The 69,720-nt window shown below is 47.7% G+C and overlaps 3 protein-coding genes and 1 long non-coding RNA gene across 4 annotated transcripts; 2 read left to right on the top strand and 2 right to left on the bottom strand.

The window, feature by feature from the left end:
* Positions 1-17,912: 17,912 nt before the first annotated feature.
* On the top strand, positions 17,913-20,749 carry LOC134416812 (uncharacterized). Its single transcript, XR_010027408.1, has 2 exons — positions 17,913-18,132; positions 18,612-20,749. It is a non-coding gene; the product is annotated as an uncharacterized LOC134416812 (long non-coding RNA).
* Positions 20,750-34,384: 13,635 nt separating this feature from the next.
* SNX5 (sorting nexin 5) lies at positions 34,385-48,926 on the bottom strand. Its single transcript, XM_063152517.1, has 13 exons — positions 48,848-48,926; positions 42,084-42,188; positions 41,493-41,603; positions 40,851-40,972; positions 40,408-40,531; positions 39,694-39,789; positions 38,732-38,837; positions 38,577-38,652; positions 37,702-37,741; positions 37,520-37,606; positions 36,289-36,448; positions 35,493-35,578; positions 34,385-34,945 (listed from the first exon to the last, which is right to left on the bottom strand). Exons 1-13 carry the CDS (start codon positions 48,878-48,880, stop codon positions 34,898-34,900), a joined length of 1,194 nt encoding a protein of 397 aa, XP_063008587.1. The 5' UTR covers positions 48,881-48,926; the 3' UTR covers positions 34,385-34,897.
* A 359-nt stretch (positions 48,927-49,285) lies between these two features.
* On the top strand, positions 49,286-56,729 carry MGME1 (mitochondrial genome maintenance exonuclease 1). The gene is made up of 5 exons (XM_063152516.1): positions 49,286-49,322; positions 51,860-52,464; positions 53,546-53,768; positions 54,149-54,281; positions 55,415-56,729. Exons 2-5 carry the CDS (start codon positions 51,942-51,944, stop codon positions 55,547-55,549), a joined length of 1,014 nt encoding a protein of 337 aa, XP_063008586.1. The 5' UTR covers positions 49,286-49,322; positions 51,860-51,941; the 3' UTR covers positions 55,550-56,729.
* A 1,319-nt stretch (positions 56,730-58,048) lies between these two features.
* On the bottom strand, positions 58,049-67,007 carry OVOL2 (ovo like zinc finger 2). The gene is made up of 4 exons (XM_063152514.1): positions 66,893-67,007; positions 66,088-66,284; positions 63,848-64,037; positions 58,049-59,209 (listed from the first exon to the last, which is right to left on the bottom strand). The coding sequence occupies exons 1-4, from the start codon at positions 66,990-66,992 to the stop codon at positions 58,899-58,901; spliced, it is 798 nt and encodes a 265-aa protein (XP_063008584.1). The 5' UTR covers positions 66,993-67,007; the 3' UTR covers positions 58,049-58,898.
* Positions 67,008-69,720: the final 2,713 nt, after the last annotated feature.

Raw genomic sequence — 69,720 nt, 5'->3', positions numbered from 1 at the left:
GTGTCTCTGTTGTCCCCCCACATGGCACAGGAGGCTGGTGTGGAATTGACACTCCAGGGTGGCTGCTTGTGCCACCCCTGTGCTTGGCTCACTTGCTGCTCACCTTTTCAGCTCCCTGGGTACTCCTGCACCACCTCATACACCAGCCTGGCCTGACACCTCGCTGCTGTCTCCTTGTTTTTCAGCTGTGCTGGAAGCAAACCTGCCCTGGAGGGAAAGGCACATCCTCAGGCACTCACACAGGGCCCTGAGCTCTGCAAAACCTTCAGCTCACATTCAGAGAGGACTTTTGGCCAGCACTCCCCTTGGCAAGGGGCAGTGTTATTTGGTGTTTGACAAGGGCCTTAAATGTAAAACTGGAGCAAAGGAGGTTGAATGGGAAGGCTGGGAACCAGGTCACCATGACTCTGGTCAGTTGGAAGTGCTCTGACACAGCAGAGCAGCGCTGTGGACAATGGCCTTTGGCATGCTCATTCCTCCTGGGAGCTGAGCATGGATCCCTCCCAGGCAGCAGAAGTGCTTCCCTTTTCCATTGCCAGGGGCAGAGGCTCTTGTAAATCTCTTCATCCAGCCTAATTAACCCCTGGGAATGGCTTGTAAAGAACAACATGCTGTAAAATCCAAACATTTAGATGTGCCATAAGTGCCAAGATTATCTTTAAAAGCCCTTGAAGTGAATCCTTTCAAATAACACATTTTGGGGTCTCTCTGACATTGCAGCACATGCTTAAAACTTAACAGAGGGCAGGGAGTTACATTTCTCAGACTTTTTCTCAGCTGTCCTGGTTAGACACACACATGTATATTTATACTGCAAGCTGTACTTTGGCTCTGTGTACTCAAGAGAAACACAATGTAAAGCTTGTCTGCATTGCTGCCTCCACTCCTATTTGTATTTTAAAGACCTGTTTTGACTCCTGGATGAAATGCATTCTCCTAAAAGTGTAATGTTTCCATCAATGCCTAAAAAATCAAGAGCAGGTACTTGCCAGCCTGCCCTAGGTCAAGTGGAAAAGCAAGTCACAGATTTTTTCCAATACCCAAGTCTATAGATATTACTGAGGGCACTCTTGTGACCATCAAAGCCTTGCTCAACCATCAGCACCTGTGCTGCTGGGTGGAAGGTTGGTGCTTCCAGTGATGGCTCTCCATCCAAGGAGGAGGATCCATGGGCTCCACCAGCCTCTGCCCTCCAAACTGCCCCCTCACTTTAAGTTCCTCTGTTTTTAAATGTCAGGCCACGTTCTTCTGTTCTTCAGAAGGTGCTGAAAACCTACAGCCAGGGCTTTAGCTAGAAAATTTCCCTCATTTAATAATAGCCAACCAGAACATTTGATTATTTATTCATTGAGAGTATTGATGAGGCTACATTCAGCCAGTTGAATGTTCTGCCCTCCTCATGTGACCAGACAAATAAAGAGGGAATAAACTTAGAGCAAACATCTATTCCAGAGCCCATGTCTTTGCAAGAAGCTGTCTGAGGCTCAAAAAGAAAGGAAAAATATGAATAACGCCGCCTGATTCTGCTGAACCTTCCCCAGCTGCACCAAATAATTTGCAAGGGGCAAGCCCACAGTGAATCTGGTGAAGGTTCAAGACTGACCTGGGGCCAGCTGGAAAAGGGGACACCCAGGGACGTGCACAGCCCAACTTTGAGGGAGCACCGCCGCTCCTGCACCGGCAGCTGCCGGGAACAAAACGTTTTTGCAATCGGAGTTAAAGAAGAAAGGCAGCCTGGCAGTAAATATACTTAGCAAATTCAAACACTGAAAGAGTTCCAGGAAAATGAGATAACCCTGCAGGCACAAAGATCCTGATCCAAAGCCCACGGAAGTTGGTGGAAAAGAAAATCCTGTTAGCTTTTAGATGCCGCCCAAAGAAAGTGAAATAAGAGGTCTGGTCCCAATGGGTCTGTAATTCTTCCCCATGAAACAGCCACCCAAATCTCACACACCTTCCCTGGCAGCTCCTCTCCTGCAGCTTGGCCCCCACAATGGGAATCTGTACTCATGTATGTACCTATACATACATTTTTTACTCACAAACTGCTCCTGGGTCCTGCTCCTCTCTGATGTCTGTCTCTGACCTTGTCACAAGACTGAGAAGTTGGTGTTTCTCCTTGAGCTTCCTGTAGTTCCAGGGGTATTTAAAGATCTCCAAAGGCAGGAAAAAAGCCCCTGAGCAGCCCCAAGAGCCACACATTTCCATGTGACCCCAGAGTGCTCCAAACCAGGGTGTGGGTCCATGGGTCACTCAGTGGGGACCAGCATCCCACAACACGGAGAGGACACAGGACAGGAGCAGCCAGGGAGCTGCCAGGTTGAAGAAGGCACACTTTACACACAAAACTCTGGCTTAAGTAGGATCATTGTTTTGGCTGCTCAGCATCAGTGAACTGGGCTGAGCACTTTTAAAATAAAATGTGGGGGTTTTACTTTGCTCCTTTTAACTGCAACTGCCTGGAATAAAAATTAGCAGTTACACAGCGCCTGCTCCAGAGACTACTGACATCAACAGCAAATTGTTCCTGCCTTCAGTGGGCTTTGAATCAGATCCTAAAAATGCAGCCCAGCCCATGCACATCTGCAATACCACAGTCAGAAACGAGTTCAAGCATCCTAGCAATCCAGGGGGGTGGGGGGAAAAGAAACCCCCAAGGTGACATCTAGGAAAAGAAATGTGCCACAAGCCAGCAGCTGCCCTGGAGCTCTGAAGGGGGATCAGGAGAATGGGAGGGGATTGCTTGGCATGGCCAAGTCAGAAAGACAATTGCCCTCTTAATACCAACATCTTCCATCTCCAGCCTGGCCACTCAGTTCCTCCATGCTGACAAGTTTTGATATCCCTGGGCTGTCAGGGCAAGGCTAAGCAATGGTTATCCAACAGAAAGACCCTTGTCAAAGAATAAAGTGTCTTCCTGAGAACAATATGTTGTATGAGAAAATACAGACATTTGCTTTTTAAGTGTCCCTTCCTCCTCTGGATTTATAGCATTGAAATTAATCAGAGAAAAGATAAGACTGCTGGCGTTTTAATTACAGTCTTTATCAAAGAACAGCTTTTATGACACTGGAAAGGAAAACAAGCTGAGACTTTGGACAACTTTTCCTGGAAACAACTCCTTTTTTTTTTTTTTTTTAGTGTGATTTCTTAAGGCCATTAAAACCAAAGGTAGAGCTGCATCTGCTCAGCATTTCCCCCCTTTTCCCTCCACTCAAGGCACACATGGATATCAGCAAGGCTGCTCTTTGTCACCCACCTCAGCACTGGCTCAGACCCTGTGCCTGCCAGAGCTTCTCTGAAGGCCAAAACCAAAGGGTCCCATCCCTGAAGGAGATTACTACAATTCCTTGCCAGCAGAGCTGACCATGGCATCTCCTCCAGCTTTCCAGGCTCACATTTTCCACTGTAAGCACCCCCAGAGGCAGCTCACATTTAACAGATGTTCAGCTTTGATGCTGCCTTGGTGGGGTCCTGGGCTCACTCTTGATTTTTGAGCACTTTCCTGCCTGAACACAAAGGCTTCCAGCTGCTTGCAGCCTCTCAGGGAGCCACACCAGAAAGTGCTAAAAATCCTGGGCCAGACCACCTGCAGCTGCCTCTCTGCCTCTCTGTAAGCTGATGTGCTTCTGCTCATCCACCAGATCACTGAGAAAAGCCTGGTCTGCTTTTTTTTCTCACAATTATTTCCTCTTTCCCATAGGATTTTGAAGCATCAGGAGGTGGGTTTTTTTGTTGCTTTTCCCCCATCCTTGGGCAGCTCAACACCTAAGAGTAATCCCTTTTCAGAAGTCTTGTGGGTTAAACTATGTGGCGTCTGTTATGATTTTTTAAGGCCATTAAAACCAAAGCTAGAGCTGCATCTGCTCAGCATTTCCCCTCTTTTAACATTTTATCCCCCTGAGCCCTTTCAAACTGATTTTTTAAAGAGTGATAGAGTTTTTCAATATTATTAATAATATTGGATTATTATTGTCCTTAATACGTCCCCATGGAGGTTCCCATTCCCTGGGGCTCTCTGCTGAACTCATATGCTCGCAATTTCCTACTGGAAAAATCAGGACAGGGATGTGAAAAAGGCCTGAGAGGAATACTCTTTCCTCCTTGCCAGCTAACCAAGAGGAGCTGGCAATAAAGACCAGTTGTGGCTGCTCCCCAGTGCTCCATTTCATTTGTGTTTCCAGCACGTGGAAGGAGGCTTTTGGTGGGCACAGATGCGTTTTGAAAGGCTGAGCATGGAGCCCATCAACCAAGCACTGTGCAGAGTTTAAAAAGAAATATCAGAGTATACAAAAGGGAGGGACTGACTGAGGTCAGGCTGCAGCACAGAGCTTAAGATGGGGAAGAAGAAGAGGCAAGAAGAAGAAGGAAGAAGGAAGAAGGAAGGAGAAGGAGAAACAGAAGCAGAAGCAGAAAAAACAGAAGAAGAAGAAGAAAGTAGAAGAAACAGAAGCAGAAAAAGGAGAAGAAGAAGAAGAGGAAGAAGAAGAAGAAGAGGAAGAAGAAGAAGAAGAAGAAGAAGAAGAAGAAGAAGAGGAAGAAGAAGAAGAAGAAGAAGAGGAAGAAGAAGAAGAAGAAGAAGAAGAAGAAGGAGAGGAAGAAGAAGAAGAAGAAGAAGAGGAAGAAGAAGAAGAAGAAGAAGAAGAAGAAGGAGAGGAAGAAGAAGAAGAAGAAGGAGAGGAAGAAGAAGGAGAGGAAGAAGAAGAAGAAGAAGAAGAAGAAGAAGAAGAAGAAGAAGAAGAAGAAGAAGAAGAAGGAGAAGAAGGAGAGGAAGAAGAAGAAGAAGAAGAAGAAGAAGAAGGAGAGGAAGAAGAAGAAGAAGAAGAAGGAGAAGAAGGAGAGGAAGAAGAAGAAGAAGAAGAAGAAGGAGAGGAAGAAGAAGAAGAAGAAGAAGAAGAAGAAGAAGAAGAAGAAGAAGAAGAATTAGTCATCTGTGGACTTCACATTGCTATGTTAAATTACATTATTTAAGCTGTTGTCTGAGACCAATCACATCCAAAGGTGCTGTTGCAGGTTTTCTCCACTCATGTCTAGCCTGAGCCCAGCTGTTCATGCAGATACACCAGGAAACACTGCAGAGCATTGCTGCCCCTTTCTCTGACAAATTCCCATATTAAAAATAAATCCTGGGGAAAGGATGCTTGTATGAAAGCAGCACCTCAACAGCAGAGCATAAAACCAGCTGAATCCTCCTCAGCACTGCCAAAAGCCTTGACCACCAGAAATGTGTTAGCACTGTTGCTGGTAATTCCCAACTGGCACATAGAAAAGCAAGAGCCTTCACAAAATCACACAGCCAGCCCAAATCCTGGCCTCTGTCCGTATCACTGACAGCTCAGTGACAGCAATTTGCCTTTCTGGAAAGAGGAAACAGGAGCTGACACAAGAGCTGCATCACTGCTGGTCGCTGCAGCCATCAGCAGCTGCAGAGCCCATTCCCTTTCTCTGCCTCAAAGGAAAATGCACACCCAGAGTGGCCAAGAAAGCCAGACCAAGTTCAGATAAGCCTGTGAGCAAGCAGGTTACCAAATCAGCAAGGCCACCCTGCAGGAGAGCTGTGGCACCCTGCCCAGGAGCAAGAGCACGTCAGGCTGGGGAAGGGAGCCCTGGGCTAGGAAGAAGAGAGGTCTGGGATAAGGGAAAGCTTCCTCAGAAACACAGAAGAAGATATTATCAGGAAATAGTCCAGTCAGCAGTGCAGCATTTAGGCAGTGAAAAGCACAGAAATGGTGCTGCCCAAATAGCCATAAACCGGGAGTGTTGCCATAACTTATAAAAATTGCAGGTTACACTTGATGAACTCCAAAGGAAACAAACACACTCCCACTGAGAAGCTGAGAAAAGCCTGTCCTGTTCCTCAGCACAGCCTGTGCAGAGTGGGGCCACATCCCTGAGGTGTGGAAGCTCAAACTCCCCTTCTAAAAGCACAGAAATCTGCAGGGCAGCCACCTTTGAGGAAAAGGGACCCTTACAGTGACAGCTCCACCCCACTCACCCCAAATCCCCCCTGAGGGGCAAGCAAAATGTCTGAAGGGAGCTGAGGTGTTCACATAAAGACATTTGTGCTTTTCTTTCAGGAATGGCAAAGATGGCTCTGGCTACAGTAAGGAGAGTTCAGTCTCTGCTTGCTTGCAGACAGGGGGTGTCCCCCTTTCTGCTCCCCACTAAAACCACTAAAAAAACCAAAACCACTGCTCTCCACTGGTGCTCAGAGTGACAGCCATTCCAGAGGTTTCCCTGGCCCCTCCTTTCCTCAAAACAAATCTTCTGGAAGGAAGGAGTGCTGGTGAAAGCCTTGTCCCCAGGAGAGGGGTGGGCAAGGAGCTCTTCCACCCTGCCCTGCTCTTGGCCCATACTGGAAGTCCAAGTGGCTGCCTGCAAAGCTGCAGCCAAAATCATGCCCATGATGGGAAATTCTGAAGGTCACAGATTTGCAAACAAATATTTGATGAGCTGATAAAATGCAGCCTTGACCAGTGCAAGCCCAGCATCGGGAGGACCCCCCTGAGCCACGGCTGAGTGTGAATGCCCTCCAGCAAACCACCCACACTGTGTTTGAGCTGCCCTGCTGTGTGCACACCTCTTGCTCTGTTAATGTTTAGACTTCCCCCAGAAGGCCTGTCTGGGCTCAGTGAGCAGCAATCAGCAGCATGAATTCCCAGGAGACAAAGTGTCCCCAAATGCTGCTGTTGTCTCTCTTCCTTAGGTGGAGGAGCCACGTTCCTCCTGGCTTTGTCTAGGTGACCTTTCCCTTCCCCTGGGATCATCTGACCCACGTTTTACCCACTGTGGCCACCTTCTTTCCAGCCCTTCTTCCAAGCCTGACCAGCCACAGCCCAGCTCCTGAAAGAATCTGGAGGGCACTGAGGGGAAAAAGGGATCATCCCCACTGTGATGAATCTGCAGTGCTGGTGCACGTGTGCCTTTGCCCTCAGCATACAAGAGACTGCTCACAGATGCACGAGGGTCCAGAGCAGTCTCAGGGTTGTACTTGAACCACTGTGGCTGAAAAACATGGATTTTGTCCCTGTAAAGTCATACAAGATGCCAGGAAACCTGATTTTGTCATGCTCAGTAACCTCAGTCTCTCCTTGTACCCAGCTCTGCCTCTCTCCATCTTTGCTTTGCCTCTTCCCTCCCTTATCTCCTTCCCATCCCAGTGGCATTTCTTTCAGCCCAACTCCAAGGACAAGCAGCAGCCTTGGATCCTGATGCAGGAATATCATCACTTTGGGAGTACCTTTTACCTGCAAACTGGGTAAAGTTTTCCTCCCCTCTAAATTTTGTTGTGGGAAGCCCACAAAATGTATGTCACAGTGTTCTCACATGAGGGAAACCTCCTTTATGACAAGGAGAAGGAGAAGGAGAAGGAGAAGGAGAGGAAGAAGAAGAAGAAGAAGAAGAAGAAGAAGAAGAAGAAGAAGAAGAAGAAGAAGAAGAAGAAGAAGAAGAAGAAGAAGAAGAAGAAGAAGAAGAAGAGGAAGAGGAAGAAGAGGAAGAGGAAGAAGAAAGCATTTTCCTGAAAGAAGAAAGAAGAAAGCATTTTCCTGAAAGAAGAGGCTTGGTGGGATGGAGTTTATAACTTGTTTCCTGACCCTGAAAACTTGGGTGGGATGTGCCTCAAGCAACTTCTTGCTCTGCTGGGAGTTTTGTGGATAGATAGGAGAGGGAAGTTTTGGGGTTGCTTTTCTCCCTCTTCCTTGTAAATTTTCATATAGAAAAATAAGCCTGGCCACCCCACAGCCCCTCCAGCCAAATTTCCTGCCCCTTCACAGAGTGGAGACAATGAGACCCCCCAGCTTCCTTCAGCTCCCCATCCAACACCTCAGCATAGCTCATCCAACCACAGCACAAACTCAGGGTTCTGCTATCCTGAGGAAAGCTCAGTTTAAAAGGACTTAAGAGGATGCTACAGCATTTTTAGAAGATTAATTTAACTGATATCTGTACCTCAGACATCAACAAACCCCAGTGCCCTGGTGAGCTGTAATACCCCTTGCTGCAGCACCTGGACATTTATTCTTGCTAAATCCCCCCAAACCCTCCTCCGCACAGAGCTGCAAAAGCAACAAAATCCCCCTTGGACCATTTTTTTCCCCCTGGCTCTGCCTCATCTTCCCAGCAAAGCGGGTTTGCAACAGATTGTGTTTGAATTCTCCAGCTACGTGGCTTTTTCTCTTTTAATGCTTGGCTGCCCAAGCACAGCTGTGGGGCTCAGTAAAGCAGGCTTGATTTTCAGCCTTTGAGGTGGTTTCAGACCTAAACCACCAAAAATTCTGGTGCTAAAAATACACCTTGGCACTTTCAAGAAATAAAAAAAAGTGGCTAGTAGTTGTGTTAATTCACCTGTTGCCTGGCTTTAGCATCCCCATATATCTCAGGGAGCTATTTGCCATTCTGAGGGGGGTGTTCTCTTGTATCTTTTTTCACTTTTGGTATTAGTTTGCAATCTGTGATGGAGGGGCCATTTAAAAAAAGCATCCTGCTCTTCTGCAGCAGTTTCAGGTGATCCAGCTTCTCCAGGCCATGCAGCTGCATGGGTTTCTGGGCACAGGCTCATGTATAAGAAATATTTTTATTTAAATCTTCTCAAAAATGCCAGTGGGCAGCCCAGCACCAGGATTTCCAGGCTGGTAAAGAGGTGTGTGATCCCAACCTGCCAGCCTCAAGCACTCTGGGGCTGGTGCTTCCCATCTGGGTTTGGGGCAAGCCTTTCCCTTATGGACCCTGTCCAGCCCAAATCCATCAGCACTGACTGAGCTGAGAGAAGCAATTCCCAGGTTTCCCTCCATGTAACAACGTGCCAATGCTGCCTGCTCTCTTGGGTTGCTGTTGATAATTGCTGCCCTGAGATGTGCAGGATGTCTCTGCTTTGGTCCAAGCAACTGAAGAACGAGTCTGGACTCTTCACTTTTTGGTCTTGAGGTTGTTTATTAATTCTTATCTATAAAATTTTCTTTCTGCCCAGCCGAGATCTGCTCAGCAGGGCAGCCACAGGCACTCTGACCGCCCCCGAGGTGGTGTTGTCCTTTTATATTTACACTTAATTCCCAATACCTATCACCTCTGTTAGACAGTGCACTTCTATTCTAAACCAATCCCAAAGTGCCAACATGACTGCAGAAAACAGAGAACAAGAAGAAGAAAGAAGGACGAGACACGGCCTGATTCCTCCATCTTGTCCCCATAACCCCCATACCAAAAATCCTAAAATCTATATTTTCATTCTGTGACTATTTTATTATTACGCCATTCAAACCTGTGTGACTTTCATGTCCTCACACAAAGCTGGTAACTTGCTCCAAGGGTCAAAATCAAATCCTCTGCTGCTCTGGGCAGCATGCCAGCGTCTCCAAGCCCCCTGACAGGGTCCTCAGCAACTCTGGACACCTGGAGGGATGTGCTGAGTTCTGACACTGCTCCAGTCAAGGCTTGGTGCACCCAGCTGCAGGGCACAAGGAGGATGTGAAAGCTGGATTTGTGAGCAGGAGTATCCCAGCCTGCAGATCACCAGCACCTCCCACACCCACCTGGGCACCAGCTCAGCACCTGCAGCCTCTGCACGGCTGCTCTTGTCACACAAGTCTTGTCACAGCACTTGGCAGCCCCATCCTCAGGGTCACTGATATGCCTAGTAGACAAATTATTCCATCTCAGCTGTTTCTACACATTGAGGCCAAGTTGATCCTGCATCACTCCAGGATTTGTGCCATGGGAATGCCCTGCAGTTACTGAGCTGATGGAGCACCAAAATTGGAGTTGTGCATCAGGGGCACTGGCCTGGCTGCAAACAGTGCTTTAACATTCTTGTAGCGGGATTTAAGCAAAATTAAACAGCTGCAGAAGGGGCATTTCCCAGCCCTACTCTGCAATAACAGGTGGGAATCACCCTGACATGGTGCAGCAGAAATGTGGGGTAGTTCCCCTCCCGGAGACCCCCGTGCAGGGTGGGTCTCAGCCTCTGTGGCCGCACTCTGGTGCTGGGCTTGGGTCTGGGGTGGCCTCCAGAGGCAGCTGAGCTGCAGAAGCTGTCCCTGCGTGTGATCACCCTGGAAAAACAGCAGCAGATGTCTGTCTGCTGAGCTGAGGCAGAGATTAACGTGCTCAGGGCCAGGGCAAGGCAGCAAGGGGGACTCTGGCCGCTGGGTTTCCCAGCAACATGCCTTGCATGAACATGTGCACTCTGTCACAGCAGCAGAGAGCTGAGAACGTCCCCTGCTCTCATTACCCACTGATGGAAACGTGCGAGGAAAGGGTGAGAAACCATTTAGCTCAAGCAAAGTGAAAATTGATCTTTTGAGAGACAAATGGTAAAAGCAGGGGCTCCTGCAGTTGTGCGTGTGAGGGAGAGAGGAGGAGGCAGCTGCAGAGGGTTTGGTGGGGATTTTTTAACATGAAACCAAGCGGAGGAAATGTGAATCAAAACCTTGCAGAGCCCAGATTTTGCATATTTACACAGAATTGCAATACACAAGGTGTGCCTCTCTAAGTATTCCCCCACCTTTCCTGGGACCTCTGACAGCAGCTTGGAAGAGCCTTCAGCAGCCAACCATGCTTGTGGCGACTCTAAGTGACATCCAGGGACCACCATCACCTCAGGGCTCAGTCAGACCCCTGGCACACCCTTAGGGCACCTTCCTCCCCTCTGGATTGATCAGGATCAGCCACCCTGGGGTCTTGCTTCCCTGTCCTGGCTCTTTCCAGTCCCAATCCAGTTCCCCACCTCCTGCCCGGCTTCGCCTCCACGTCACCACCCACAAAGGAGGGCCTGTGCAGGAGCTGGGGCTCGTGCTGTGCTGAGAGGAGCCATAAAGCTCCTTTTAGGATGCCCAGCACAAAGCTGGGCCTGTTCAGCTGCAGGTTGGGGGCTGCTGCCTCCCCTCCCTGCCTCTGCCAGGCACTGAGTCACTGCCCTGCCACGGCACTGCCAGCCCAGCGCTGCAGAGAGGGACAGGGCTGCTGGCAAAGCAGAAGCTGTGCCTCAAAACACTGCTGCTTCCAGAGCTGCAAATGGGAAATGTGATGGGAGAGACCTGGGGAAAGGAGCAGTGACATGGAAGGGGTGGGTAATCCATGTGGGATCTTCCTGGGGTTTGTGTTTTTCACCACAAATGGCTCTCGGTGCTCTCTGTGACACAAGGAAGGACACTGAGGTTCCTACCTCTGTCCCTTCACAAAGCAAGAGAGGGAAAGCTGGAGATATTTTCCAGCTTGCGAGACTCATGGCTCTTGTGGTGTGGGCTTCTTCCTCAAAGAACAGAGCCATGATTGTCAAAAATCCCTGATGTTGTCAGAAGCAGCACAAGAGACACACAATCTTCTGCACACAGAGAGAGAAAAATGGTTAAAAGGTGGATCTCAGCACTCTTCCAAGTTTTTAAAGCACTTTCTTGGCTCTGTCATTTTGATGACACTTTGAGCTGGCAGGAAAACTCACAGGTCAGGGATTTTACTGGTGCCCAAGGATTTGAGGTGCTGGTTCTTTAGCTCTCTCAAAAAGTGAAGTCTGGGTCCTTGAAGGAAGATGGAGACCTCTGTAGAGATGTGATGCCTATCATGAGCAGACAGGAAGCAGAGCTACAGATATACATTGTGACTTCAATCTGCTGTTAAATCACAGAAATACAAAAAATAAATAAGAGGCAGGATAAAGCTGGGGAAAGGGTCCTGCTCAGGGCCAGCAATTCCAGGTGTGTTTGAGAAATGCACTCCTGACTCCTTTACCCTCCCATGCCTGCAATCCTGGTACACCCCCCCTTAAAGGCCAGTTAGAAACAGCAGGAAAGTGCAGCAGCCAATTTAAATTGAGGGAAATAAGAGACTTGGAGAGAAAATAAAAAATAAATATAAACTCCTTGAGCAGCTCACCTGTGGCCAGCTGTGCAAGCTCGGCAGCTGGGAGCCTTGGGCACTCACTCACCCTCCTGAGAAAGCCCCAACTGCCTGGTTCCACTGAGTGATTGCCCTTTCAGATCAAAGAATTGAGAGCAGAAGGTGAGGGAGGAGACAAGCCAAGCAGAATCTGCAAGCTGAGAGAAAGTAACTTCAGTACAGCAAAAAGGGAGATCCATGCCAGGCAGGACATTCATCCTCTCCATTTGTGTTTGTCTTCCTGGTTCTGCTTTTCCTCTCTCTTTCTCTTCCAAGTTATTGAAGACAGGAGAGCCTCTGCCAGCATCACCTCAATGTCCTTCTAAAAATCAAAAGGCAATGCAAGTCCCAAGGACCAATTTATAAATTGGCATCAGTGCTGATGGAGGCTTCCCACCCATCCAACCCCACACCATTTCTGGGTTCACAGGTACCATGGGTGCTCTCTGACAAAGAAATGGGGGTTTGACTGATGCCATAATCCTGTCAGGACCCAAGCACAGGTCCTGTTCTTCTCACAGGGATCTTCTCACAGATTTTAGTGTTGAGCTCCCTGGTCACAAGAGGTAGATTGTCACAGACATCTTTTATAAAAAATCCTTTCCTTAGGATTTTTTCTCCTGAGAAGCTGGGAGGCCTCAGGAACAAAATGTAAACAATGGTTATCTGCTGCTGTGCAATGCAACAGGTGCATCTGTGATTGGCCTCATGTGGTTGTTTGTAATTAATGGCCAATCACAGCCCAGCTGGCTCAGACAGAGAGTCTGAGACAGAGCCTTTGTTATCATTTTTTTTTTCTATTCTTAGCTAGCCTTCTGATGAAACCTTTTCTTCTATTCTTTTAGTATAGTTTTAATACAATATATATCAAATTATGTATATATAATATAAAAATTATATATAATATATCTTATATAGCTATATATTTATGTAAATAAACATATAATTATATAAAAATATAATATAATATAATTATATAAAATAAAAAATCAGCCTTCTGAAACATGGAGTCAGATCCTCGTCTATTCCCTCATCCTAAGACCCCTGTGAACACAGTCACAGTAGATAAGCCTTCACACACACCCCTTCTTGCATTCTTAACTGAAATTAACAGATTTTTAAGTGATTTTTCAGGGACACAGGCTGGAATAGGATTCACCACCAAAGCTATTTTAAACCAGGCTTTCCTCTGGTTCCCAGTGGTCAGCAATTCCCTCCTCCCCGGAGGATGCTCTGCCCACGCAGCCCACAGTGCACTGGAGCACTGAGGCACTGTTGGGAGGGAGGGAGGGAGGGCTGGGAAGCCACTGGGCCATCCAGGACTGCCAGCAGCTCTTGGCTCAGCCCCCAGCTCCACTCTCTGCTCAGAGCCCTCGGGATGCTGGCCCTGCCTGGGAAGATCCCTCAGCCCTTCCCTCACAGCCAGCCAGGAATTGTCTCCCCTGAAACACATCTGGTGAATCCAAGCTGGATCCTTTCAGGTGGACCAAAGCTGGATTTGCCATTCCTTGAGCTCCTTTGACAGCAGTGCACAGTGCTGCAGACAGTCAAGAGCAGAACAACCAGCTGAGTCGCTCCCTGCCACCCCCAATGCGCCACAGGTCCAAATTGACCTCACTGCAATCATTCCCCCCTCTGCAGCTTCTGGAAATCACTGCATCCTGGTCCCTGAGCCCTGGCATCCACTCTGCCAGGCCTCCTCTCAAAGGGCATTTCCTTCCAAGGAAAAGCCCAGGCAAGCCATGTCCTCTTCCCTTCCCTTAAACACAGTCCTGTTGAACTTCATCACCTTGTTGGGGCTGCCTGTGCTCCACAGAAAATCCATATTCCTGATATTCATCTGGGCAATGCTTCTCCCAACAGGAGATGTGTGAGGTTTTCTGGGGTGGTTTGTGCTACTGAGAGCCAGACACTTGGTAGGGAAGAGAGAGAGAGAGAGAAAGAAAGGGACAGAGGGTGGTTTCTCAGTTGGTTCCAGCTTGCTGCAGGTCAGCACTTGGTAAAACCATCAAATTTACAAGAAACACTACTTGATTTTGGTGGCAATCCTTTCCTTTCCCCAGCCACAAAAAGGGAAGCCAACCCTGCTGCTCGTGGCAGTAACTTTGAACACCTTTCCTTAGAAAAGAGCTTGAGTATGTATGCCATTCCAGGCACACAATAAACACACAAACCAGACAGGAACCTCCAGGCACTGATGTGCACAAAGTCCTGGCCTGGCTGAGCCCCTTTGTGAGGGCCTGACCTGCAGCCTCCATCCAGCAGCTGCATGGAAGCCCTGGCAAGCATCAGGAGCTGCTCCTGACAGCCCTGCACAGAGCCCTCCTCAGGGTGCCAGCACCAATGAGTGACAGTGCAGCAGCCAGGCAGAGAGAACTGGGAATATCTCTGCTCCCAAGGCTCCTGCAAAGGGACCAAGGCACTGTGACCCTCGGGAGGGGCTCCAGCAGGGCCCTTAGCAAGAAGACCCTGTCCTGTCACACCCCCTAAAAGCTGAACTTTGCCAGCAGGCAGTGGGCAAGGACCTGCAGCTTTGGCTTTCCACATGTGAGTGAATTTTGCAGGGTAAGACCCCCCAACAGGCACAGGTTTGATTTGGAGAAACTGCAAAATTCCTGTCAAGGCACTGCAAGAGCATGAGGCCTTTGCAGAAGGTACAAGAGAACTGGCATTTGCAGAAGGTACTGATGTGAAGAGCTTCGTCCTTACCCTATAAAGACAGCTAAAGAGTGACTCTGCTCCACCCTACTGCTTCCCCAGTTTCTCTGGAAGAAACTTTCCTGAAGCCCTTTCCCAGTATAAAGGTCCAACAGGCACAGGTTTGATTTGGAGAAACTGCAAAATTCCTGTCGAGGCACTGCAAGAGAATGAGCTGCCCAGAGTTGGTATTTGCAGAAGGTACTGAGGTGAAGAGCTTCATCCTCACCCTAGAAAGGCAGCTAAGGAGTGACACTGCTCCATCCCCTACCTCCCCAGTCTCTCTTCAGGAGACTTTCCCGAAGCCTGTAGTGAGAGTCCTATGTATTGGATAAGTGGGTCCTAGTTATTCCAAATGAGCCACAGCTGTGAAGTCCTTAGTCGGGCAGCAGCTGCGGCTTGCAAAGATAACTGGAATAAAAGGGGGTGGGTCGAGAGCCCAGGAGGAGCCTCTTGTGAAGCCATGAGGAACTGCACAGCAGAGAGGAGCTGCATGGTAGAAAACCAGCTAGAAGGTATGGACTTTAAGAATATCATAACACGAGTATGGGACTCTAGAAATATGAAATACAATAAGATAACAACAATAATTGGTGACCCCGACATGATGGAGGTATGCAGCCTGAAGAGCTGTGGAAAATAGGACAGCCTGAAGAGCTGTGGAAGATTGTGTGTGGTGTATGAGGCCTTCGAGTCTTGGGATAAAACGTGTATTGTAAAGGAAATGAATATATTGTACTTGAGTATCTATATTGTATTTGAATACATCTGTTAATAATAGAAAAAAGGGGGAAATGTAGTGAGAGTCCTATGTATTGGGTAAGTGGGTCCTAGTTGCTCTAAATGAGCCACAGCTGTGAAGTCCTTAGTTGGGCAGCAGCTGTGGCTTGCAAAGATAACTGGGATAAAAGGGGGTGGGTCGAGAGCCCAGGAGGAGCCCCTGTGAAGCCATGAGGAACTGCACACAGAGGAGGTAGAAAACCAGCTAGAAGGTATGGGCTTTAAGATGGGACTCTAGAAATATGGAATACAATAAGATAGCAACAATAAAGCCCTTTCCCCAATAAAAAGGTCCAAGCAAAAGCAGCCCTGACTTGATGGATGAAGAAACTTGGTCTAATGCATCTCACTCAGAGAGTCACAGAAATTCTGTGACCAGAAATTCTGCCCAAGGGAGATAAGAAACTGCCACCCAAAGTGACTGAAACATTCTTCCAGATCCCCTTCTTCCTCCGCCATATCAATTGTTTTCCTTCTTCCCACACTTTATCCTGTAACCTTCACTTCTCACACAGTCTCAGCCGCGCTCACTAGGGATGCTCTGGCTAACCACTCCCATGGGAGTGAGAAACTCCCCCTCAAACAGGAGCAGGATCTGAAAAGAAGCCACAAGCTCCCGCAGGGGTGCAAGAGTTCAGTGTTTTTCAGAGTAGCTGGAAAGTGCTGCCTGATGAGGTTCCTTGGCCTACAGACACCTTCCTGCTCATCCCCTTGGACATCCTCCTGGAATTCCAGCTTTTGGGCAATGAGCAGAGCAGGGTGGGTCCGTGTCCAGCTCTGATCCACTCGGGGGGGGGGGTGAGGCAGTGCTCCTCCCACCATGAAGTGTGCCCCATGCTGCTCTCATCCCTGCCTGGGATGGGCAGGAAGGACCACAGTGTCTGTCTGTCTATCTGCCAGGGATCCTTCCCTTCCCCATCACACTGACACTGGCAGCCATCCTCAGCTGTGACCGTGTTCACAGGGGGTTCTTGGATGAGGGGACAGACAAAGATCTGACTCCATGTTTCAGAAGGCTGATTTATTATTTTATTATATGTATTACATTAAAACTATACTAAAAGAATAGAAGAAAGGATTTAATCAGAAGGCTGGCTAAGAACAGAATAGCAAAGAATGATAACAAAGGTTTGTGGCTCAGCTCTCTGTCCGAGCCAGCTGGGCTGTGGTTGGCCATTAATTACAAACATCCAACATGGGCCAATCACAGATGCACCTGTTGCATTGCACAGCAGCAGATAATCAATGTTTGCATTTTGTTCCTGAGGCCTCCCAGCTTCTCAGGAGCAAAAATCCTAAGGAAAGGATTTTCCATAAAAGATGTCTGCGACGCTCAGCCCCTTTCCTCCTCCCTTAATTACCTTCATTTTCCTTTCACTTTTAAAGATTTTTCTCAGCCCCCTCCCTGCCTTTCCTTCAAGCTCCAGATTGCCTCTGTGATTCATTGCTGGGTGCCAGAGGTGGCTTTTTTTCTTTGTGGAGGTAATTTTGCCAACCAGCCCTCCCATGTGTTTTGCAAGGGGCTGACAGGCACCAGCAAAGAGTGCAGTGAGTGCCTGCAGTCCTGGCCCAGAAAGGACAGCACAGAAAGGATGACAGAATATATTAAAAGAGCTCATTAAACTCACTTTGGTCACGCTCCAAAGCGTGTTGGAAGTCAGGAGAGAGTCCCCCATTGGCATGAGCAGGGTTTGGATCAGGGTTAATTCCATTAACCAGGCTGTTTGGTAGCTGCTGAGCCCAGCTGAGTCCTGGGGTTATTACTGTGCATGTAAGCTGTCCCTAATAAAATAAAGAAGACAAACTGGCCACCTGTGTTTAATAATCCGAGCTGACTTATGAATCATCTGTGTTTGTAAGACCCATCTCGTACACAGACTCATCTTTCTCTCCCTAGCACCCAGCTCCCCCTTCCCTATGGAAACCACAGCCAGCCTTCCTGCAGGAGGTGAATTCCTGTCAGAAATACATTTAATCTGCTGCAAGCTGCTCCTTTAAATCCAGGCTTTTCCATCCAGTCACTCCAGAGAATATGAGGAATGCCTCTGCTGGTTTTTCACTGAGCCTATTTAGCCTTTTTTGGACAGAAGGAAGCCTCTGAGAGGGAGGGTGCATTTTTCCCTCTTTAAATCACAGGAGGAACACCACAGCTCATTCCTTGTGTCCAGACTGCTTAACTCTTCCCATATCCTGGCAGCCCTGAGCTGCTGCTCCAGACTGGAGGGATACTGGAGCCCCTGGCTGTCCCTTTCTTTGCCTCCTGCTCTGCGAGCCTGGCACGCAGAGGTGGGGGGGCTCTCCATCCTTCCAGCTCTGGAGCCAAGGCACTTGTCCCCATCTTGGTCCTGCTATTCCAGCCACAGCCGGACACGCAGCTCCTTGCACAGCAGGGCCCCAGGCTGGAGAGATTCTTCTCTCTCTGAAACAAGGAAAGAGTGTTTTTCCCTTCCCACTCGTTTATGCTCTGCCGCAACAGCTGCTCTCCACGGGCTGGCTGTAGAGCCCCCAGGCTTAGCTCGGTTTTCAAGAGCACGAAATTTGCATCCACAGCACATGACCCAGGCTCTGAGCCTGCCCACATGGCTGGCAGAGCTCCTGAGTTTTAGTTTGGCTGCAGGCACCGACTTTGGGATGACCATAGCATTACTAAGAGATTCCCTCACCCTCCTCTCCTCCTCCTCACACTCCCATGGGATGGAGTGCCCTGCCAGAATTGTGGGCTGGAGAGCACAGGGAAGGGCACAGCACCGGCTGTGGGGCTCCCATTTTATGTATACATGGAAGGTGTGTACATATTTTTATTATATATTTTTATATTTGATATAATATATAAATACATATATCTATATATAAATATATAATATACTTATACTATATATTAAATATATATATAATACATAATATTTCTATTAATTAATATTAATTAGTATTAATTAAAATTCATTAACAGTAATATTAATTAGTATATATTAACATTAATATTGATGAAACATTATATTAATATTTTAGATAAAGTATGTGTTCTATTTCTATTTTATATAATATATAAATTATATTTATATTATAATATATAATATAAATATAAATATTTATACTATGATTGTTAATATATTTATATTTTATATATTAATATAATATTTATATATTTATACTATATAATATTATATATTGTTTATAGATGTAAGTATTTATATTTTATATTTATATTTATAAATATCATATATGATATTATATATCATATAAAATATATCATTTTTTCCAAGTGTTCGAGTGGATCTTAAGTTATCCATACAAGCAAAATTAAGGGTGAAATGGAGCAGATCTCATCTCTCTGCTGGAAGTGACAAAAGCTGGCCACATTCTATAATCATAGATTATGGGGGGTTGTACACCATCTTGAAGTTAAAGCATTCCCCAAGAGGACTTCAGGTAAGCTTGCTTTTGTAACTGAGATGCTTGTTTGGTAAAAGCCCTGCTCTTAATAAACAGAAAATCCCACATGACAAAGCACTGACTACATGAAAATCTGACAGATGTGCCTTTTTGAAAGGCTTGCAAAGGGAAATTGTGCAGCAACAGTTTTACAGTGAAAGAAACAATTGATGTCAGATGCTGCAAGCTGTGGGGACTTAAAGAATTCTCACATCCCAGCTGTGCCACATCAGCAGCTGCACCTGCACTCCCAGCAGTGGGGAGGACCCAGGGATGGAGCAGCAGTGAGACACGGTCACACCCAGTGTCCCATCCCAGCAGGCAGTGCCAGGACCCAGGGACAGCATCCACTGCCAGGGCTGACTGTCCCCCATCAGGAATACAGCATCTCTGCACCAGTCCATGTCACAGACTTCTTTTATGAAAAATCCTTTCCTTAGGATTTTTCCTCCTGAGAAGCTGAGAGGCCTCAGGAACAAAATGCAAACATTGATTATCTGCTGCTGTGGGATGCAACAGGTGCATCTGGGATTGGTCTCATCGTGTTGTTTTTAGTTAATGGCCAATCACAGTCAGCTGGCTCGGACTCTCTGTCTGAGACAGAAGCTTTTGTTATCATTCTTTTTTATTCTTAGCTAGCCTTCTGATGAAACCTTTTCTTCTATTCTTTTAGTGTAATTTTCATGTAATATATATCATAAAATAATAAATCAAGCCTTCTGAAACATGGAGTCAGATCTTTGTCTCTTTCCTCATCCAAGAGCCCCTGTGAACACTGTCACAAGTCCACCCATCAGCATACATTCCATCCCAGTTTTGCACAAGCAGAACACCCAATTTCTACCCAATTAGCCATGGTTCATGGAGTTTGTGGTGCCTCTGTGCAGGAGAACAGGCAAGCCATGTTTCCAAGGGACACAGAGACAGGCAGCTCCTGATGTGGCACAGAGCCTTCCAGGCAGACAAAAATATTCAACAAATCTGAACCAGAAAAAAGTGAGTTTGCATGGGTCATTAGTGCCTTGCCTCACAGGGATGGGATGTCTTCTGATGTGGTTCTCAGGAGCCTTGAAGCCACAGCCTGCAGCTCAGGGAAGGAGCATGGCAAAGGACAGGAGGTGGCACAGGATTCACCATGTGACAAAGCAGCACGGCTGTCCTCGCTTCATCCTGGAGGGCACAGCCTTGGAATACAGGGAGGGGAGGACCACACACATGAACAACCAAATTTCAGCCCCTCCAACGTGCTTCCAGAAGAGCCTAAGAAACTTAAAACAGTGAAAATAATATCATTAAAAAATACCCACAAGGTTGGAGATCCCCAGAATGGCAGGACAGTAAAACATTTCTAAGCTGACCAAACCTCTGCAGTTATGATGGTTTCTGCAGGTGGCCAAAAGGACAAGAATAATCTGTTTCCCTTAACAGCCCCACCAGCCCAAGGACTCCTCCTCTGAAGGGACACTCAAGTGTGTGTGCTGAGGGAAGGGGCTTTGCCAGCTCTTGCCCTTTCAGGAGTAAAACAGGTGTCCTACAAGCACTGAGCCAGTGATGGAAGATGCAAGGACCCAACAGGTTTGTACCTCCCCAGTAGCCACCATTTGTCAAGGATGGGCACCCAGAGGAAATGTTGTTGCAGACATCTTTTTATGAAAATCCTTTCTTAGGATTTTTTCCCTTCTGAGAAGCTGAGAGGCCTCAGAGACAAAATGTGAACATTGATTACCTGCTGCTGTGGAATGCAACAGGTACATCTGTGATTGGTCTCGTGTGGACGTTTGGATTTAGTGACCATTCACGGCAGAGCTGGCTCTCTCTCTCTGTCCGAGCCACAGACCTTTGCTTTCATTCTTTTCCATTCTATTATATTCTTAGCTAGCCTTCTGAGATGAAACTTTTCCTTCTATTCTTTTTACTATAGTTATAATGTAATATATATATAATAAAATAATAAATCAAGCCTTCTGAACACGGAGTCAATATTTTCGTCTCTTCCCTCACCTGAAAACCCCTGTGACCACTGTCACAGAAATGTGACCTTCAGCATACTCTGGAATCTCCTCTGGAAGAGGAAAACCTGCTAGAGAACACCAACAGCACTTCCAGCTCTTCTCAGGAGTTTCCACACTTCCTTAGGTTCTAACTAAAGAGAGGCTGGAGACCCATCTCTGGCAGAGGCAAAGTCGTGGCTGCAGCTGTGCCATGTTCCAGCAGGCAGGAATTGCCCTGAGCCCCTCACTGTGCTGCTGTGGCCCTGATTACCCACTCCCCAAATCACGTGAGGGCTGCAGCCCTCCTTGCAAGCAGGTTTGATTGCCCTGGTGTGGGGTGGCTGTCACCCTGTGATGTCACACGTGTGCCACTCCCCTGCTGGGTGCCACCAGCTCACCCCAGCTGTGACTGGCAGAGCTCTGCTGGGCTACAGACCAAGCCAGATGGGCAACCAGGCTGGAGAAGGGCTGGCCTTGCCTTGTTAAGCAGGACAAGGCCAGCAGATGCAGACCTGACCTTTCTCCGCAGGCCAGGCTGTCCCTGCTCACACTCAGGCAGCTCCTCACCTGGGTCATCGCAAGGTGAACCCACAAGGAAGGTGACAAAAGTGGAGAACTAAAGGAAAAAGTACCCTAAAAACTCTTCCTCCCAGTGCCCTGAGACAGGCAAAAAATATGGGCAGAGTCTTGCCAAGGCAGGGCCATCAGCTGTTCTGCACTGAGCAGAAAAAGGTGACCAGCCATTTCTGAAAGGGCAGCATCCCTCCTTCCAACCCAGAAAAGCCATTGATAAAATTTCTACATTCAAAAGAATGAGCACTTCCTGGGGAAGTGGGAATACACTGTGTGAAAACATGCAAGTGGAGGAGGAAGAGACTGACCAGCAAAAACACAGCTGCCTCCTTGCCTCCTCACACAGGCCAGCCCCTTTGCTGCTGCCTTCCCCTTCTCTAGGTGAAAACAGAGGTTTTGGCTCTGTGACACTGTTATACCCCCCTAACTAGGGCAAACAGCTTCCCAACAGGACAATCAGAAAATGGAACAGTGTCAGACTCCACCTGGTGCATCATTCACACTCATCTTGGCCAGTTCTGGGTGTGAGAATTTGGCCAATTCTCCAGTTTAGGGATTGGAGATTTTTGCCCTGAGATGTGCTGTCACTACCTTCAAAAGCTGACATACAAATAGAAACAGCTGCATATATCTCCAAACACTTCTCTGAGACCATGTTTGTGGCTTTTCAGGCAAAATATGCCTGTACCCAAAAGCCTGGAGCAGTTCTTAGGAACTCCACCTGATGTCTCTGGCCATGGCCACAACCTCTCAATGGACTGACACCTAAATCATCCATTTCACCAGGTTAATTTCAGCCTGGATAATTTCCCTGTTTCACTCCTGGCCTCCCAAACTGGTGCTGTGGATAAAAAGCGAGGCAAGAAGAAGAAGGAGTTAAGATTGTGTTGCTGCAAAGAGAAACATTTGGCAAATCTTTCCCCAAAAGCTTCTTTCGTCTGAGCAAGGAGAGGGTGGGCATTCCTGAACAGCAGCAGGAAAAAGGCTGGGAATTAAATCTGGACCCCAGCAGAGGTGAGCAGTGCATGAACACCCAGGGATGCTTCCCTTGGTTCCTCATGGGAGCAGCCATCCTTCTTGGGGTGCCTGACATGCTGCAAGGGTGGCATTAGCAGTCCCCACAGCAGAGGCTGCAATGGAGAGGTGCCCTGAAGGTGCATGTTACACCTCCTGCAGTGATGGCAGCAGCTTGGAGATGAAGAAATTAGGGTAATGATTTTCATTGTGCCTGGCTTGTCCCCTCTTCCATCTCTGGGAGGGATGAAGACACCATGACAGTTTGGAAACTCTCAGACACTTTTTTGGTGTAGTGGAACAAAGCAAGTCTGGGTTTTGTGAGGATGGTGAAAGATCCATCAGGAGGGAAGAGGGTTTTACACTGGAGCAGATCCATGATCCAATCCACCATACAGCCACGGATGGGGTGAGGCTGGGCAGAAAATCCCATGGGTTACAACCCTCATGCTGTGATCCACAGTAATGCTGATTTATCCACACACATGGAAGGCAGGGTGGCATCCAGGCAGGAACTGAAGCAGGGTCCCCACAAAGTAAAGGCTGCTGAGCCTCAAATCAGAGGCCCACCACCCTCCTCTGCTCCACATGGCAGCAGAAAGCTGCCTGTAGCACTGGGAATGGTGCTGATCCCAGAGGGGCCATGGCTCTGCAGGAATGCTGGCAAGCGCTGCCTGCCCACCTTATCCTGCCCCTGGGTGTTGCAGACATCTTTTCACTAAAAATCCTTTCTTAGGATTTTTTCCCCTCTGAGGAGCTGAGGCCTCAGAAACAAAATGCAAACGATGGTTTTGTGCTGCTGTGGAATGCAACAGGTGCATCTGTGATTGGTCTCCTGTAGATGTTTGGATTTGGTGACCAGTCACGGCAGAGCTGGCTCTCGCTCTCTGTCCGAGCCACAAGCCTTTGTTATCATTCTTTGCTATTCTATTCTTAGCTGGCCTTCTGAGGAAACCTTTCCTTCTATTCTTTTTAGTATAGTTATAATGTAATATATATATATATATCATAAAATAATAAATCAAGCCTTCTGAACATAGAGTCAACATTCTCATCTCTTCCCTCATCCAAGAACCCCTGTGACCACTGTCACACTGGGCAGCTGGGCCACCACAGCCCCACGGTGTGGATCAGAAAAAGGAGCTGTAAATCTGTAACCACTGGGGCTGGCTGCCTCGGGAAAGCACCAGGAGATGGGAGATTAGACACACCATTAGCAGGAGCCCTGTTCTTTAGTGCTTCAAGCCTAAAGCAGCTCCTGGTGTGCAGGCAGGTGATAAGCTCAGTGCTCCATAAATCCCCCCACTGCCCAGACTGTGCCCCTTGGCATCATTACACAGCAGAAGGAATCACTGCTGCTCCCTGTGCTTTGTTATCCCTCAGTGCCACCAGGAATCCTTCCTGCCCAGCTCCTGTGAACGGGCTGCACAGAAAATTAATCCTTCAGATGTCTGCTGCCTTCTCCCTGTGCAAATACCAGGCTGCTGATTGACCAGGGAAGGATACAAATATTTACAGACGAGGGGAGGGCGGGAGCTCTGCCACGCATTGTGCTTGTGGCTGCAGCTGGCAGAGCTGCCGGGGTACCTGTGGGCTGTGCTGCTGCACAGACACACCTGGCACACCCCAAATCCAGCAACAAATAGTCTTTTTTCAGGCTAATTTCAGAGCATTTGGTTTAAAGCTGATCTGAATACAGCTGAAGTGGGAAAACAATTAATGTGTCAAACAATGACAGGCCCCAGTGATACACAAGGTTCTCCAGCATAGGAACCTCACCACAACACCCCACACCAGGCATTTGGGCCTCAAGGAGCAGGAAAAGCTGGCACCACTGCAAGAAAGATGAGCAGCCACAGGAATCCCACCACCACCTCCCAATAAATGCCTCAAAAGACCCAACTTTAGTTCAGTCTTCTTCTTGTCCTGGTAGTCCTGGAGTTTGAGTATTCCCCTGTCCTCACAAAGATCAGCTGGGACAAACTGGATCCCGGTGAGGAGGAGAAGGCAGGTTCTGGATTGGCTGGGAGTTGGAACCATGGCTGTTAGGATGGTACCTGGTGTGGCTTCAGCCCATGCTCAGGAGCTTCATTCTGCAGGTATCCAAGGTCTGGGAGACAGCCTGGGTCAGACAGCACTCCCAGCAGCAGGAGATAATTGAATGGCACACAGACTCGGCCAGACCTGACCACAAATCACCTTTAACTTCTTTACAGCAGTGCACCCCCTGCATGGTCCTTCCCCCATTAGGAGACCCAAGTACAAGCACCCTGGGGTGCATGGAATCTCTCTCATTGCAGTTTTTGCAGGGACATTGATGGATTCCTCTTTGGTCTGACCTTTGCAGCCATCCAAGGCCATTTTCCTGGGGTTTCTCCCTTTCCTGAGGGTGGAAAGCAAGTTGCACTTGCCAGGGAAGCACAGCCTGCCTTTGCTGCCTAACAGGGAGAATTTCACTCAGCATTGGCTCAGTGGAAAAGCACATTGCTCCCAAATTCACAGCAGGACCCTGTGGTATGGAAACACACAGATTGAGAAACCTGCTGTGGTGGCCTTGCCACAGCTCATCACCCTCCACTTTCTGCTGCTCATTCCCCAGCCTGGTGCTGCACTACAAGAAGCACCTGCCTGAAACATGCCAGGTTGTTTTTCCAGTCCTCACTGGCTCCAGGAAATCAGCCATGATATTGCTGTCATGGATCAGATCTCTGGGCTCCATCCTTCCCCACAACAACACCCAAATGGCAGGAACACATCCAGGAGGCCTGATGGAGTGGCCAGGCAGGGATACAAGGAAAGGTGGAGCCCAAAGGGAGGTTCAGGGCAGAGCAAAGGTCTTCTTTACCCTCTCCTTCCACCAGGCAAACAGCCTGTGCTCCATCTGGGAGCCAGGCTGGCACGGGGACACTCCTCATCAGCAAACAGGGCAGGCACGGATGTGGAGGGACGGATACACCTCTCTGGGCCTGCATGAGAACACTGAAAACACATTATTCCTGCAGCCAGGGCATCCTTGATGTATCCCATCATTGTGGGTGACACTGTCTGTCCCCTCCATTTCCCCCTTTGATCTGTATTGTTCACTGCAGCATTCCAACTCTTCCCTTTAAGCATTCCTGCAATTCCAGGCCAGGGGGATGGAGCCTTGGGTTTTCCTTGGGTCCAGCTCTGCAGAGCAATGAGCCCCAAAGGTTCAGAGGACTCAGGGAGCACCTGCTGCTGGGCTGATCACTGGGATTGGGACTGGGACTCCTGTACACGAGGAGTTACACAAACACTACCAAAGGTGCTGCCTTGAGCAGCTTTGCAGCTCTGCAGAATGCTGAGAAACAGCTTTCTGTAAAGCCAGTGTACCCATGATGTATCCATGCTCTGCAGTGCATCCTGACATTACAGGGACAGAAAATGCCTCTTCCATAGAGCTCAGCAGGATCTGACCTGCTCCCAAACCCTCTGTGCAGCCCCGGGTGTTGACTGACTCACTGGCCAATTCCCCATGGCATGGCCTGGGCAAAGCAGCTCCAACAGGTGTCCATCCAACACAGCATCCCTCTCACCTCCTTGGGAGAGCAAGGGAAACCATCTCTGAGCACTGCAAAGTCACAGGACTGTGATTCTGAGAGTGCTGGAGCTGGGGGGCACTGCCACACCTCTGGTGAAATTAGTGAGGAACCAGCACCCCACCGTGCTGCACCTCCCTTTGCAGCCTCCTGGGGGACAGACAGACAATTCCCCACCTCCCCTGCCTGCTTTGTCAGGCCTTTGCAGAGCTGCAGGACTGCCACTTAAACAAGGATTGTGTAACTTCAGCCCAGAGCTCAGTCACTCACCCAGAAAACAAGTCTCCTTCCAGGGCTGCCTTATCTTGTGGCTCTGGTAGGCACAGGATATGCACACATTGGCATGGAGGGGCAGGCAGAGGACAGGGGGTGCACCCAGAGCTCCCATTTCCTTCTCTCTATTGTGCTTTTCAAATAAATGGTCTCTTTTTATACCTCCAGCAGCGTCCCCAGAAGTGTTCTACCTGTCCAGCCCACACAAGACCCCAGATCCATTGTTCCAGGAGCAGGGAATGGATCTGGGGCTCTCTGCTGAGCCTGCTCCCCCGGCCGCTCTTGCAGGCCCCTTCTTATCTGCTCCACCCACTGTGGAGCGGGTTGCTGGGCAGCAGGCAGGAATATCCAACAGCACAGTGCCCACAGGCGATAACACCATTCCTACATCCTTCCTGCTGGGGCTGGAGCTGGGGCAGGAAGGAGGGCAGGAAGCTGTCACCAGCTCCATCTTTCCCCAGAGCAATCCATCTCTCACCAGCCAGCAGTGTCCTCCTGGTGTCCTTGCTCCTTTTTTAGCTGCTCAGAAACCAAACAGAGCCAGGTGGGTTATTTACAGAGGTTTCTCCACCAGGACACAGGGATGCCTGTCTCCCAAAGAACTCCCTGTTTCCCTGCTTGTTGTGTGCACCAAGGAAGCTCTGGCACTTTAAGCCCTGTGCCCTCACACACCACATGGCTTTTAGGATTAACCAGTTTCTATAGACCAAATCATCCTGCCTGAGGAAAGCTTTTCAGCCAAGCATTGTGTTTCTCCCTCCAGAGCACATCCTCCAGCTTCCATTTCACTGAAGCACACAAATACCATGTGCACAGTCCCAAGGAGAGCAAATAAATCTTTCATTTTCCCCTCTTCTATTTGAGTGAAGGCTGAGCCATGCACAAGTGCCACATTGCATTTTACACTTGGCTTTTTGCTGCCCAAAAAATTTTCTAGTCATCCTCTCCAGAGCCCCTTGAAATGTCTGACATAAAGAGGTGGTGTGTGTGTGTAAAAGATGGACAGACACACAACCACCCAGCACTGGTTCCATTAGCATTGCCTCCTGCCTTTCTGCTGCAGAACACCAAGCTCTTGGTGTCCTTTTTGCCACAAAGGAGGGAGGTGCTGTCACAAGGAATGCAAGAGATTTGTTCACCCCTAAGAAAGTTCTTTAGCCCCTTCTTTTAATAAAAGGATATCCTGGTCCTCTAGAAAATTAAAAGAACAGAAATCCATGCAACACACAGTTTCCAGAATGGTTGTCATTGACAACCAAATTGAAGATGAGCAAGTCCATCTCTGTTTTCATTTATTGCCTTTTAATCCTCCTTTTGCACACACCTAAGGGACGGGCAGGGGGTTTCTTTTTCACATGGTCTTGTTGACATCAGAGAGTAATTTATGTGTCACCTTGCACATTTTACAGGCCAAAGGATTAGAAACACTCTGGGAATCAGGTGGCCCTAAAGAAACCCAGCCAGGCCCTACACCAATGGGCCAAGCAGTGCCAGTTCAGCCCCAGAATTAAGGGTTAATCAGGCATTCTGCAACAGATGGATGTGAGGCTTAAAAAGCCCAGACTCCCACCAGGGAAGAGAAACCCCATCCCAGCAAGGTGAAGACACCTAAAACACACAGCATTCCCAGCTGTTGATGGGAAAATAAAGTAGCACAGAAGGTAGGACTTGTCTTGTGCAAATATACCTAGGGAGGGCTGGTGGTGGAAAGGAGGAGGTGGCACTTTGTGGTCACTCATAAAAGGAAGACATGGATCAGGTGGCCTTGCGGTGGCTCCAGACAGACGTCACAAGCTGCCTTGTTCAGGGCTGGGCAAACACAGCCAGGGAGGCCTGCTGGTGTCAATCAGTCTTGCCTTGACTCGAGTCAACACAGCCATGCCAGGTGACGTCAAAAGACTCTCTGCCAACGTGAGAAGAAGCAGAGCAAGAGGGTCCTTTGAGCATTCTGCACTGCATCAAAGCTGGGCTGTGGCAAGGCTGGGGACAGCTGCAAGGGAAATCCTGGAGCAGCTTCAGGAAGGATACAGGACTTCTGGGGTTTTGACACCATTCCCATCACACTGGGTGCCAAAGGTACCTTAAATTCACTCACAGTGTCACTATGAGCAGTTCCAAGAGGGGTCCCCAGAGACCTTGCTGCTGATTTAACACATCATGTTGAAAGCAGTGACTGGTGTACAAAGAGAAGCTGATGAGCAGCTCCCTTTCCAGCCAGAACACCACAATCTACTTGCAGGAATGTCCTCTGGAGCCTTGAAACAAGTCCAGTTTCATGAACATCAGCTCAAAAACTTGACCCAGAAAACACCGTTGAGCAAAAGCTAAAGCTCACCAAGTCAGACATGGCCTTCTCTTTTTCTGTTCCAAACACAGCTTGGGGTTGCAATGGTGTGGACAGCAGTGGGACAGAACCAGACCTGAACTAAACAACTGACAAACCTGTCTCTGGAAGAAGGGAAATTCCTGATTCAGTGGTGATCAGTATCTACAGATGATCAATAATCACTGGTGTACATCAGTGGTAACCTGCTTATCTGGCCTCTGAAGCAGAATAGGCAAGAATGACAATCCTGGTGACAGGTGAGGTATTCACGTGTTGGCAGCATCCAGGCAGCTCAGCCTTTATACAAATTCATGCTGTTAATTAACAGTGATGGCTCGATAAAGTTAGTTAACCTACTACAGGCTTGTCTGGTCTCAGCTCCTGAGGGAAGTAGATCCTCTCACAGAGCCTGCAGTGGAAAGGTGACACCAACATGTCCAGAAAGATCTGCCTGAAGTCTCACCTCTTACCCATCTCATAAGGACAGGGCAGCCCTGAACATCTGGGTATCTGCAGGGACAGATGGCCAGCTGCTCCATCTGCACACGTGGCCCAGACTGGTGTTCCCAGCAGCCAGGATATGTGAAAGATTCCAGGTAGAGAGCACAGAGCCAGCACAGCACAGAGGCCTGAGCTCCAAGAGGTCTGAGGCAAGAAAAGGCACACAGGGAAGGCAGAGGGAAACAGCAGTGAGAGGAGCTGCAGAGTTAAATGGAGAGGCATACACTGAAAGTTTGCTAAGTATCTAACTTCCAAGTGAAAATCCCTCCTGCTCCTCACATTAATCAGGGCACTTAAAACTAGTCCTAACCAGCTGCTCCCACTTCCTTTGTCCAGCTCTTCTTAAACGCACAAGCAGCCCACTAAGAAACAGAGCAAATATGTGCAAAGGTTTGCAGACAAAAACAGAGACCTTTGGAAAACACTCCGTAGAAGCAAGCACCCCTCTCCCAGCACAGAGGCAGCTGTGCTTTACAGTAGGACAGTTTCCAATGTTTTCTTTTTCTGTGCAGACGAGGGATTTCCTGTCCTCCATGGCAACCACTTTGCATTTACTGAAGGAGGCTGTGCCAATAATCTCCAGAGCAGAATGAAAATTTTTAAAGTGCCACTGCCTGTTGGCTCCTGGATTTAACTTGATGATGTTTTCCACACCCATGGTTCCAGTCCATTCTTCTACCCTCCTTAAAAGTGCTGCCAGTGGGGGCAAATCTCCGGTGCTGCATTGCCCATGGAGAAGGAGTTTTTCAAGCACTGGTGACACAAGGCTTTCTGAAGTCACCAACTACCAGCACCTCCCAGCAAGAGCTGTCTGTGCACCTTCCAAAGGACAGGGTTTTTGCTTTTTCCAGCAAGACACAGCTCTCAGTGTGAAGACAGTCCCTGTCATGAAAACAGCCCCGGACTTTGATGGCCCAGGTCTTCCTGTGACAGGTTTAGAAGTAATCTTGCCTCTCTTTCCTGGAAGGGAAGCCCTCACTGGACCAGTGCTGGTCCAACAGTTCCAAAACAGAGCTGAGCCAAACTGAGCCTCCCCAGCAAGGTGTCCTTCTCCACCCCCTCTGAGCTGCCCTTGCTTAGGTCTGCGTGCTTCTCAGCTCCAGGGACACAGATTCAGTGCAGTGACTTGGCAAGAGGCCTTTGTTTTGTTTTGGCCCATCTCACACCATTTTAGCAAGTTACATCAGCTTGGCCTGAGGCCACACGAACATCAGGACCAGCCCAAGGCACACAATAAGAACAAAATAGGAGGGGAAGTGAGGCCATCCCCTTGCAGTGACAGTGAGCTCATGATGGAACTACATCCATTGCTCTCTCAGGCTTTACTGTACTAGAACATCTCTCATTAACCTCTTACATTTAAAGAAGTTTTGTTCAGCAAGGCCTTCAAGGAGGAGCAGTTCAAGAAAGAGCTGGAAGCTCCTGACTAAATTGTACTAAACCTGAGATACATTTTTGGGCTGAGTCACAGGTGCAATCTAAACTCCCTCTCCTGTTTCATAGTCATCTCTCTTCTTTCTACTTTTTTCTTTTAAAATCCCTTGGCAAGGGAGCAGAACAAACTTGATCCTAACTAAACCAGACATAATAAAGCAGGACATTGTTTTCAAAGCAGGCAGTAGACTAGCATTAAACAGGAACCCTAAAGTTCTTTTTCACTCCTGTTTTATGTCAGTGAGTCAGACTCTCAGGGGCCTTTTCCTCAAACAAAACAGGAAAGTTTTTAACTAATAGCAAAGCAACATTAAACATAAGGAACAAAAATGGAATGAGAATCCCTGAATTGATAGGGAAGAGTTTTACAGTCTTAGCTAGAGAGGTTAAGGTGCTGCAAGCAGTGAGTGCACACAGTCCACTGCTCTCTAGCTTTGAGTGCTGACAAGAAGCCAAAGTACCAGCACAGGAGCTCTCACTACACATTTCTACCTGCCCTGGACCCCAGCAGCCTCTCTTGCAGAAAGTGACCTTGCAATTCTACTGCCAAGTAAAACAGACCCGCAGAAGAGAGCACTAAAAGTCACTCAAACTGACTGAAATGCTTCACTGCATTGGAGTGGAGGCAGAACAGTGACATTGGCAGCTCCACATCTGCACAGAAGAGCAGCAAACCACAGCCAAGGGACAGCCAAACTCAAAGCCACCAGCACGCATTTGACTGCTTCCAAGAGAAGCTGATCAAGACAGCAGGAGCCCAGGAGTGGAATTTCAGAAGCAAGTTAATTTCCTGGATCTGACAAAACCTCCCCATGGAACCACAGGCAAGTCCCCTTTTCCACATACCACCTGAATTCCCTGTCCTGTAAAACAGGCACTGTTCCTGCTGCTCTGTTTAAGTCATGAAGCACTCCTAGCAGGGATTATTTTTAGCATGCAAGCATGACAACCCAGCTGAGCTGGACTCTGATCTCAGCTGGTCCTTCTCATTGGCTTTGTAATATTAAAAGTAAACAAAAAGCAAAGCTGAGCCCACACCAGAGCTCAGCCACGGGGCAGCATTTTGATAGCAGATGAAACAGAACTTTTGGTAAACAGAGAGCTGCAGGCAGCCAACAATCTGAGGGATTACGTGGATCACCAGTGGCTGCACTCATTCACTGGTGAGCAGTGATCCATCAATGGACCAAAACTTCAAACCCATTTTAGATATCCCACCTCAGCAAGCAGTGACGCAGGTGTTGGGAGGACAGACTGAAATCACTCTTGACTGTGCTCTCAACCACAGCAGCAAGTGCTGGGAGAGAAGGGAAGAACTGAAAACTCCATCTAAGAGCAGGAACTCTGCAGAGCTCTCTGCTTCACAGCACAAACAAGCAGCTTCTCCCAGGGTGCTGAAAGAGACAGCAAGTCACAAACTTTGCTCAGAAAACCTTCCCCAGTCCCCATGTTCAGAGAAATTCACATTTGCTATCAGAAGTGTAGCACAAGGGCCTCGGGTCAGAGCTCCTCTACAGAGTGTGCAATCCAGAAGAAAGAGGATGGAATGGAGAAAATCAGAATAAATTGGGATAAACAGCACAGAGTACATGCCCATGGCTCTTCCGTGGGCTTCCCAAAAGCACACAAAATGTTCTGGTTTTTTTACCAGCCTCAGCATCAGTGATGTGCCTTCCTAGAATCATGACTACTTGCACACGTCAGGGCAAACCAGTTCCTTCCTGAAGTACATTTGATCCTTAATCATTCCCTTTCTCTGGCTACAAACCCTTTTTTTTTTTTTTTGCAGCACCTGGAATCACAGCCTTGTGCAAGAGGACATGTTTTTGAGCCTCTCCTATGGGCCCAGCTTGGCTCCCATCTGCAGTTTTTCTCCTGTTAAATCTTTAACACACCTTAGTAAATGTGACCAAACAGATTTTCCTCTGCCCTCATTCACATAGGTGGTGAAGACATCTGCAGCATGTGGCTTTTCACAGCAGTTACCATCACAGTGATAAGGCCTGTGCCTGTTGTCAAAAGCCAATTTTTAACTCATAAACTAGAGGAACATAAACCTCATAAACTAGAGGAACAAGCTTGCAGAGTTAAAGTTAACCTGCTTTACAGATGGGATCAGTAAATATACATTAGTTAATCCTTGTTTGGGACATCTACGAGACTCTGCTCTCATCCACCCCAACCAGCCTTTTAAATTAAGTCTCAGCAATATTTCTAAAAACTTATTTTCATATTGATGATAACCTGCCTTATCACACTGATTTGCCCAAGCTGATCTTCATTCTGCTAAGGCTTTATTCAAGGCTCTGCTATAAGAAAAGGCAGGTCCACTGATATTGCATGCCTTAAAGGAATATTTCTGTCCTTCCTTATGAGCAGGCTGCCTACGTACACAGCTAATTTCTCTTATGTATGATAAGAAACTGGGGGATGCAGGAGCCTTTTTAGGACTTCATCTCGACTCAGCCTGAGGGGAAAGGTGGGAGCAGGTAAGCAGTGGCTGTTGCAGCCTGCCACCCACTGGCCTGCAGAGGTGTGAGCTGTGCTGGGGTTTGTTTTCCAAGTCACTGCAATGCACTCTGCTGGCAGCAGCTGACACGCAGCAGCTTCATCCAGAGCAGCAGTGGCAGAGACTGCTGTACAGCTTTCTTGCAGTTATTGTAAATTAACTGCAACTACAGTAGCTGCAACATCAGTACAAAGCCATAATTACAGCCATTTGAAGTGTTTAACATACTTTTAATCTGTTCACATTAATATCTTGACTTGGATTAAGGTATGTCAAGAATTTAGAGTGCCAACACAAGAACAAACATCTCGTGGAAAAGCTCCAAAAGGGCATTTGAAATAGAAAAAGGGTCTCTCACTTTGCTTCCAACACTGCATGAAACCCACCATAGCCTGGGCCACGTCTGGGGTTGGGACATAAAGTGTTGTTTACCATGGCAAAAACAACTGCACCCTTTCTCTGGAGAAGTCTTTGAGCCAGGTTGAACTAGTTTAGGACAAACAGTAGGCTTTTTGTAGGAAAAATCAAAACTTTGCCAGCATGAGCCATCCAGTTTGGGACCACTAATGGCCCCAGGGCAAGTGCTAGGAGCTTATCATAGGAAGCATCACTGTCACCTAGCAGCCACATAGAGGCTATATATGCACAATGTGCTTATAGCAAACAACCCCAGGCTGAAACTATTCCTGCCAAACAGAAGAAAAAGAAGCTCACACATTCTTCAGCTACTCTGCTGCAGGATGGTGTGGCTGGCACAAGCTGCTCAGTTTTCATGGAGTATCAAGAAGAAAAAGCAGTAGGTCCCAGGAAAATAAACCCTTAGAAACTGCCACAGAGCTGCCCATTCTCAGAGCTTCTCTGCTTGGAGCTGCTTCAGGCATTCTGCCCAGAGCACAGCCACAGAGCCCACTTTGAGCATGATTAGGAGTTTAGTCACATGAAATTCAGCAAGGCTGAGACACTCATCTCACCCAAAAGTTGCCTTTAGGAGGGTCTGACTCACTGACCTATATCCACGGATGCCAACTGATAACAAACTGTCCAGTGATGGCCCTGGGGCTTGTGGGCTGAGGCACCTCAGCTGTGGCACTGTGAGCCCAGCTCTTTCAAGAGCTTTATACCTTCCAGAAGCCCTGAAGATTTAAACAGCCTCTTGCTGCTAGTAGGAGGTATAAAATTACTTTACAATGCTGTACGTGCAGCACAGGGGAAGTAAAAGTTGCAGCCAGCCACTCAAACAGCAATGTCACTTGAAGTCCACACACATTTCATTTCAACGCCCATTCCAAGAACAATCCTCTTGAGTCAAATATTTCTCTCCAGTGCTCTGAAGAGCTCCAGGTGATGAGTAATTCGTGATAGTTCTGTGTCTGAAGCCTCTTTGTCACTTTACATCCCACACAAATTCTTGCCATACAACAGCTTGTTGTGTCAGACATCTTTATTTGCTGTGTTCCCCAAGTGTACAAATAGTGAATGTAGTTATAGAAATTCAAAATATATTGTAGTAGAAATCTGTCTGGGAAGTGGAATGCTAAGATATTCACTTTATAAAATTATTACCCTTAAGTCACTCTCACTTGGCAAGTTTTAAATACATCAGGGCCATGAAGAGACATTATGATCCTGCAAAAAAGGAGTTCTCAGTAAACTTTTTCTGCTAGATTAAGTCAGTCAACAGCAAATTAATTTCTTACATTTGACTCATTTTGAGTTATCAGCCAACAGGATGTTAGCTACATCCAGACAATTCATACACAATTCAGCTCCCATTTATACCAATAAAGTCAATGTATCACTATCAACATACCTAAGTATTAGTGAAACAATCTCAGTGACATTATTATTATTTTAAGCTAATGAAGTCAAGCCAATAAGTTGCCCCTGGCTATTGAGTGCAATTGATGCTTTTGTCACATTTTCAGAGTAGGACTCCTCAGTTCTTGAACAAGTCAATACAGCTCTGCAGGAGAGACACATTGTTCTGCAAAGGAAGAGAATTAGTTTCAGATGGGGATGACTGATAATTCCAATCCTGCCTTTCACAATGAAGTAGCTTCCCAAATAGTGGGTCTGACACAGGATTTTGTGCAAAGACAAGCACTCAAACAGTAAAGAACCAAAACCAGATCACACATTCTGCAGTCTGCCTCCTCCTGCAGGCCTGCAACCATTAATCAGTTTGTGCTAAGGAGAGGGGCAAGAGTCAACAGGAAGCCTTTAAAGTGGGCCAAACTGAGCAGTGTCATCAAGGCTTTGTGTCACATTCCAGCTCAGCACTGAAGCAACTGCCTGTGCTAAAGTCCAGTACTCTCAGGGAGTGGGACATTATACTTTCCTTCTCCAAAGGAAGCTGAGGATGCACAGTCACTGCTTTGTTCTCTACATTAAGTTAACAGACCCTTCAAGCCTGCCCAGCAAAGCTTGGCTGAGGCTGCCTGATGGGAAGTCAGATGACCCAGCAAACCCTCCCAGTTACACACTACTCATTTCTCTCAACCCATGTCTGTTAAATTCCAAAGAGAACACACCTTTGCATGTTTTATTTCCAGTTCTGCCATTTCAATTAAGTTTTTACGGAATGCTGCTATTCTCTTCTGTTTGAAGCTCATCAGTTCTGTAGAGGAGGAAATAAACAAAGGTAAGAGATAGACAAAGTGTGACAAGCAATGCCCCTCATGTTTCAGGAGTTCTGTTGTGCAGCTCAGATTACAGTATTTGATCAAAAAAAGGTTCAAGAGTTAGTCATGCTGTTTTTAGACAGAGATGCAGTCATCACATGATACACAGACAGCTTAAGACAGAAAAGCTTTGTAGGAAGAGAGCTGGAACAAAGCAGAAATAAGCCACACAAGCTCTGTGAGAACCTCGATCATTTAAAAGCCAGATACACTAAAGGAGCAGCATGCATACTATGAAAGTGTATTATAAATATATTTATATAAATATACACATCTACTGAGAGCCAGTGTTTGAAACTCTGTGTAAGGCACTCAGCTGTATTGGGAGGGAGCAAAAGCCTGTTTGCACAGCTTTGACTGAGGTAATTAGTTACCCTCTAGTAGTTACATTCACATGGAGGCTGAGTTCAGTCCAAAAACAAATACTAGGGGCTTATAAATAAGGTTGGTGTAGTATTGACACTGCTCTGCTACAGAAAACTGCTTTTAAAAATGTTTAGCTGCATTAGTTTTACAGCATCTATCTCTATTGTCCTTGGCATGTTCAGACTGACTGCTCAGGAGCCTTCAGTAGCTGAAGGTCAGATGGAGACCTCGACTGCTTTAAGCTCTCCTTTAAGCATAAGTTCAGCAAAGCCTGTTTTACCTTGTTTAGCAGATTCTGAAATCTTTTCAAACTTCTGACAGCAATCCTGTTGATGTGCCTCAGCCAGCCTGACGTCCTTGCTCTTTAGTCTGGCTTTGTCTAGAGCTTTGTTCGAGTTCTCATAGTCAACAAGAGCCCGGGTTCGCCTGTACAGCAGATCCTGAAGAGACAGAAAAAGCACACCAGAGCCTTACAGGACTACTTCCCAAACTGAGGTTACAGCCACCTTAGCAGCAGGAGGTTTCACTTCTTTCAGCACCAGATTCTGCTTTTTCAAACAAGTTATTACAGCCTGCTCTTGGTATCCTTTCACAGTGCAGCACTACACTTTCAGGACAGCCAGTTAAGCCTTAGTGAAGGAAGTCTAAGGGCTACTATGGGCATAATTTCTTCCCTTAAAGTAGTTTCTCCTCCTGTAAGATAGATGTCTCCACTAAGAGCAAAAAGCACTTTCTGAATTCCCTCAGTCTACTTCCAGCAGCCATTTAATTTGGAGATCTGACAGCTTGACTGAAGCACTGCCCTAACCTAGACAGGATAAGTATAGAGGTCTGTGAGCCAATCCCTTCCTAATGCAGCAGGAGTACACCTGTGATGTCTAAATAACAGTACACCCCACTGAGGGGGGCTGTAGTGGGTGTTCTGAAGTACCTGACATTACAGGTAAGACACTAGATGGAGAGGCTCAGTACTTGTACCTAGATACCTTTTTGCAGCATAGTCATCCCCTGTCAAGTCAAGTTTTTATTAGAAAAAGGGTTGCCAGCAAGGCTTTTGCAGTCACATCAATCTACCAAAGCCCTCTTGGAAGCTCAGACTCCAAGAGCCTTCACAAGTTACCACTTATTTGTGCTAAGGCACTCAAAAAGTCCTGAAATCAATCCCAACTACTAATTAGTCATCATTGATTTTATTGGCAAGTCCATGACTACTCAGGCAGGGAACAGGAAAGAAACTGCTGCAGACTTAAATTCAGTTTGCTCTAACTTACAGAAATTTAAAGAGTTCTTCCACTTTACATGCCAAAGAAAAATTGGTCCAAGTCTTCTGTAAGTGGCTGAGCTCCAGCTAGCTAATATATAGCTTCTATATTCTGCTGTGGTTTAAGAGTCTCAGGTTTCTTAGGCAAAACAAGGCTCCACTTTCCTGTCTTCTTAAAGCACAAAGAATACCATGAGTGAGTTGTGTTGCCCATAACAAAACTAAGCTTCAAAAAGAAAACTCTTCTCACCTTAGCAGCTTCTATATTGAGCATGTAGTATCTCAACAGTTCAGAGAGCTTTAAGTCTTCATCAGATGAAACTCTACTCTCTACCTTCTGCAGAAAGGGGAAAAAAAAAAGTCAGTTTAGTTGGTGTGTAACAGAGTCAGAGATTCTTCTCCCCCACACCTGCCCCCAGCAAAGCTTCTTACCCTGAGTTTCTCAAAGAGCTCTGCAACTTTCAACAAGTACCTAGTGAGGGAATAAAAAAAGCATAAATAAGTCTGAGATACTTCTTAGTCTGATAAATGCCAGGATCAATTGGCAGGAAACCAGAAAGCTGAAGGCTGGAGTTTACTCCTGTATACAGATCCAAACAAGGGCTTGGAAAAAACTCATTTAGGCAAAGAGCTTGAGAAAAGGTTCAATGTGCTGGATTCCAGCCTACCAGAACAGTACAGCTGAGCAGCTCAACACCATTTACTGTAACAATGCTCCTCTCCAGAGCATAAAGGTCTTGTGGAGAATTTCCCTGCTGCTATCCAAGAGGGATGAGCTGACTTGTTGATTCAGCTTTACACTCTGTTTTAACAAGGTCTTGGTAAATTGATAGCAAAGTCAAAGGTGGAAGAAGTCACCTCAAAAAAGGCAACTGAGTTCCCCTTAAAAAATCCCCTACTATTCTGGAAGTGCAAAGGTCCAGAAGATAGTACAGATCTAGTGCAAGCTGACCTAGTGCAGTTATATTTAACAACACATTAGAACCCACACATAAACCCTTTCTTCAGGGTCTCCAGCAGTTTGTGACCTGAAGAGAGTCATGGAGATTTCTGTTTAGAAGGATTTGATGACCAGCACAAGTAACCTCTAGGCCACAACTGGCAAGTTATCAACTAGTTCAGAGTTAGGTGCAATTGATGACATTAGGTTTGCCAGAGCAAGGGTGCCAGAAGAAAGAAGATTTTAACGCCACTTGCATGCAATTCAAGAACCTCAAACCACCTATGACCCAATCCTCTGGATTTTACAGAAGAAATTTGGTTTTCCCAGACTCAGGATATGTTTATGAACAGTTGGAATTGCTTACTTTTTGATAACTGTAGGCTCTTCTAATGCCAGGCTGTTCAAACAAGCTGAAGTATAAATATAGTCATCTGCAACATCTGCAAGAACAAGACAAGGTTTTCAGGCTGAAATCATCAAAACTGATGATCCCTTGAAAGGGGCTTTGAAAAGATTCACTTTTATGAGATCTTGTCATCTTATCTGCTTTTGCACATGCATCCTTGATTCTGTTGTAGTAGTTCACAAGAAAAGTCTTCTCTTGCTCAAAAAAATCTTCTACTTCCTGAAAAAGAATATGACCTGTTAAGTCAGTAACTGCAGAATACAAGCTCTTCCCTTTTTTAGGAAGGGCCAAAGAAACAACCACAGCCTGGGCCTGAGCTTGAGCCCATCAATCCCTAAGGAAAAACTGTTCAAGACAAGATCTGAGCCAAAGGTTTGACATTCCAAACCACCTGGCAAACTTCTTCCTCACTGTGCAGTGAAGATGAAGTTGGCACTCAAATACTGATGCAGGTTGTCTGAAATAGCCAGTAAGTTATGGGACAGCCCTCAGGACACTCCCAACTGCTGGAATTTTATTTCCTGGGCCTGCTGCAACACTGTAGCTAAGGACTAAGCAGTTTACAAGCTTGTTTCTCATCCACACCAAACATGATACATATTGTAATGTTTCATGACAGTGCACAAGAAGCTTTTTGGGAAGTGCTGCTATGGCAACACAACACAAAAGCTGGAGCAAGACCAGATACAGGAGTCTTTGGTATTTGATTTTGTCTAGTATAACCAGAAACCTATAAATTATGTCTGTTCAGAGCTCCAAAGTAGACAAAAGCCACAAGGATATTTCCTGAAGGTATAATTCCTTCCTCTCCAGTATCAGGTATTAAGGCAGGTCTTCTGCATCCAGAAACTTGAATTATACACTGAAATTGAACAGCCTAAAGCCACAATGTCTGATTTCTATAGAAATCAGAATTAATACAGGCTACTCCTCTCAACTGGGAGAGCAGTAACAAGGCAGGTATGTCAGTAGCTGAGCCTCGCACAGCAAGCCTGAAGCAGACAGTAGTAACTTCCCTGGAGCAGGAAGCAAGAAACAATCAAGATTAGGGTAAGAGACAAAGCAACAACCTTACCTTGACTCCAGAGAAGAGGACCTCATCAGCACTCTTTACTACACTTTTTAAAAAGCCACCAAACATCTCTTTAGTGTTTTTCCTCCGCACACTCAGCTGTAATAGAGAGGCCAAAGCAGCTTTAAAGTTATACCCAGGGAGAGAAAACAAGTTTTGTTTTGATACTTGCAATGTTAGTAACATCCTTTACACTTAGCATATGTCAGAGCAGGTTGATTTCCAAGCCCTCCAGAATAACCATATAAAAATGTAACATGTAACAGGTGGCTTGGCTACAAGTAGTTCAAGGGATTTTTCCAATTCCCATAAACAGCTCTGTTTCTTCTTGCATATCTTGGCTCAGCATCTATCACTCATAATTAGGTGTGATGAAACATATGCAGGAGTGACTTTAATACACCTCCATTCCTCCACTTTAGGACCATGCAACACAGCACAGGTACACCTGAGCCATACATGTTTCCAAGGTAAAGACATGCAAAGGTGGCTCCCTAACCAGCTTGACAAGGATTTAGAAACATGGTGGGATTTACAACAGAGAAAGGTGTAAAGGTCAGGCTTTCACCTTTCAGCCATCTCACAGAAATACTTGCAATATCTACTTGCTGATGCTGCACATAGATCCACAGACCATTCTGACTGTGCCCAGCAAAAACAACAGCACTCCTAAAGTTTGCCTCACTTGGAAAGGGAAACAAGGAAAAAAAGCCTCACGTCCTGGTCATACTCCAGGAAAACATGGAAATTGCGGTCCTTGCTGAGCACAGGATGAGACGCAATCCTCTGCAGGAAGATCTCATGTGATGAGACAGTCTTCTTGAAGACAGCGAGGTATTCACTGCAAGGAAACAACAGACTGAGATCCTCTTTGTACTACCCTCTTCAGTACACAAAGAATTGCTTTAACTTTAGCCCATGAAAATATTCAATTGCAGACTTCTGAAACAGCCAGCTTGTGATAGCGAAGCTACTTTCAGTCTCTTTACCTAGGAAGTTTTCCAGCTTGAAAGCTGGAAAAGCTGGGCCACGCCCCAGCTCCAGGATTTTCAAGACACCCTTCAAAACAGAGACCCTCGAGATCAGTTATCACCAAATTAGTTGCTCTCCCAGAAGGCTTCTCTAAATGCAGCTTTTGGCAGTAAACTCGTTTTACTTACGCTTCCAGCTCTTGCTTCATTTTGGCAAACTCTTCTTTTGTCATGGACACCTCTCCTTCCCCCAGCTTCTGCATCTTCTCTCTGGGACCATCAAAGTCAGGCTTTGAAGGTGCTGGAGGTATCTAGGCAGGGAATTGGTTAGTCATGGATATTAGCAAATAAAGTTTTCCAAGATTACTTCTAGCCTTCTCTTTTGCCTGGTCATGGGAAAGTGTGGTAAAGAGTGCATGATCCAGGAATTCTAGATTCCTGGTTTGTGTTATCCTTGCCCCAGGAGGGAAGCCAACCCAGAGAAACATCTTCTGTAATCCACCCCATTGCCAGCCTTCTAAAGAATCATGATAGGAAGGAAAGCCCACATTTAATAGATTATTTCAGTGTGCCACCTTCAGGCAGATATTAATACCACCACAGAGTCAAGGACTCTCACAGCACCTTTTGCTGCTCCAAGCTATATGCAAAGTTAACACAAATGCCATACCACTCAAGTTTTCTAGGAATTAAGGAAACAGGAAGCATAGGGAACACCCAAATCACAGAACACCAGTAACACTGGTAAAACACACTTCATGCCCTTATTAGCAGGCACTTTAGATTGCTACAGTTTCTCACTTAGGATCACATTCTTTAGGAAGTACTTACAATGAGTCCTGCATACTCCTCAGTTTCAGTGAGTGTATCATGTAACCACACAAAGTCTTCGTGCTGCCTTGTAACTGAAAACTCAGGGCTTTGAAAAGCTGGCAGTGTAGTCTGGAAGAGAATATATAGAAGCCCTACTGTTTTGTAAATCAGTGCTTTTAGGAACAGTTCTGTCCATTTCCAAAGGAAGCTATTCTGCTTACTAAGAGCCTTGCCCACTCCCTTTTAGCTGAGCTGGCACTTATTCAACAGCACCACTAAGGAGACTGTTAGAAAAAAAAAAAGTACTGTTGTAGAACAGCATTAATGCAGTTTGTTTTGTGACATTTCACAGTAGCTCCCTTCCTACCCCCATCCTTCTGGCGTCTCGCTAGAACTCCTTAGCAAAGCCATCAGCTACTTACCTCTGTTTAGAGAGTTCAGATCCTAGGAAATCTGAATTTCTGCGTATATATACACATCTCCAGGCCACCTTTAAGTGGAAAATCTCCATCTAATTAAATTTTCTTCATTGCCAAGCCCATCTTTGCAGGTGTGTGTACTGCAAATACATCTGTTACTTGCACAACCTCTTTTTGCCCATGACCTTACCTTAGTGTGCACAGTGAACTTCACTCTGTCCTTTTCACTTAGGGCATCAGGGATGTCAATTTGGAGAGAAGGATCAACATTCAGGTCTACAGATACAGACCTCAGCTGCAAGAGAATTCACAGAATAATCCTTGATCAAGTATCAGGTAGGTTTAGTGAACAAGGGCCACACTGCACTCCACTTCCTCAGGTACACACTTATGACCAGAATTCCTTTCACAGTGTTTCAAAGAGCCATAAACTGAGCCAGCATTTCTTTGGGGGTTTATTTCTTCATTCATTCCAACAGCCTAGACCCAGAACATCATTTCAAGACTACTCAAACTTTCAAAGAGCAGTGGAATAGCTTTCTCAGTAGAAGATCCTCCAGCTTACACACAAAGACTGTCTTCTAAGAGGCCCTCCCTTGCTGCAGCCTGACAAATTATTGCTGTTTTCTGCATAAGGGAGAAGCCACCAGAGATCAAGGTCACAACACAGGAAGTTTGCTGAAGAATGACTATCAGAGCCCGGAGGAACGCTGCAGTTCCCCTCTGGAGATAATTCTGAAGGCCTTCTCAGAAAAGCAGGCTAGAGAACTGCACCAGGACTGCCATCTCAGCACCCTGCAGCACAGAGCACACCAGCCAGGACCCTGCTCCTACCTCTGCACTGCACACTGAGCTCCAGCACCCAAATGGTGCCAGGATCTGAGCAATCCTATCATATCACAGATGGCTAAATGCTGCCCCAAGCCTCTGCAAAGCTGCCTAAGAACTGTTGATAGGCTGCCTGTTGTAAGGTGAAGTTTGCTTCCCAAAGGCTCTGGAAGATGCCTCCCCCCAGGCTGGCCAGCTGCAGCCCAGATCTGGTATGTGACAAGTGTCTCTGGCTGCCTGCAGAGCACAGAGCTGCCAGGACAGGCAGCATTTGCCCTGCCACTGCTCTCCCCATGATCAGAGTGCTGTGAATAAGTGAGGGATACCCCAGCCACTGCACCCTCCAGCCATGCTAAAAACACTTCTGTCTGCTGCATCCTCACTGTTAGCTAGAATTAAAAGGAGACAAATAATAGATAAAACTTATTAAGCCTTACAGCTATGGAATGGCCTTGCCTGCAAGCACATTCAGCTCCCCAGAAGATGGAAAGGACAGAAGATTTTTAGCCCATCCTGGGCATTGCCTTGGCAGTGAGCACACTTACAGGGCACAGCTCCCTGCAGTCCCAGGCGCTGTTCACATCCCACAGGACATGATGGCACTCCAAACTCTACAGGGACTCCAAGTAATCACTTCCCTGCAGTCACCACTTAGGACAGACCATTATGCTCCCATCCAGGCAGGAATTCTGGTCCTTGCTAGGAAGGCACAGGCCAGACAGAGGTGCATGGTTCAGAGGTCACTGACACAGGCTTGGGCAGAAGCTGCTCTCACCCCCCAGGCACTGCAGGAAGGACAGGTAGAAGGCCACCAGTCAGGCCCTGGTTTCACTGGGAGCACAGTGATGAAAGGCAAGTTGGTTGGTGTTTTCCATTTCCCAGCCAAAGCAGCAAGATGCAGACCCCAGTGTTTTACATCCTGCTTACTTGTATTTGCTGTCCAAACAGGATCAGCAGTGCTAACAATATGAACTGCTGAGTCTGGAAAGTATGATAAGCCAAAGGAAACCATTTCCTCTCAGCTAAACTAAGGAAAGGATTACACAAATCAGACAGTCCTGAATTTGTGAGCTTGCTTGCTTTCTTTCTTGTAGAGAAAGTAACCTGTGATTAGATGCTGTCTAGTTACCTACACAGGAGACAAACAAGCACAAACACTAGAGGGTCCTGCTTGGCCAGATTAAAGCAGTTAACATATCACAAGCATGTCCTGGTACCCTGCACAAATTGCAAATGGGATCTGGAGCTAAATGAAACCAAGGTTTGTAAGACCCCAGTCTGCTCTAGTCCTGTGAAGGTCACTGTGGGCTCCTAACTCCAGGCCAGAGGCCTTCAGGATTACAGAATCATGGCTCAGACTACAAAGGGAACATTCACACTGTCCGACTTCAGGAGGAGAGAGTGCTTTGTTTCCCTACAAAAAGTGCTGGAGCAGCATTTGTCCCCTGAATGGGGGAAGCAGGAAGCCCCACTCCTGTCAGCACAGCTCTGTAAAGCCCTAACTCAGGGAGCACCCACAGCAGATGTCTCACACCAACCCCTGACCCACACCTGCCCTGCACACAAGACCTTTTGTGCCACCATCTCTCCTGCGCCCATCCCACAAGCAGGAATGGGGACCAACCTCCTCATGGGCACATGAAGGCTGTGCAAAGGAATTAAATATCCATCTCCAGGCATCCAACTCAAGGCTTTCCCAGGTCACCCCTCCATCTTCACTCTCTGGCAGCTCCTTCATACCCAGAGGCATTTCTCTGCTAGGACATCACTGCTTCCTCCCCAGACTCCAAGCAGTGGGGCACGAGAACTGAAAGTTCCCCATCCAGTTACCAGAAACCAGTCTGTCACTCCACACCCTCAAGGGATATAATCCAAGCTCAGCAGCTGGGAAGGGATTATTCCTCACTGGGAGCAGATGCCCAAATAGGTATAGAGGACACACAGAATGGAAATAGCTGGGTTGGGCTGCAAACTGAAACACTGACCCAGAGCCAGCACAGTACTCTCACTTTCAACTTTCATTTCTCTTCCCCAGAAGCAGCTTCTGGTTTGCAGTGACTCCAGAAACTGTTACAGCTTCTCTGACACCTCCCACGTTTAAACTCAGCGCTCAGAGACTTGTTTCAGGATTCCTAGGGTTTCTTGAGGATTCAAGCAAAACTCCCTGTTCAGTGCAGTTTACCTGTCCAGCTGGTAAATCAGAACAAAGCAGAGCCCTTCACAATAACGTAGACATCGTACTGGTTAACATTTCAGAACCAAAAGACTATAAATAGATATTACAGTACTAATTAGGACACCATGATAAACACCTGATCTAGAAGCCCAGGAAACAGCAGAGATCATTACAGTGCCCAATCCAGGTAGAATTTTAGAACATTTGGGTTTTTTGTATTTGTTAGAGATGCTAAGAAAAAAAAAAAAAAGTTGGATCACTTAAATACAAGGCAGTGATGACCATCAGCTAGCAGACTTCTGCCTGACAGACATGACATTTCTGATGTGCTTGCAGACACCCAGAGGGAGGAAATGCCCTCAGCCACCCAAGTCTCTCAGTTCTGGTGAGAGGCCTGAGCTGCTGCTTTTACCGTTCCACCCTCTGCAGTTTTAGCATCAGCTCCGGATGACTCGGCGTCACTTCTGCATTCTAACAAAAGAATCTGCCAGTGCAAGCAACTGTGTACAACTTCTGACTGCCAGTGAAATGGGTATTTGTTCCCAAAGACAGATGAATCCAGGGGTTTTCCACACAGCCAGGCTCTTGGAAGGAGCAAGAAGCCCTTCCACAAGGGCTCACAAGTCAGAGTTTTTTGGTTATTGTCAGCTACCTTTTAAAAACCTTCTCCCCTTACTGTCATTCAAGCAACAGCCCACAAACAAGGCTTCAGAAGTAATTACATCTGCCACTACCTAAAACCCATCACTTTTTACAGAGCAGACTTTCTAATTAAAGCTGTTTAGGTGCTCTCCAGAGAGCACTAAAAGATCCTGGTGTTTATACAGAGCCCTCAGTTCCAGAGGGCCTTGTTTTGACACCCAGGAATTAGCCAGCAGAGGATCTGGCCAGCAGCTATCAGCAGCATTAGATGCTGGAACTACTTTTTAGTCATATTCAGCACAAGCAGCTTAAGTTTCCTTTTAATCAGGATTCTAAAAGGACATTTGAAAGTGCACTGCAAGCATGCAGCACTACAGAGCACGTGTGAAGCTTGGATTTTGCAGCCTTTGTGGCAGTTTGCTGTCACCACCCTGACACTGAGCTGAACAGTCCTGAAGTGGTCTGGTTACACACAGCCACAAAAATTCAAGCACTGCTTACTTATGCTATGGAAAATGCTTCCCTAAATGTGTGACTTCAAATTGAAGAACTCCAGTGATGCAAAGGTTTAATTATTTTGCTTAAAACACCGATAAAGAGGGAACAACAGCTCAATGTAGTCACAGTGAAATGGCATTCCTCAGCAAGTGCAGGGCTTGCCAAGGAAGCAGAAGGCCCAGAGCACCTGTTGCCTTGGGCTGTGCAATAAAGGGTCCCTCTCCTGCCAAAGGGATCTCTGCCTCACTCTCTGCAGGAACCTGCAGGTCACACAGCTCCTGGTAGAGGGAAGGGCTCCATAAACATCCAAGGATGCCACATTCTGAGCAAAAGCCGTGCTGGCTCACCCTGTTCCACCAGCAGGACACCTCCACCCAAGCCATGGCCTCCTCAGCACAGCTTTGGCCATGCAGGGCAATCCCCCGTGTGCCTGCAGAGCACAGCCTGGGGCTGAGCACTCCTGGCCCAGCTCAAATGGGAATGGTGCAACAGCAGCAAAGCCCAAGGCATGGTCAGCATTGCCCAGGAATGCTTTGCTGACCTCCCACAGTGAGGCCAGAGCTGGTGGCAGGGATGCCAGGAGCAGGGCAGCCTCACCATGCTGGCTTCACCTTCTGTAGCCCAAACTGCTTCGTGGAGGCTGTGTGTCCTTGAGAGGGCACCATCCCTGTCCAGGAGCTGGCTCCTTGCAGCAGCTCACCTCCCTGCTGATTCCAGGCTCAGCAGCAGGCAGGAGCAGGGTTTTTTTGCTAAGCACAAGATCCAGTATGGTCTCATTCCCTCCAGAATGTGCAGCAGAATTTGTCCAGCAGAGGCACCACTTGTGAGTGATAACAGCAAGTCCCAGGCCACGACACGACATTTTGTCTTCACTGATTGCTTTGTGGAAGAGGTGCTACAATACATGCTCTCAGCATTTTGATCCAGAACATTTCAGCTGCAGACTGAAGCCCTTAAACACCATGGAGCCACTGACATTAGGAAATACCAAGGTATTTACTCAAGCTCAGCTTGGAAGTCCCACCACTCACTTCACATTCTGAAGTGCCTTTTCCTCCCCCATGACAGATTACACCTTATTTTCCACTGCACTTCCAATCACCTTTATCCTACCCTCCCTTCCTCTTCCCACATATCCTGATCCTCTCCTGCTTTGCCACCTCAGGGTCAGTTTTTAGTTTATACTTAACAGTGGCTCCTATTTGAGTTAATTCCTAATGAAGTTTACTTTACAGGCATGAGTTTTATCTACTGGTCACACACCAGTTCCATGTTGCTGTTTCTCTGCCCGAACAGAAACAGACAAGATAGGAGCATTTCTATCCTCCCCCGTGCTGCTGGAATCCTGAGACAGCCCTACAACCTAAAACAAGCTAATCCTTGTCCATTGAGCATCAGAGTTTAAAGCTACTCCAGCCCCCACCACGAGAACATTTTCCCCTCCCCCCAATACTCCTGTCCGAGTTAGAAAGGCAGATAAACACTCAAAAGTTACCAAATGTTGCAAGAGAGTTGATATTTGACCTTCCCCTTGAGTATTCTCCAAGGGCAGACACTTTTTTAATACAAAGAGTTTCACATGCAGCAGAAAAGAAAGCCTGTGAAAGAAAGCACAGCTCAAAGCAAGCTACCAGAAAATGCTTCTTCTACAAACTCTTGTCTGTCTTACTGACTCAGGGTTGTTTCAAAACAAGATTAATACGGGAAAGAAGCAGAGAAAAGAAAATTAACCAGAAGTCAATAGAGGCTGGTGTATTTCTAACTCCCCCAAGTTAGTTAATATACATGCTCCAAAGAGCTGGAGAAAAGACAGACTGCAAAGACTTTCAGCACACCTAACAGCTTAAAGCAAAGTCATCTTCCTGCCAGCAAAGCTTAGTCACAATGCAAAACCACATGCAGATGTGACAATATGAAAGGCAAATGGGCGACTTGCTGACTCTTACAGGGCTGCCTTGCCTTCTTCTCAAGGTGTGCTGAGGGTAGTTATTAAACCAGGCAGTTTAGGTAGGTTAACCCAAGCAGCTCGTCCAGCAGAAGAGAGAATTCCAGTCACTGTCTGCACTACATAAACATTAATTCACAAAGTTCCTGCTTCAGCATTTCACTTGCATTTCCTCTGAGGAGCTGAGAGTCTTAACACTAGGAAATCCCCTGTGCTGCTTGAAAGGGGAGACACGAAGCTCCTTGGCACTTACAGCTTCAACGCTTCTCCGGAGAAAGGAAAACCAAGCGAGAAAGGAAAACCTTGCTGATGAGACAGCCAAGGCAGAGGGGCGGCAGCGCAGGTGAGGTGACAGCCGGCAGCCCAATGACCGCGGAGCACAGCCGGGAAGGCCGGTCACAGCCCCAGCACGGCAGCTGGCCCCCGGGGAACAGCGAGTTTAACCCCCTGCAGCACCTGGCCCAGGTCCTGCTCCTGCATCCATCACCTGCCAGGCCCGGCTCCGCAGCTCCAGGGCCGCGGGTATCACCTGCTCCGCCCGGGCACAGAGCGCAGCCCTGCCCTTCCCTCCTCTTCCTCCTTCCCGCCCCGGCTCTCATCCTCCCGCCCGCTCACCTTTCCCCTCCGGGCTGCTCCCCTCGCCCACCCCGGCCGCTCTGACCCCCTGCCCTCAGGAGACCTCAGCACGAGGGTTAAGGGGATTTATTTCCTTTTAAAAAGTCCTAAACGGAGCAAAAGCCAAAGCCCCGTCACTGTCCCAGCGCTGCCAGGGGCAGAGAAGCCGGGAGCTGCCTCTCACACCGCGGGGCCAGCTCGGCTGTGCCCTCCCTGCAAGCCCCAGCCGGGCTCGGGCCGCCACCCTCACCTTGTCCTGCGAGTCCCCACGGAGCAGAGCCATATCTCCGGGCGCAGGCAGCCACCCCGCACCTTTCCCCCTCTGCTCCTCCCCGCCACCTCCTCCTCATATAACCCGGGCGGAGCCGCCGCCGCCACACCCCCCGAGGGGCACTCGCCATCTTTGGTGAGGGCAGGGCGCTGCTGCTTTCATCGGAGACGGCGCAGCAACGCTTTATTTTCCGGCTTGTATTTAAAGAGTTGGGTTGTTTTCCTCTACAGCCTTTCAAAAACTACCAAAAGAGAGCGAGATAGAGCAGGCACGCCCCTCTCGCCACTTTTTGGGGCGCTCCAGCGAAGGGGAAAGGGTTGGGGGCTGGGAGTGCGGGAGAACTACAAGTCCCAGGAGGCAGCGGGCGGCGCATGCGCGATGGGCGGGGCAGAGGCTGTGGGCGGGGCGCGCCTGCGCGGTGGCGCCCGCGGCGGTGGCGGGAAGCGCGGCTGAGGTAACGCGGGTCGTGAGGGCCGGGCGGGCCTGAGGGCGAGGGAAGGATAAGGGACGGGAAAGAGGAAAGGAGCTGGTGTTCCCCTGGCCCGCACTGCCCCCGGGTCCATCAGCGAGCGGCCCGCATGGCCGGGCTGCCATGGCTGGGCATGCCCGCGTCCGGCGGGGCTCCATGGCCAGAGTGGGTTTTCCCCCTCAGCACAAGGTTTTCCCCCCGGGCTGTCCGGTACTGGGATTTTCAGGTGCATGCAGAAAATTTATTTGCCTGAGGGCACTTCGTGGTCGCTGGTGTTGGCCCAGCTCTTTCACAGATCGCAAAAAGCTCTGGTTTCATGTTACAGCCCTATTCCCCACTAATTCCCTTCCTAGTGCTAGGAATGGAGCTTGAGCTGGGAGCTGATGCCTGTTGAAGCTACACTGAACTAAAGCTCACAGCTGTAGGTTTGTGCTGTAAACGGGGTTGCTGAGTTGTCTCGTTGTCTCTCTTTGTGCTCTAAACATCCCAAAAGAGGGAGGCGTGTTTTTAACCTGGATAGTTCAATAATGTATTTTGAAAACTATGGGGAACTCACAGTTATACCTTCCTCAGTGGATTTGGTCTGCTCAAATTAGGGACAAGGGGCAGCAGGTCTGTAGGTGTGTTTGGAAGTGCTCTTTTTTGTTATCTCTGAAATAAGCCATTGTTTTGTTTTTGTTTTCCTTTTAGCTGGATAGGTTTCTGTGGAGAAAAAGCCAAACTGGTTATTATGCAAAAACATATCTGGAGGTAGATTTTTATAGATGGAAACTTTTCCTTAAGTAATCCTATTTCCTTCAGTTAAACCATTCATTCTTATATAAAAAAAATTTCCTTAGTTGTGTTAGCTCAGTTATTGTTGGAGCTGCAAAGTCAATTGGCTTGGGACAGTAAAGTCCTCTTGGGTTTTTTTTTTTTAGCTCCAAGTTATTTTAATTTTTTTCAGTTCTCCATTGTGGCTCATCATGCAACACTTGAAGCAATTCTGCCAGTCTTCAACCACAAATGCTTCCAGAGAGAAGGGATGCACTTCCTCAGGGGGAAATCTCAATTAAATTCTGTTCTTTGTGTACAAGAGTAGATCCTGACCACTCAATTTCTTTCTTATTATCTGCACAGAAATGCCACTTTAGTGATTTGTTGAAAAACACGTGGTTCTTCATTCAGCAGGGCACAAGGGTTCCTTATTTCTTAGCAATCCTAGAACCTCTTTCCTTTTCTAAAACAGGACACTGCACAAACATTTCCACAAGTGCTGGAAATTCCACAGGTATGTTCCCCAGCACGACAAAGGCTGCAAAATCAGAATTCCTGCTAGTCACTGAAGCACTGTGCTGCACTAAAGTTAACTCTGGAGCGTTTAATATTCCGTATCTCAGTAGCCCCGTGATTCAAAGCACTGATCTGGTATAAATTTATTCCTTGGGAAGTGTTGAGGGAGCAGCTCAACCCAAGTGAATTTATGCTGACCCAGGCATCCTCTTGCTTCCTGCAGTGGCACAAAGCCAGAATAAACTTTTTCTTTTGTGCTGTGGCTTTATGTGACAAAGGCACAGCCACTGGCCCAGCATTTGCTCTGATTAGTGCATGTCCACAGGGACCATTAATGAGCCTGTTCATAATAACCATCAGACAGCAGCCTGGGAATCCACAAGCTTGGGTACTGTCACACAGGAACAAGAATAAATTTTTCCTATTTCATTTTCAATCCCAGCTCTGGCACCTCTAGTTACAGGTAAGCCCCAACAGGGAAGGGATCCATTTTTCTGCACTGATGAAGGAAGTGCCACTATGGAAGTGTTACATTTTATCCAAAAATGTGTGCAAAAAAGCTTCCTAGAGTTTCCAGTGCAGCCCTGGAAGGTGTGCTGAGCATGGTATTGCTTGGATGCTGTTCTTGCTTTTAAATTTCCTAAGTGGCTTTGAGCAGAGCTATGCTTGAAACTTGGTTTGGAAAAATGTGTTTATATTTTATTCTGAACTTTAAAAAAATTCTTTAAATCTGAAAATATTTGCAGTGCATCTGGTTCCTCTTTGCCTTTTCTAACTTCAGGTCTCACAATTGTGTGTGTGTATATATATATATACATTGGTTATTCTCTATAAACTTCAGAGTTTTAATACCTCACAGCAGTGGATTGGCTCATTGTCCTCTGTGTAACTTTCATAACTTTAATTTCACCCTCCCTCTTTTGGGGTTGTTCTTGGCAGATCTGGTTTTTGTCCCTACCTCCATGGCAGTTCTGGTACTGTTGCTGTAGGGATGTCCTGTGATGCAGCTTTAGCTGCTTGCAACAAATCTTCAAGTGATTCAGATTTCACATTTGGCAGGCTGTTCTTTTCAGGAGCATTTCCTCTTTTCCTTGCTCCTTGGTTTTTTATCTTACTGATCTGAAGAATAAAGGTGATACAAGGTAAGTGAAGACACTTTGGTCATAGCAGTTCTTTCTTGGGCAAAGGGCAAGAATAGGATGGTGGCAGAGTTTTATGACTCTGTAAATCACAAATTTCTTTTTCCACAGGAGGAAACAAATATGGTAACCCACAGAGTGTTGGAGACAGAAGGAAGAAAACTCTAACTGCTCACACCCACTTCTTGTCAGGATGCAATTCCTACAGCTCCTGGCCAGGAAGCCAGGGAGCCTGGAAGTGCTTTTTCAAATACCATTTTGCCAAAAGCAATTCCCATGCTTGTGTCTGTCTACCTCTGCCTGTGTTTACAGCAAAAAGAAAAAAGGGAACAGCTATGACCAAGTTGACCAAGAAAAATACAAGAACTTGGTCCACTCTGTTATATCTTACAAAACCAGCGCCCAAACCCCAGAGACAATACTTGAGGAAGACAATTTGTTATATGGGCCACCAGCTAAACACACACCTCCAATTAAAGCTGGGACAAGAACTCCCAAGAACTGGGTTCCTTTAATAAACCCCAGCAAGAGAATTCTTCCTGCCAGCAGTGACTCAAAGGTGCCCATGAAAATCAGGCTGCAAAGAGCGAAGCTGCCCAGCGTTACCCGCATCCTTCAACAAACCCTCTCTCCCCAGCAAGTCTTCTATCTGGAAAAATGGAAGCAGAAGATGATAGAGGAGCTTGGAAAAGAGGGATTTGAAGAGTACACCAAAAGTAAGTCTAGCCACAGTGGGATTGTAGAATAGAAGCTGTAGCTTGGATTGCTGGCAGCTACAATGGGATGAGTGGTTTGGAAATCCATGAGGTTGTTTCCATTTCATGAGAGCACATTGTGTGTGTACCTGTTACCAAGGAGCCTAAGCTCTGTCTTTGTCCTGGGACCACTAAAATGGATTTAGAAATTTGTAGAAAATGAGAGTCAGACTTCAGGCATACTTTGCTCAATCCTGTCTGACTTTCCTTTAGTTCTCAATTTGCCAGTATCTAATTAGAAATAGGTATTTTCCAGATGATGTTACTGTACCTCTTTGTAGTTACAAAGCTACTTTGTAACAAGATGGAAACAGACATTTTGAACTCCTACAGTCCTGAGCCTTTAAAAACCAGTGTATCCTGCTGTTTATGGTGAGGTTTTTCAGTAACTTTGATTTATCCAGTGTATGTGTCAGTAATCAGTGAGACTAAAACAGTAAAGGAAGCATTACTAAAGGGATACCAATTTCCCTACTGACAATTTATTTTCTGTTTCTTTCCCTTCTCCCCACACCCTCAGTACAATTTTTCAGTACAGAAATTGGGACTGGTTTAAGAGCTACATTGTGGAACATGTAGGATACAAATCCAAAGTAATGTCTAAAAGGTGAGGGGGTGAAAAAACCCCTTTGCCCAGGATTTCTCTCCTGGGAAGCTGAGAAGCCTCAGAGAAAAGGAAAACAAATCTTATCTCATTTGCTTCTCCTGTGTTTTGCTCACATGTGGGATGTGGTTGGAGATTGCTTACCCACAGGTGATTGTTTCATTGGTTTCTGGTGTGAGTTGTTTTTGCTCTTTGGCCAATCAGTGCCAAGCTGTGTCAGGACTCTGGAGAGAGTCACGAGTTTTCATTATTATCTTTTTAGCATTAAGTATCTTTTCTGTATTCTTGAGTATAGTTTAGTATGGTATTTTTTAATATAATAAAGTATTATAAAGTAATAAATTAGCCTTCTGAGAACATGGAGCCAGATGCACCATTCCTGCCTTTGTCGGGACATTCCCTGCAAATACCATAAAGGACTTTTCCCATTTTTCTTAGATCTTTTTCTCCAGGGGGAGCTCTTCCATTCAGCTTTGGAATCAATATTCCTGTCTGGAGAGACAGCAGCCAGGGAGCAGGGTGAAGATGATGTGGTGGCTGGCTACCTATCCAGTGTGGAAGGTGTCTTGGAGGACATCAGCGAGGTGAAGGCTCTGGAGAGCGGAGTTCACCACGAGACCCTGCAGTACCTGGGCCTGGTCGACTGCGTGGCCAAGTATCAGTGAGTGCCCTTCCTAAAACCCCTGTGCTGTGAGGCTGCGGGGGCCAGGGTGTGATTGAGTGGACAGATCTCTAGGACTGGCAGGCTGGAGGAACTCCCCTGGATGATCCTCAGTGCTGTTTTCCTGGTGGGGAGCTCCCTGCTGGAGAAGGGACAGGTTCAAGCAATTGTCTGCATTTTCCAGGAGCTGCAGCAGGTTTGAGTAATCTAGTTCTAGTTTGGTTTTTAGGATCTAAACTGCCAGTGTGAAAGAGACTTGTTCAGTGACACCATGGGGAAACAGGCTGAGAGTGAAAAGTCTTTATGTGCTGTCTCCTTTATTTCTTACCTGAGACTAAACTTAAGTTTAAACCATTGTCCTGTCTTGCTCTCCTGTGCAGGGGCCAGCTGTGTGTGATCGACTGGAAAACTTCAGAGAAGCCAAAGCCATTTCTGCAGAATACTTATGACAACCCATTACAGGTTGCAGCATATATTGGAGCCATAAATCATGATGCCAACTATAACTTCCAGGTCAGTAGGCCTGCTGCATGCCAAGACAAGCAGCAATGCCTGTGTGATCCTCATTTCTTCCCGCCTTTAGAACCTGCTGCCCACCATGGAAGTGTTGGTAGGATTTGTGACAAAGGAGCCCAGTCTGAGATCAGGTTAAGGTGTGAATAATGCTGTGAAATAATTCCACTGCTCCTGCTGATCCTGCTGCCCTTGGCTGCCAGTGGTGAATTTTCAGTGGTTTTAAGGGAGTGCTCAGTGGGAGCAGGGGATGCTCAGATGAACTTCCAGGTACTTGGCATGTGGGCAATCCCCTGTGCTCTGTGCTGAGTGGTTTTTGCTTGTGTTAAGAGTAGGAAGGGGCAGGAGAGGAAATAAAGCAGAAGAACCTGCAAACAATGAAATGGTGTGGGAGGGTCTTGCCTGCATCCTGTCCTGCTGTATCCCACTAGCAAATGAGTGATGCACTTGGTGTCTGGGGGCTGTCCTGTGTTTCCTCAGGGAAAAGCAATGTTGGAAATCACTTCATCAGAAGACTGTGGAATATGTTTTTAAAGGCCCCAAAAGCAATTCTAGCCTGCCTGCTTGGCCTGAAGGATTTTTACCTCAGTACAGATATTGAAGGGGGAAAATACAAAGCAGCAGACAGCAGGGTAGTTTGTATGCTGTGCAAAGGACTTTCTAGAATACTGTGGAGGTCAGTGAGCACAAGCACTCCACAGACATGATCCTGACAGAGTGAAATATGGCCTGGAATTCTGCTAGTAGGTTCCTGCCCCCCACTGCCAATGTCTGCTTGGGATTTGGGGTTTGTCATATATGAAAGATGTCAGAACATACCTAAGTAACCATTTCTATCCAGACTGAAGCTGGAGGGTGGCATCAACCTGGTTGTATGGCCCCAGGCAAAAACTCCTCAGTCTCTGGCAATTTTCCTGGCATCTGCAGGGTTTAAATATCACTCATCCTCAGAGTTCATCCCCTGGTTTTCACTGGAGCTTTGGGCTGGGGGTTTTTGGAGCGTTTGAATGTTAAGTCTCCAAGTGTTTATTCCCCATTCCTTATGTGAGCTGTGCATGTTGGAAGCTGTTTTACAGTGAGGTTTAGCTCCTAGGCTTGCACGCAGGTTTGTGACAGCCCTGTTTGTGCTGCAGGTTCGCTGTGGGCTCGTGGTGGTTGCCTACAAGGATGGATCCCCGGCACACCCGCATTTCATGGACCCTGACCTGTGCTCTCAGTACTGGAACAAGTGGCTCTTGCGCCTGGAGGAGTACAGGGACAAAAACTGACCCACACTGAGCACAAGCAAGTGGCCAGAGACAAAGGAAGAACTTTCTTTCATGTTCTTTTTTGTGTAACTTCAGCTAATCTCTTACTAGCCAGGCTCCCCTCTCTCCCCTCCCAAAAAGTAACTTTCAAATGGGGAATATCTGTTTCCTTATATTGTAGGTGACCTCAGTGGTCCAGGCAGAAAAAAGCCAACTTATTTGGCCTCTCTTTTTTATCCCACACAGTTTCTACAGCCTGGGGTTGATAGAAAAGTTTCTGCTATCAAGTAAAACTGCTTGATCAAATAATCTTTTTTTCTTTTCCTCAAAAATCACAAATGAAAGTTGCAGAACTGAGCCTTTAAAAATTAAGTTGGTGAACTAAAGCAAAACATCGTTTGTGATGTATGAGCTGAGAGAAATGCAAATGATAAAGAAGTGGATGTAGTACACTGGGTTTCAGTCAGTTCTTGCTCATGCCATCATCAGGCTTGTTATTATTTGTGGTTTTTCTTACAGCTACAGCTGGAAAACCTGTGCTGCGAGTTACAAGGAAAGTCCTCATTAGTTCTCATTTAGAACAGTACAGCAAAGTGGCCACTTAGCAGAAGTGGTTCAGCAAGAGAGGAGCAGAATTGGAGCCAACACTCCCAGAAATTTCCAGCGGGTGTTCTGAGAGGTGGGAATGTTGGCTGCTGCTGGTGGCTCCTCCTGCAGGTGTTTTACACCCAGCCCACAGAAAAGCACTGTGAGATGGGGCTGTGTGCCTTGGCTTGGGAGCTCTGTGCTGCCACTGCCTTGAGCGCTCCTGGCTCTGCTGTGGGCCTGAGCCAACGAGGAGCCCATCCTGTATAACCATCCCCAGTACCACATGAGTGAGCTTCTGTATCAAAGCAGAGCCTTCTGAGGGGTGAAGAGCTGCTAGTTGGGTTTTGGGGACTGTTTTTTATAGGTTTCTCTTTGGTTTTTTTGTTTGTTTGTTTTTTTGTTTTTTTTTTTTTTCAAATAAGTTTGTGAATAAATGTTTTGAAACAGAATTTTTACTTTTGAAGCGCATAAAATCAAGTCTGTAAAGCCTTGATCGTGTCAGGCAGTATTGTTCTGGAAATTTTTTTTTCATCGTTCTCTTTGTCTTGTATGACTTGTATGTGTGAGTTTTCACAATAACACTGCAGCTTACAAATAAAATTATGACCAATCAAATTATGAGCTTTAAGAAAATCAGCCAGAACGTCGTGCCTGAGGAAGGCTGCCAGCAAAGGCAGTTTGTGACCCTCAGTCCCAGTGAGTCTGTACCTCATGGAGCCAGGAGGAGGCAGACAGCCTTCAAAAACAGTCACTGTGTCTGGCACTTCTGGGAGCCTGGCTGCTGCCTTGGGCAGCCCTGGCTGAGCTGTGGAGCATTGCTGGAGCAGCACAGGCTGGTTTGTCCTGGAACAGGACTGGCAGGTGCCTGTCACCGGTGTCACACAAACTCAAAGGCACTTTGTGACCAGTTTCAGTGAAGCTGCCAGACTGTTACCGTGATGCACCCAGGGCACTGCTACAGGCACCGTCTGTCCTCTGCAGGAACACTTGCTGGGCAGCCAGGGTGGTTACTCCAACTCTGACATCCAGAGCTCTGCTCTCCATCCAGGATGGCTTTTTCCCTGTGGCCTGCTACCTGCTCCCTTTCTCTTTTGTTGTGAATCCTTTCTGTGCCCAGCTCACTGTGCCTGTGCTTCTGTCAGCAGGGATGTGCTGTGGCACTGACACTGGGGGGAGAGCCAAAGCAACATGAGGTGCTGGAGGGATGGAAAACCAACACAAAACATGGCTCTACCTGGAGAGGAAGGGTTCAGCCCCAGCTCTGCTGTGCCAGGGAAGGGCTGAGGTTTCAGCAGAGCTGAGCACACAAATCCCATGCAGTCAGGTGAACATTAATCCCACTGCAGAGTGAGCAGCCTTCCCTTTACACTGCTCAGTTACAAGGCCTGGGGGTCAGTGTACAAGCTTTAGCTTTCTGCAGAGTTAGGATCTTCTCATTTACCTCAGATGTTTTCTTTTCCCCAGCAACTTCCCATTTAATACAGTGTTCTACAAACTTTCCTGCTACATAGGATAAGTTTGTTCTTAACACAGTAGCATCACTTTATTATCCTCATTTTCAAGGTCTCGAGCAGCAACATTTGTGCTGATTAAAGCATTAACATCCTTAGGAATGCTTTAAGACCCCCTCGAATCTTTTCCCCACAAAAACCCAAGCAGGTGCCAGTACAAAACCTGAAGTTGAAAAGATTTTTTTACAATTCTTACAAAGTTGCTCAAAATATCTCATTTTAGCAGCAATGACTGTAAAAGTCCTGACTTGGTATTTTAGGTGGGAGGAGGCTTCTACTCTTGGAGTGGTCACAGAGGATTGGTGCCCGCAGCTTTGCACTGATCTCCTGAAGCAGACACAGGCTCAGTCCCCCTTTCCATTGTTGTATTAATGAACAGGCACTTGAATATAAAAGACAAAAAAAACACACACACGCACCGTAAAATATGCACAAAATTGCATTTCATCATGACAGAAAATACTTAATTTCAAGTCATTACAGTGCTTTCTTTGGGTTTCTGGGTTGCTGTTGGTGTAATTTAAAAAAGATGTGGTAATAATCCTCCAAGTGAGCACAGCAGATCCAGGAACACCAGATTTCACTTGTATATCAACATGATAAAAGTAAGTTCATGGCTTCAAGTATTAAGACACAACCAAAAGTCTGCCCTAAAATAATAGTGGAGAAATTTTGAGAAGAAAACATTCTGCATCCTTTGGGAAGAGTTTCAACTCACCTTGGATCACACTTCCATAAATTGTTAGCAGGCTGCACAGGGGGCAGAGCTGAAGGTACTTGCACTTTGTAGCTCACTGGATGATACAATGCACTCCAGTTCTTAAGGCATGTAAATTAATTCAATTGCATAGAACTGTGTACCAGCAGCATTCTTACCCAACATTTTCATCCAAACCTCTCATAAGTAATTTGCATGGGAGGTAGCAGTTATTCACTTTACAAAATACAAATACACCTGGGGAAAGGTGAACTCTCATTTGTCAGGGGTGTTCAGACCTGACAGAAAACAGGCTGCCCAAATGCCAGTTCAGTAAATACGCCATCTGAGAGGCGACAGCCTTTGCAAGCATTCTGTTTTTATTGGCCAGATAAAAAAAAAAAAATAAAGTCTGAATGGGAATATTTCTGTCAAATGAGGTTTTACCAACATCAAGAGTCCCGTTAACAAAAGCATCCCTTTAATTTCAGGCGTTTCTTTCAAAATAATTCTTAAAAAAATAAGATCCGTAGTCCTGCATGTAAACTTCATTCCCGCTGAGCACCGGCGAGCGTCACTCGTCCTTGCCCTCCTCTTTGGAGTTCCTCTGCAGCACGGGGCTGAGCTTGGTTTGCAGAACAGCTGCGAGTTTTTTGGAGGTTTTCTTCAGGAAGGCGCTGCCGGGGTGGACGCCGCTGATGTGCAGGTACAGCTCCTCCTGCGTGGGGCCCGTGTAGCCGCAGTCCTCGCACACGTACAGCTTGTCCCTCCTCTGCTTGTAGGCGTAGTGCTGCTGCACGCCGTGGATCTTCCGCAGGTGCGACTCCAGCGAGCAGCGCTGCGTGAAGGCCTTGTTGCAAACCTCGCACTTGTAGGGACGAATGCCTGCAGCAGGAAAGACAGAGGTTACTGTGGCGTTCCTGAAAAATCCCTTTACTCGGGGTTTTCTTCTTAGGGAGCGGAGAAGCCTCAGAGAAAAAGGAGAACAATTATTGTCTAATTTGCTTTTCTTGTGTTGTGCTCACATGGAGATTGTTTACCCACAGGTGATTCTTTCATTGAATTCTGGTGTGAGTTGTTTCACTCATTGGCTAATCAGTGCCAAGCTGTGTCGGGACTTTCTAGAGTCATGAGTTTTCATTATTATCTTTTTAACATTCAGTAAATATCCTTTCTGTATAATGTAGTGTAATGTAATATAGTATAATATAGTATGATATAATATAGTGTGATATGGTATGATATTAATATAATGTGATATACTATAATATACTATACTATGATATACTATGATATACTATGATATACTATGATATGATATACTATACTATGATATACTATGATATGATATACTATAATATACTATACTGTAATATAATGTAATACAATACAATATAATGCTATATTATATAAGGCAATGCTATATTATATTATATTATATTATATTATATTATATTATATTATATTATATTATATTATATTATATTATATTATATTATATTATATTATATTATATTATATTATATTATATTATATTATATTATATTATATTATATTATATTATATATTGGGGGGGTTATAATATAATATAAATATAGTAATAAATTAGCCTTCTGAAAACATGGAGTCAGATGCATCATTCTTCCCTGCCGTGAGGGTCCCTGCAAATACAAGAGCTTGTGTCACCTGTTGTGTCACCTGTGTCTGGTCTCCTACAGCCAGCCAAGAGCAAGGCTCTGGCACATCAGCTGCTGTGATGGTATCCAGCAGTCCAAGGAGCTGCCTGTCTAAACAGAACATCCTCCTTTCAAGCTATGGGTTTATATATTTGGGCATAGAAAACCTAGGAAAGTTATCCCCAGCAGGTGCTGAGGATAACAGATGCCCATCAGTGGTTTGGTCCTAAGGCAGCCATTATCAACTCCTGCAAAACTTATTTTACACCCCTGACTGTTTGAAATCCTATGATTGGATAAAACTATCCATTTCAGCTCTTATAATGAATGAAAACTTCTGTCTTGGTAAAATTTCAATTTTTCTCTTTGGTTTAACAAGGCTTCAGTGAACAGCAGCAATCCCAAGTACTTTCATACCATACAGTTTTGATGACTGAGATTACAAATTCTAGAGAAGTGCAGGAAGATGAAAGAAATAACTCTATGTGTTTCCAGAGAAGGGAGAAGAAACTGGCTGGTAATTTGAAAGCCCAGACAACCAACACCACAAAAATCAATTTTACCACCAATCAACACTGATTTAACAACAACTCTCCCAGTGCTTAAAGAGCTGAGGATTTAGCAACACATTAAAGAACCTAAACCAGCAGGAATTCTGCTTACTAGACTAGATCAGTAAGTTTCCTAGCAAAGACCATCCTCAAAACTGATATAAGGAGTCACCTAAACCCCTCTTTTCCCCAGGGAAGGTGGAATGCCAGGGTCTGGAAGATCCTATGGTGAGCCAGGCAGAAATGGGTAAACCAGATTGCTCAGACAGTTGTAACTTTGTGATTGCATTGAGTTACCAGTCAGATCTATCTACCAGAAATCCAAGCTAATTAGAAGTTCCAATAAGCAGCATCTCAACTGCATTTTTGTTCAGTTAAAAGATGTTATTCCAGTGCACCAGATTAAACTATCAAGACAGAAGTTTCCTAATGCCTGCTGATGTGAAATTGCTTCATTTTCATTCATTAAACTGCAGTTGGAGAGAAAGCCCAAACCTTCACTAGAATTCACACACATAAAGCAGTTTTGTGCTAATTTGAGGCAATTTAAACCTCCACCATCCTTGGTGCCTGCTCCAGCACTCCACAGGCAGGAACACAAGCACAGAAAGGGCAATGCCGGGATGGCATAGCCCATTAGAGCTGTGGGAACCTCTTCATCACTTAGGAATCATTTAAAATCATTTAGGAATCATTTTAAATTATTCTGACCAGAGACCTTCTTGGGTTTATTTTTTGACTCTGATGAGGAGACAGCTTGAAAAATCACTTCTTTTGGAAGCACTGACTCCATACCTCAGTGGCAGCTCTCCTTCCCACATGAAAGCTTTGCACACAAGCCCAAACAGCCCAAAACATTGGCTCCAGACAATGCCTTCCCATCCAAACAGGTGCCATTGGTTTGGGGGCTCTGCTGCTAAGAAACAGCTCCTGCCTAAAAACAGCCTTGTGTCACTTTTAGCAGTTCACCTGGTTAAAGGGGCTCTGCAGAGCAAGTCCAAATAATCTCCACTCCCACTGGGTGAGCACACTTCTGGGAAGATGGGATGTGCCTGTGAGATGTGGTGGATGCACCTCCTGGGTGCCCAACAGTGCAAAGTCAAAGCCTGCTGAGCACAGCCAGCCTGGCCACCAGGAAGCATTGCCCTTGGAGAGGATGGGGTGGATGTTTATTTAAGCCATTGCTTCCACCAGGGGAACAAATTTTTAAAAAATCCAATCAAACCGGCGGCCTTCTCCCTGCTCCAGGCTGGGGTAACAACTTGTGGGAAAAGTGAGCTGGATTTGGGGCAACAGAAACACCATCACTGTGATTTGGGATGGACTCAGGAACTGACCCCACAGCAGAGTGGCCACAGACAGCACATCCTGCAGCCTGGGGGAGGCACAGCATGAACCACACTCTGCTTCCTCCAGACATTTCCAAAATCAGGCCAGAATCCCATCCTGACGGGATCAAAGCATTCAAGAATGAAAGCATTCACGATTTTCCCGCTGGGTGAAACCTTCACAATCTCCTTGCAATCAAGTGGGGGATTTAATGTGCACAGTTTGGGACTGAGGCATCTCTGGCCAGCTTGGATTCAGGGGTTGAAACAAATTCTGTGCAGTGGTTTCATCCCAGGGGTAGCAGCCTTTATCCAGCTATATCCATGAACAGAAGGACTTAGGCTTGGAGCACCTTTCTTGCTCCTGCTGATGCCCTGGATGGAGAAGGGAAATCCTCTCTGGTGCCAGAGAGCTGTTTTATGTGCTGCCTTCACCAGTCACACCTCCAACCAGAAACCATCCTGCACAGCAATCAGCTGGAAAAGCTCCCTACAGCAAAATCCCCAGGAAACTGCTGCTCGTCGCCTCTAGAGGGCAAAGCGTTTTCATGGAGCTCCTGCACGGATAACTGCAGCGATTTGCTGTCCCGGGGTGGTTATCCCAGGCAGGTTATTGGATAGTTATCCCAGGCAGGTTATTGGGAGGGTTATCCCAGGCAGGTTATTGGGGGGGGTTATCCTAGGTGGGTTATCCTGGGGGGTTATCCCAGGCGGGTTACCCTGGGGGGTTATCCCAGGCAGGTTATGGATAGTTATCCCAGGCAGGTTATCCAGGGGGGTTATCCCAGGCAGGTTATCCAGGGGGGTTATTCCAGGTGGGTTATTGGGTAGTTATCCCAGGCAGGTTATTGGGGGGGGGTTATCCCAGGTGGGTTATCCTGGGGGTTATCCCAGGCAGGTTATTGGGGGGGTTATTCCAGGTGGGTTATCCAGGGGGGGTATCCCAGGCAGGTTATTGGGGGGTTATCCCAGGTGGGTTATCCTGGGGGGTTATCCCAGGCAGGTTATCCTAGGTGGGTTATCCTGGGGGGTTATCCCAGGCAGGTTACTGGGGGGGGGTTATTCCAGGCAGGTTATTGGGGGGGGGTGTTATCCCAGGTGGGTTATCCTGGGGGGTTATCCCAGGCAGGTTACTGGGGGGTTATCCCAGGTGGGTTATCCTGGGGGGTTATCCCAGGCGGGTTATCCTGGGGGGTTATCCCAGGCGGGTTATCCCAGGTGGGTTATCCTGGGGAGGTTATTCCAGGCGGGTTATTGGGGGGTTATCCCAGGTGGGTTATCCTGGGGGGTTATCCCAGGCAGGTTACTGGGGGGTTATCCCAGGTGGGTTATCCTGGGGGGTTATCCCAGGCGGGTTATCCTGGGGGGTTATCCCAGGCGGGTTATCCCAGGTGGGTTATCCTGGGGAGGTTATCCCAGGCGGGTTATTGGGGGGTTATCCCAGGTGGGTTATCCTGGGGGGTTATCCCAGGCGGGTTATTGGGGGGTTATCCCAGGTGGGTTATCCTGGGGGGTTATCCCAGGCAGGTTACTGGGGGGGTTATTCCAGGCAGGTTATTGGGGGGGGGGGGGGGGTGTTATCCCAGGTGGGTTATCCTGGGGGTTTATCCCAGGCAGGTTATGGATAGTTATCCCAGGCAGGTTATTGGAAGGTTATCCCAGCCTTGCTGTCCCAGGCATGGCAGCACGTGGTTGTGTCTACACCAGGTGTGGATGGCAGGTCCTGCACCCTCAGGATTGCAATAATTCTCCTCAGATTTCATAATTCCCTGGACTTTCTCTGTCCACAACACACACACTCTGTGTCTTCCCCTTTTCTCCAAAATCCCCACAATTTTTTGGCAAATGTTGTTAACCAGACCCTCATGTTATGATCTCACCAGGTCACCCTCACCCTCTCCTTGTCCTTGTCCCATCCCACCCCTTCTCCCAGAGCCTCCCGCCAGTCCCCAGGGATCCCATTCTCACCAGTATGGGTCCGGACATGCCTCTTCAGATCAAAGGTGTCGTTGAAGCCTTTTCCACAGAAGGTGCACAAGTGTCTCTTCACCTGGCTGTGGCACTTGATGTGCCGGTTGAGCATCCTCTGCAGGCGGAATCCTTTGCCACACAGCTCGCAGCTGTGCAGGGCAGCATCGGTGCAGGTGCCCGTGGTGAACTGGGGAGTGGGAGAGGAGGACTGTGTGAGCATGGGGATGAACCAGCAGGAGGAATAAAGCAAAACAAGCAGGGCTTATTGTGACATTAAAAATTAAAAGAAAAAAAGGGGGGGGTATATTAAAAATGGAAAGTGAAAGCATTCAGGATTTTCCCGCTGGGTGAAACCTTCACAACCTCTTTGCAATCAAGTGGGGGATTTAATGTGCACAGTTTGGGACTGAGGCATCTCTGGCCAGCTTGGATTCAGGGGTTGAAACAAATTCTGTGCAGTGGTTTCCTTCCAGGGGTAGCAACCCTTATCCAGCTACATCCATGAACAAAAGAGTTAGGCTTGGAGCACCTTTCTTGCTCCTGCTGATGCCCTGGATGGAGAAGGGAAGTCCTCTCTGGTGCCAAAGAGCTGTTTTATGTGCTGCCTTCACCAGTCACACCTCCAATTGCCCCAGGTCCCTCAAAAACCATCCAGCAGTGATAAAAACAGTGGTTTTGGAGAGATAAACCCAAGGCACGTTGTGCTGTCTCAGCAAAGACTGAAACAATGGCCCTAATCTCGCCCCGTTGGTGTCTCGTTAATTAACAGCAAAGTGACATTAGGGGGTAATCTCATTCCCACTCCTGGCACCAAAAGCATTGTGCCAGCACCATGACATAACTTGACTAAAGAAGACACTGATGATTCAGCTCCTGGGAAGATCTGGAATGCCTGGAAAATGTAAATACTGCGCTGCTGGTTTAATTATTCCTGGTGGAACACACGGACATGCCCCCTGTTAGACGCCAGGGATGAGAGAAAGCCAGCAGAGCAGACAGGACCACATCCATCAGCTGAAAAGCCCAGCTCTGCTGAAAGGTTTTGCTGTGCCAGTCACAAACAGCCCAGGTTAAATTATACAAAGTGGGTCAAAGTCAAACAGCAGCAGGGCGGGCTTTTCACAAGGACAGGAATACGTCTGGGGTTTCTCTTTCCTGAAGAGCCAATTATTTTTCCCGGTCCTCCTCCTCTGCTTACTACTAAAGCAACGCTACTCGAAATTGTAAAGAAAAATTAAAAAAACCCGGCAGCTGTGAAACCACGAGGTGTGAAACTGGAAGGGGAGCCATCTGGGAAGGATCTGTTGGGCAACACCGCTATGACTCCACCTCAAGCAGCTGCATATAATCGGGGTGAAACCTAATCATGGGACTTCAGAGCACGGCGACAGAAAAGCTGTCAGCCCGGCACAGACAATGGTAATTTTTACAGCTCCATCCCGCACAGCGGCAGCCAGGGTTTAACGAGGTGTTAACCACCAGTGGTAAACACATCTCCTCCTGCCGAGCGCTGGGGTGGCCTGGGACACCCTGGATGCTCACAGAGGGATCGGTAGCTCACTCGGTGTTGGATTCTCAGGTACCACGAGGATCTGAGGCACCATTTGCCTTCTCCCAGCCTTGGGGGGGAGGGAAATCCCTGCGCTGCTGTGCTGGCTGTGCAGCCAGAGCTCCTGCCCCTCAGCAAAGTCCGTGGGCAGATGATTGCTCCATTTCACCCAAACCCGCAGGTCCACCTCAAGGTGGCAATGGTCCTTCACAGCCATGGAGGAGAACTTTTATCTGCTGTCTTGATAGGGGGCAGCCTGAAGGGTCACCCCAGCCCTCCTTGGAGAAGGCTTGAGCACAGCCCAGCAGGCAGCTTTTAAGGAGGCCCCACGCTAAGGAGCACGATCCACCCACGCACCGTGGGGCACGACTCCGTGCTGCCAGGGCTGCTCCTTCCCGGCTGGTTCAGCGCTCCCGTGGGACCCGAGCCAAGCAGGTCAGGGGCAGCACATCCCGGGCAAGGATAAGAGAAGGCAAAGGGCGCTGGAAGATTGTGACACATCGCTTAGGGGTCTTTCCCTGCCGCTGCCACCCAACAGCGGGCTGGCCTTCACCTCGGTGTGCGGGACAGCTGCTGTCACCACTGTGCGGGATTGTCACCTGGTGTCCCCGGGCAGTGCCAGGCCTTGACCTTGAGCAGGGGTCACCCCACTGCCAGAGATGGTCGGGGTGCGGATATAGGCGTTTACCTTGATTTTTGACCTGACCACGGGCCGCTGGCCGGCCAGGTCCAGCAGCACGGCGCCGCCCGTGCCCAGCTCGCCGGGGGCAGCCTGCGGCGTCGGGGGATCGCTGGGCTCGGCGTCGCGGGTGCCGCCGCTGCTGCTGCCGCTGCTCTCCAGGCTGCAGCTGTCCTCGTAGCCCAGCAGCACGCAGCCGATGCCGCCTGCGGAGGGGTGGGGATGCGATAAAGCGGGGGGACCGCGGGCAGGGCCGGGCAGGAGCCGGCGGGCCCCGGTGTTTAACCTGCGGGCGGGCCGCTGGCGGCGGGGGAGGATCCCCGGCTCACGCTGCAATCGGAAACTCAAACACGAACGGTCCCAAAGTTCAAACAAGCCAGCTCCGCCGCCTTCCCGTTATACCCCGGGCAAGGGCAGGAGGAGCGGGAGGAGGAGAGGGGGAGGCCAGGAGTACATCACCCCCACCCCGCCCGCCCTGGGTCCTTCCTCCTCCCTCAGCCACCTTTCTCATGCAAACGAGGTTTCCCACCTTCCTGGACACACGCACGCACACACACAGACATTCATTCCCCCCCAGATCCGCTCCCCGCCCCGCCATCCCCGGGTGGGACACGCTGCCCGGCGGGGCTGGCACCGCTGCCCGGGCACTTTCCCCGGAGCGCTGTCCCTGTCCCCTCCACTGTATTTCACCCAGCTCTCTCTAAAGCTGCTGCCCGCCCCCTCGGGGCTCCCCCGGCCCGGTAAATCCCCCTTCCCCCGTCTCCCCCTCCGCGGAGCGCCGGGACCCCGCCGGCTCCGTCCGTGCGGGCCGTACCTGGGATGTAGGTGTCGGCTCTCTCCTCGTCGGGCAGCCCATCCCAGCTGCGCACGGCGGGCTGCGGGCTGCGGCGCTTCACCAGGAAGGCTCTGGGCATGGCGAGGGCACGGCTGGGCACGGAGCGGAGCCTCAGCCCCGCCGCCCGCCCCGACGGGGCCGCGCTGCCGTCCGGGGGAGCGGGACCGCACGCACCGGGCAGAGCCGCGGAGGCGCGGGGAGGGGAAGGGGAGGGGAGGAGAGGGGAGAAGGGTGGGGGGGGGGGGGGAGGAAAGTTTCATAAGGTGGAATAGAAAAATGCACCAGGAAACTTGGGAAGGAGCATGCGTGCTGCAAACATAACGGTGTCAACAAGTCTGCTTACCTGTCCGACCGGTTGGAGCAGCTGAGCTTTGTTCCAGCCCTTCCTAAGGCATGAATGTTTGCAAAAGAATTTAACGTCTGAAAATTAAAAAAAAAAAAAAAAAAAAAAAAAAAAAAAAGAAAATAAAATAAAGGAACAACCCAAACAAAAAAGGCAAGAAGCGGGGAGGGAGCCCCGCCACTGCTGCCTGCCCGCCCGCGGAGCCCCCGCCGGGCCGGAGCCTCTGTCCCTCTGTCCCTCTGTCCCTCTCTCCGCCGCCGCACCGGGGATGCCCTGCCGGGAATGGGGGCCGGGGTTTGTCCCCGTTCCCCCTCGGGTCCGAGCAGAGCCCCCCGGGAGTGCCTGTCGAGGCGCCGGGAAAGAGGCCGAGCTGTCCTCGGGGCAGCAGCAGCAGGAAGAGAAAGTTCTTAATACTTTTCTTAATGATTAGCCTTTCTTCTGTTCGGAAAGAAACAAAAGATAAAAAGAAAAAATAAATTTATAATTTATTCTTTTTCAGTCATTGATTTAAAATTCAAAACGTGTCACAGCCTTTTCTCTCTCCCCCCTCCCTTTTTTTTCTTTTTTCTTTTATTTGCCTCTTGTCGTCTTCCCCCTCTTCCCAAAGTGGAAATGAAACAAAGACGAGAGGTTAGTGTACTGGGGAAGGAAGCAAAAGAAACAGAAGAAAACCCACAAGAAGTCTGTGAGCCGAGCAGAGCCCGCGCCTGGCTGGCCTTGGGTGTTTAACAACACTCAGGGATCCCTTCTCCCGTCTCCTGCTCAATCTGATTTCTTATTGAAAGCGGTGGAAACGCGCTCGGTGCCTCCGTCCCCAGGCACCGGGCAGGGGCAGCTGCGGGAATGAGCACCGGGAGCCGCTTCCCCGTTCCCCACCCGAGGCAGAGGCCTTTCAAACCGAGTCACTCCACAGGGCAGAGCACGGACCAAAGGGAATTGATGGGAGTTTCAGGGTCGGTTCCATTGAGACCAAGGCTCAACTTCAGGGGCTGGAATGGAGCCTCTGGGAGGAGCAGCCTCCAAGATCAGAGAGCTCTGCTGGATGCCGATGTCCCCGTTGGTGTTCTGGAGCCCCAGGGCACAGCTCCAGCCCCACATCAGGTGCTGCCCTGTCAGAGAGCTCCTCCAGCAGCCCGTATCTCCACCTGGGCATCCCAGCACCTACCTGCTCCCCCTGCTCCTGTGGGGAGTTTACATTTTCCGCAGGTACCAGGTGGGAAGCCACCTCAGCATGGCTTGGGGCAATACCTCAGCCAGACCGCACATAAAACCTTCCTTTTCTCTCTTTCTCTTTCAGGCTATGTAATTTTCCTGTTATATCTGAGATTTTGCCCCAGGACAAAATACAGCTATGTGGGGCTTAATTGATTTTTTTTTTTTTTTTTTTTTGCAGTGTTTTCAACTTGAGGTTTCTTTTATTTTAAGGACTCCTCGTCTTTTAAGGCGAAAGAGGTAGAAAATGACATTAATCAGAGTGCTCTCAAGCCAAGAGCTTGCTGAGAGGACTTCACTGTCATCTGGGCTTTCTCAAATCCTGCTTTGAGGTTCTCACTTAATGAGGTCCTGGAGCACACACTTCGCTTCCAGTGGGTGCTCTAAGTCAGACGTGCAGTTACAAGCACGGCTGAATCAGGAATAATAACAGTAAAAACAACAATAATAATAACAATAATAATATCATCATCAGCTCTGGAGCCTTGACACAACCTTGGTCAGGGCTGGGCTGTGCCCAGCACACGGGAGACACAGAGTGGAGAGAAAGTCCTGCAGCCCCTGGCAAGGCAAGAGGAGCTGGATGGAGAGGCACCAGCTCCATGAAGGAGAGCATTCCAGGGGCAGTGGGCTGCCCACGTGCTGAGCCACCAGCTGGAAAAGCAGACTCCTGATGGTTGGTGCTGCTTGGCCAGAGCCCATAGAAAAACCATCCTGCCTTTCCTACAAATACCATCCCTTGGTATTTCCTAACCTGGAGGAGCCTGAGGAGCGTGCTCACAGCACGACCCCACCAACACCACATGCAGCACCATGAAATGGGATTTTTGGGGATCTTTGGGGATCCTTGCCTTCAGCAAGGCAGCCCACAGACATATCCCTGTATGGCCACGTCCTTCTCCATGCTCCCACTGGAGCAATGCTGCATGCACAGCTTCAGCACTGTAATTAAACTCGATAAATAATGATGCTAAGGAGGTAATGGCACAAACATTTCTGTAGGATCTTGTGTAATTTTCAGCATTACTTGGGTGTGGGAGAAAATCTAGCAGGTTAAATTAATATTTCGGGTGTAAATCAAATTAAATGTACAAAACGCCCCGTAGGGTCAAAGCACAGTGGGACCCACCCTTATGGATTTGACTACTAAATACTAAAATGTATTTCACTTCACTCAGATCACTTAGGAGTGAGGAGGGAGAGGAGGGATCAAAGAAAGAACCAGCTCTGTGTTGCTGTCTCAGTCACTTCC

This window comes from Melospiza melodia, chromosome 3 (genome assembly GCF_035770615.1).
Source record: "Melospiza melodia melodia isolate bMelMel2 chromosome 3, bMelMel2.pri, whole genome shotgun sequence".
In the NCBI taxonomy this organism is placed as follows: domain Eukaryota; kingdom Metazoa; phylum Chordata; class Aves; order Passeriformes; family Passerellidae; genus Melospiza; species Melospiza melodia.
The sequence above is the reverse complement of the archived record's forward strand: the minus strand, read 5'-3'. Positions and strand labels throughout refer to the sequence as shown.

Bases quoted from the DNA above. Each gene is read 5' to 3' on its own strand.
- MGME1 (XM_063152516.1), top strand. From the start codon at position 51,942: ATGCAATTCCTACAGCTCCTGGCCAGGAAGCCAGGGAGCCTGGAAGTG. The intron at 52,465-53,545 runs GTAAGTCTAGCC...CATTTTTCTTAG, and splicing joins ATTTGAAGAGTACACCAAAA to ATCTTTTTCTCCAGGGGGAG. The intron at 54,282-55,414 runs GTCAGTAGGCCT...TTTGTGCTGCAG, and splicing joins ATGCCAACTATAACTTCCAG to GTTCGCTGTGGGCTCGTGGT.
- SNX5 (XM_063152517.1), bottom strand. From the start codon at position 48,880: ATGGCTCTGCTCCGTGGGGACTCGCAGGACAAG. The intron at 38,838-39,693 runs GTAAGGTTGTTG...ATTCTTTTTCAG, and splicing joins TCCTCTTCTCTGGAGTCAAG to GAAGTAGAAGATTTTTTTGA. The intron at 37,742-38,576 runs GTAAGCAATTCC...TTCCCTCACTAG, and splicing joins GAGCCTACAGTTATCAAAAA to GTACTTGTTGAAAGTTGCAG.
- OVOL2 (XM_063152514.1), bottom strand. From the start codon at position 66,992: ATGCCCAGAGCCTTCCTGGTGAAGCGCCGCAGCCCGCAGCCCGCCGTG. The intron at 66,285-66,892 runs GTACGGCCCGCA...ACCCCTCCGCAG, and splicing joins AGCCGACACCTACATCCCAG to GCGGCATCGGCTGCGTGCTG. The intron at 59,210-63,847 runs GTGAGAATGGGA...TTCCTGCTGCAG, and splicing joins GCATGTCCGGACCCATACTG to GCATTCGTCCCTACAAGTGC.